We start from the raw sequence: 72,089 nt of genomic DNA, 5'->3' as shown, positions 1-72,089 counted from the left end.
GACAGGAGACAGAGAAGCAGCAAAGAGGTCAAGGAGAATGAGCAGAGAGTAGTGGCCCTTGAATTTGGCAGCAAGGAGGTCATTGCATACTTTCGTGAGGGCAGTGTCAGTGGAGTGGAGAGAATGGAAGCCAGATTGAAATGAGTCAAGGAGGGAGTGGGAGGGGAGGAAAGAAAGGTGGTAAGGCATTTGTAAACAATACGCTCAAGGAGTTTGGAAGCAAAAGGAGAGAAATGGGTCAGTAATTGGAGAGTATGTTGCACCTGCTGTAACTTCCTCCTCTCTGGTTTCACTCTGTTGCCTCTCAATCTATTCTTACAGCTGCTTGTCTAATTTTCCTCATATGCTGTACAGTGATTGCCCTACCTTCTCTGCAGCCTGCTTCATTGGCTCCCTCTCATGCTCAGAATATATTTCAAACTCCTCACCCGCACATATAAAGCCTTAAATCACTCCTCCCTCCCTGCATCTCTAACACCATCTCTCTTCACACTCTCTCTACTCCACCTCTAACCAATTATTCTAACCAACCCTGGTCACTTCATCTCATACCAGCCTCCATGATTTCACTCAAGGGGCCACCATATTTTAGAACTCACTCTCTCACCCAATCATACACTCAATCACTTTCCAGAAAAACAGAAAGTGGAGTATCCCCTAGATATCCCCCAGCACAATAAATTGTACCTGCAACAATACATGAAAACTATATGGTAATAGCAATTCAGAGATATTTGTTGCATGCATTTATAAGTACATGGTAAGCTGCCATATATAGTCCAGTGCTGAGATCTGATCAAGCTCTATATAGAGCCTCCAAAGTCCTTACTTGTATAAAAAGCTCAGAATAAATATCCAGTTCCTAACATGTAAGGATAGTAGATGCTTAAATATTACTCTGTCTGTTCTTCAATGAACGCTTAGCCAGCATATAGACCCCAATTGATAATTTCAACTTTCAGTATGCAATGGAATTTAATGAATATAATCCACTTGTAGTATCAAAGGTTCAAGCATATAAAACACTTTTATTGAAGGATACCAGCCCTGGTATGCTTTTATAACTCGAAACTGCTCACTTCCACCATATAGCCTACCTAGTTCACTCTTTAACTAACAGACAGTTCACCCTTTCCCTAGCACACTCCAGGTCACCATTACTTCACTCCTTTGTCTCCTCCCCTTTAGTGACTGTCACTGATTGCTCACCCATACTTTGGGTACAGTATCAATGAGTACTGAATATATTCCCAACTGTGACTTACCTCTCTATACTCCTGCCAGTTGCCCTACCCTGCTATCTGTCCTACCCAGTTTTTGGTGTGATAGTAATATTTGGTACTTATGTTATGTATTTGTGCTATGGTCTGCTAATGTGTATTATATTTATTCTATGATCCCCTGTAATTGTTTTCTATATTTACCCTGTATGGCACAGGAATTTAGGAATTTCAGGAATTCACAATTGCACATGTAGGGTGGGTATACATTTTTATCCATATGCTAAATTTTAAGTATTTATAGCTTGGACTGCTACAAATGTTTTTGCATTTGTGGAATAGTTATTATATACTTGTCGCTTTTGATTTTGGTGAACTAATCCTGCATGGTGAACCTGTTAAGTGACTGAAATAATAGAGACATGTAGGGCGATCTCTGATATGTAGAGGTGTCAGGGACCACTGGACAAATATTGTGTTTTACTCATCTCGTAATCAGCTGCTTCAAACCTGCTTTCCCCTTGCAAGGGCTGTTAAAGAGGATTCATGCCTTTTGTGTTCCAATAAACCATTCAGTGTTTCCATGGAATGCAGTATTTTCATGGACTGTTCTGAAGCAGTAACACTTAAAGCAAGAACATAAAGTCCATGTTCCAACATTACCAGCAACTGGAGAATGCAGAAAAGGAAACACGGGCTGGGCATACCATGTCTATTTTTTCCTGGGACCAAGAGTAAAAATTGTTTCTGGCTTTGAACCTCCCACAGATGAGCTCTGTAAATTGGATTAAATTTTCTTCTACCCGCTGAGGAGGGGAGGATTTTTTTTTTTTAAAGAGTAAAGAGGATGGGTCTCTTTCTCTTATTTATCCTATGTATGCCAGATAAAAATAACATTTTGTACTACCAGTGATAGGTAATGAGTTGAAGTCAAAATTAGAAAGTAAATCTTGTTGTACAGTATATATTACAGGTTTAATTCAGTTTGCATAAGCTGTGTCTGTTACATGCTGACTGTTTATCAAATTGTTTTGGTTTACGAGGTATAACTTTGAAGTGCACCCTATCACATGGTGTACAATATACTTTTCTATTTATTGTAATACTGATGCATATGCTGCAATACAAAAACATTGTTATGAAAAAAATATTGGCTGAGATTAGGGGGTAGATTTACTATCCGTTGGGTGTACAAAGCCGCCGATGATCAGAGGCTTTGATCGATGGATTTTGGAGAAGAATAGGAATTAATGCTATACCAAGCTTAGCATTAATTCATTTTGCCCTGTGGAATACATTGGTCAAAGCCGCCGATTTGCAAACCCAAAAATCGAAATCTACCCCTATGAGACTTAACTAAGAGAATCAGTTTTTGTGTAGTGCTGGAGAATCCTGCTAATGGACTCAGCCAGTGTAATCGATATTCATAAAGGTTAGTTTTTGATGGATATAATTTGTACTAGCGACTGATAGTAAGAAACGAGATGGAGTCAAACACTATGATCCTGTAAAATTGAATACTACCTGTGAGCATACAAATCTTCTTCTGAAGAAATTGCCCTTGAGACAATGAATCAGATGGTGACACTCTATATTATACATCAGCTCAACATACCAGGTGAAAATAACATTGTTCTTTTATGGACTTGAATCAGCTTCATTGTATATCTGTGGCCATCTACTCAACAAAACCAGACAAGCGCAGAGATTCTACACCACCATCAATTGTGATCTGACACTTTATGTGAATCCTTGCGGAACTGGTAAATATGACTTTGCAAAGAATCTCTGCTTAGTCAAGTTACACCCTCACCCGACATCTGGATCGTTTTACGCACTTTCTGCTAAATTTGGGTTACCATTTATTTGCTATTGGACGCTCTGTGGTCCTTTTGATTTTTTAAATTGCCTGAAGCCGGGTGTTATGTGACAACTCTTTATCAGTTCACACAATGCACTTGTTTTTAAAGAGGCATTATATTTCGATTCTTCGAGTACCTTATATTATTGTCACCAGTGTCATCTATATTGCATGTTTTAAGGAATTGTAATTACATTTATATCTATTTTGAATACTTTGTGCAGTATTAGTACATTAACATATGACGCTCAAATAAAATGAGCATTATCTGAAAAAAAAAAATTAGGAAGTAAAAATGTCAGACAACCATGCCGCGATTTCTAAAACAAAAGCGTCCAAAAAATAAAGTCATAAAAGGACACTGAACTATCATGGATAGCCTCTTGCTTTGTATTGTGTTAGCCATATGTAGAAAACCTTGAATCTTACCTCTTCAGTTAAATAGAATGAGCGTCAATGGCTATCACAGGGCCGTAGCTAGGGTAGTGCGGCCGGTGCCATCGCACAGGGCACCACAGGTCAGGGGGCCTTGTTTGGGCCTGTCAAATTTCTGCTTATTATCATTCTTGCTTGTAGCTTCCTCTTATTTCATCCCCAGCATCTCCTGGCCTCTCCTATCTCTTCCCTGGCCCTTCCCCATGAAGCCATGGCCCTTTTGGGGTGCATTATTTCCCTTTGAAAAATGAGGGGGGCGCCAATGCTCTGTCTGGCACAGGGCACCAAAAAGTCTAGTTACGGTTCTGGGCTATCACGATAGGCAACTTGGACAGGATCTGGTCACTGTGCCCAATTCACTTTTAGAGGCATATTTGTTATGATTTACAGTGTGCCCCTGAAAATTAAGAATCCTTATCGCTGCGTATCGCAGCAATAATACTTATTTTTTAATTGGGATTTACCAACCTAAGTCGTCGGGAGACTGGCTCCGATGAGAGCCCAACAATCAGTAGGAAGTAAAGTGATCACATATACCAGGCTACTGCTCATGCCAATTTTCCAGCTGCTCAGGTGAAATGCGAAGACGATGTGATGTGCATCATAATTACAAGATCTCTCACCGGCAGGGCTATTCCATTGAAGGTAATGGGCTAATGCCATCTATACATGGCGTTAGCCCATGCATGCAAGCAAGATCCAAAAACCTACACCCCCAGCAGGATATAGTTATGATGCCGGCTGTTGGAATGCCGGGTCTCAGAATGCCGGTGCTGGAATCCCGACACAGTCAGAATCCTGGTGCCAGCATCCCAATCGCTGACATCCCGATGGTAAAAATTTGGGTTAGGGATCCCCCTCATCTCCTGTGTTTAATCACGTAACTGGCAAATTCTTGTCGTGAAAACTGTCGGGTTTTTTTTTTATTTTATTTAATTAAGTTTAAAAAGTAATTTTAAAGCCAGAGATTCAGCTGGAGCTTGATACCTACCTACTCCTATTTGTGAGTATCCCTTATCTTCATCAAGTGGGCATTAGCTCAGAGACTTTGATACAGTGTGTCTTTACACCATAAAATTTGGCAAAGGCATTTCTTAAGAACTATGTTTCCTGATTGGTGCTAGAGACTTTTTATTATTGTGCTTTTTTCATTTATTTAATATTTTTTATTTATTTTTTCTACCTACGAATACATTTATCCCCTACATTGTTATTTGTGTATTTATAGATTTTGATTTTTAATATATATATATATATATATATATATTTTCATTTATTTTTTTTTTATTTATGCATTATTGCTAATATTTATTTTATACTCCCGGGAGTTATATATATTTGTGATTTTACTGTATCCATTAATAAACTGCTAGTATTTGGAGTATTCATATCTTGTATTTTTGAGCGCCATTTAACACCTCACATGTTTTCTGGTTTTTAGTTTTTATGTGTGGAGTTTGGCATTCTCCACGTGGTTGGTGCTTTAGCAGCTATAGATACTCGATATTACCATCAACAGGTTTTTCTTTTTAGCGCAAGATTAACTCTTTTTGTATTTCTATAGTGCTGTGTACACTGTCCTTTAGCATGGGAGAGGTACAAAGGGGGACCAGACCACGCGCTGCCTGAGCGATCTGCGTTGCTGTCAGAGAAGATTTGCGCACGGAGACCTCAGAGGAGGAGTGGCCGCATGACGAGAGCAGCTCAGTGTTACCAGTACTCATGAGAAAAGGCACGCTAAGCTGAGGGAGGAGCCGTTAAACAGGGAAGGCTTTCTCCCCTGGCTAATAATTAACCCCAGGGATGCTGGATCCTGCTTCCAGCCATTACTCCCTGGTGGTCTAGCGGACACGCGGGGTATGCCTCATGGAGGGGGAGCCCGCCGCCGCTAACTAGCACCTCTGGTCTGTCCCCAGAGACTGGAGGCTAAAGACTTCATATTCCCCGCGGGCAACGCAAGTTTGCGCTGCCGGCTGCTTACCTGTCCCTGTTGGTCCGGCAGCAGTCCTGGGAGTCCCCAGGGCCCGGCTAGTACAGACTCCGAGGTCCCGCTGCAATCCCCAGATCAGTACTGGGTCACAGCGCCAGCGGGGTGTAGGAGCGGCAGCATGGACGTCCTAAAGGACAGTCTGATGCTGCCACTCTGAAGCGTGTAAAAAAATAAAAATAAATTCAACTTCTTTTTTAAAAATAAGCTTAGGGGCTGCTCCTGCAGCCTCACTGCGCAAGGGTGACCTGATTCTGGCCAGGCACCAACTAAAACTGAGGTGCCTGTAGCTCGGGGGCAGGGTATAGAGGAGGATGGACCCAAGTGCATCCTGGGAGAAGCAAAAGCTTTAACTGCACAGTGCCCGTGGATCCAGATCCAGCTATACCCCAAGATCAACCCTGTGGACCCCCTATGGACCCTGAAGTAGAAAGACATCTTGTACATTTATCTTTGCCACATTTAAAAAAAAAACTTTTGGTTTTGGTGTAAATTTGCTATCGATTTCTTTAGATGGAACCGGTATTCTTTTTTAAACCAAAAACTTGGGACAGTTTTTGGTTTAAAGTATTGGCTTTACTAAATACTACCAGACTATGTTTAGGAAGAGTTGATTCCAAGAATCTATATGACTGTCTGACTGTAGAATTGCAGCATTTTTAGTGATGATTTTCTTAATATCATTAGCAGCAGTATTATATTGGGTAACAAAAGCAAGGGACATTGGGGTCCTCCACTTTTGTTTTTTTTTATTCTTTGTCTTAAGGGGCCTATCCATTAGCAGATAAATTTGAATGATGAATGATGTATCGTTCAGTGGTTCAATTTATCTGTCATGGATAGGCCCTGAACGATGACAGATGCGCACTCCCTCGGCTGACAAATTGTGTCTTTCGTCTCTCCAACATGTTGCTCAATTATCGCTTATCGCTGACAGATATTAGAAATATCTGTCAGTTTATAAGTGGTGAACGACGAACGAAATTTTTTATGAAAATTAATTGAAACATAAAAAAATCCACTCCCTGAATGATGTCATGCAATATCGTTCGTCATTCATCGTTTGCAAAAATCTGTCATGTACTTGACAGATATCTGTCACCGCAGCCCCAGGAATTTTCAAGGGATAAATCTTTTGTCTTTTATCATAGAGAAAGATCTGCTATTGGAGAGGCCCCTTTATCCTTTCCAGGATACATAAGTGATGTTCTAGAACAAAGTAAAGTTTCCTTCAAAGCTTTGCCAAGGATATGGATCGGATTACCCTGTCTCAGAAAGGCAGCATACATAGGCCCTGATTCAGACCCACTCGCAAGCGGCTGTCCGCTCGCAAGTGGGTCGATGGTGCGCATGCGCCAGACGCGACGAGCGAAGGACTTTCCTTTGCTCGTTGTGTCTGATCAAAGGGGGCGTGCTGTCGATGTTGATTGACAGCACGCCCCCTTTGGTGGGCGTGCCTCCCAGACGGGGGCGTTCCCAAGGGAACGCCTACCGTCAGAAGCCGGCCCACTGACATCACTAGTGATGTCAGTGGGAGTGATTTTGGCTCTGATAGAACCAAAATCACTCCAGGCCTTGCGGTTGAGAAACTCAACCGCAGGCTCCGGCTCGCAGTGGCGATGGTCGCGATGGTCAAGACCATCGTGGCCACCAACCTGCACGCTCGTATAGGCTGTGGGTGGTGACCCACAGCTATACGAGCATCCAGGAGGACGCTCCATAATTATGGAGGACGGCCCTCATTCAGAGCGTGCGCTCTGCTCAGAGCGTCCGGCTCTGAATGAGGGCCATAGTTTCAACTCAGTTTCTGAATGATTTCTTGTTTTTCCATGGATTATTATGACTGCTCTAGTAATGTAAAAAGTTATTGCAATCTACAGCCTTGACATATGTGGAAGATTCAATCAGATTATTATGAACAGTGATGTCCGGAAAATGTATAGTTTTATTACTGGAATTCTTAGTGATTTTAAACCTAAAGAATTGGAATTAAGGTGCTTAGTGAAATTTGTAATAGATAAATCATCACCATCCCATATAAAGAAAAGACCATCTATATATCTGCCGTAGAGGACTAGGTTCACACAAAAGTCGCCATTCCAGATGTAACATTTTTCAAACCACCGTAAATAGAGAAACAAAACTGGCAAAACTGGGGGCAAACCTAGTTCCCATTGCAGTCCCCCATGTTTGTAAATAATACTGTGTCAAAAGAAAAATAAGTGTGCTCTAAAATAAATCTGATTGAAGATAGAATAAAGTCTCGTAATGTCCCTTCAACTTCAGGATCATTAGTAGAATAGTGATTGATTGCCAATAAACCAAATTTGTGCAGTATACTTGTGTAAAGAGATTCTGCATCACAAGATAGTAATGTATATGACTCTTTCCATATAACCTTATCTATTGTTTGCAGAAAATGGGTGGTATCTTTAATATGTGAAGGAAGGGATATTACATACTTTTGTAGTTGTGCATAAATGAAGGCAGATAAATTTGTGGTTGGTGAACCCACCCCTGAGATTATTGGACGTCCCGGTGGAGATATAAGTGATTTATGCACTTTTGGCAAATTGTAATATATTGGCATAATGGAGTATACAACAAATAAAAAACTCAAAGTGTCCTTCTTTTTGAAAGAGTATGGTGGGATCTGAGGACAGTTTTTGATAGGATATATCATTTAGCTGTCTGAAGGCTTCTGAAACAGTCATCCAAATTTTGGATTACTAGGCCTCCGCCCTTGCCAGCTTGTTTCACTATAATGTTATTATCCTTAATGAGCTTTTCAAGAGCAATTCACTCACATTTAAAAGATTATCTTCTCTATTTGACCTGTCTTATTTATCACACAAATTTTTTAAATCTTTCATTGTGGTGGTATAAAACCCTTCCACAAAAGGGTTTTATACCCTACTATATTCTTTTCATATAGTTACAGGGTTAGCTAGTCCCTTGTCTTGAGAGAGCAGTGATTTGATTGATCAAAGTTTCAGTGAATGTAGGCGCCTTTCTTTTTTGTTTTTTTTTTGTCTTAGTTATCTTTCGAATTTATCCTGGGAATGAGATATGGGAGTGTGTCTGGAGGAAGAAGATTGGGTGGATGTCAGATGATGAGTGTCTAAATCCTCCATTAATACCAACATAAAGAAAAACTCCTACAACATGTACTCCCGCTGGTATTTGGTGCCTGAAAATTTGCATCATATTTTCCCAGGTTCATCCGACCTTTGCTGGAGCCATTGTGGTAATGTGGGTTCTTATTGGCATATTTGGTGGGCCTGCCCCCTGATCTCTAAATTTTGGGATGAGGTCATATCTTTGGTGTCCAGAGTGATATGCATTTCTCCTCCTAAGGCCACTCTACATATGCTTTTGTGCAAACTCTTCAGATCTCATTCTAAGTACCAGAATAAATTGTGTGGCCACATTTGTAATGCAGCAAAACTCCTAATTGCTTTGAATTGGAAGCAAATCGCAGCTCCATCAATGAATGCTTTGATTGATAAAATTTGGTATTTAGCTTCAATGGAGTATATAACTGCCCTGCTCCATGACAATATGTCAAAATTCCATGCTATCTGGGACATCTGGTACTCCACATTTAAAAGATGATTACCTGGTATAGAGTGACACTGGTCCTCACTTAGTAGAGCAGGGCCCTAAAGGATGGTTCTACCTTTACCCCTTTTGTTTTATTTTCTTTGTTTTTTTTCTTTTTTTGTTTTATTTTCTTATTTTTATACATATTTTTTTATTTTCTTTTTGAGCTAGATTTTCTGTTTTATTCTGATTTGGCTTTGACTTGTTATTTTGGAATATAAACTATTCCCGTGGTATAGTGTTTTCTTGATACCATGCTGTACTTGTTTTTCACTATTCTGTATTTTATGTCAACTATTAAAAATAAAGAGATGAAAAAAAAAAAAAATTGGGGCTAGGTGCAGGCTGCGGGGGGGGGGGGGGGAGTGAGGGTTAGGTTTAGGCTGCAAGGTGGGGGGAGGTTAGGAATAGGTTTGAGGATAGGATTAGCCATAACCCAAAATAACGGGGCTAGGAGAAAACTTATTAGGACACGAATTTCACAATTCAAATAGACAAAAACTACGGCGCTAGATAGATAATATATGACAGTAATACATCCCTTTATTGTCGGCAATGTTGTCTTGTAATGGATGAAGTCAACTGGAATCTCTTTTCTTCTGGATAGAGTCCTGGATTTGACAGTCACCCACTCACATTATATGTGGTGGGTATCTGTGATAAAATGTATCTTTTTTACAGAATATCTTCTTTATAAGGTTAGCATACCCAACTCACTTTTCGCTCTTATAGATGAAAATACATAAAGGTATCTTTTCTTATCCTTCTGGCCAACACACCGTAGTTAAATGTGTATAGATCTTCCTGATCGGTTTTGATAATTAATAATAGTGAGACACTACATGGCATACCCCAACTCACACTGTGTTGTTGATATTAAATCATATATGGGTATCTTTATATGGAAAGTGTTGTTTCTTACCCTAACTCACGTGGAGTAAGATGATGGAACTCCTATAAAGGTATCTTTTTCCAACAGTATTCAGTCCTTCAATTGGGATCCTCAAAGATACAGCTCCATAATATATATGAATAAGCAGCAATATTTTCAATCCAAGAAAATTTTAATAATGTAAAATAATTGTCCCAAAAAAGACAAACAGCAGCACCAAAAATGACAAATGGTGCATAAACAACAGAATTAAACACATAAGACATAAAAAATTCAAAAATGTAAAAACATAGAATAATTCCAGTAATTCAGAAATTCCAATAATGAAATAAAATCCAAGTATTAAGCTACTCACACCTTTAGTAGTTGTCAACTCGTTTCGGTCACTGGGACCTTTTTCAAGACATTTTGTTGGTGTGAGGAGCTCGACATTCATGTGGCAATACACCTATCAGTTAGTCACAGGAAGTGGTCATCGTTAGCACAATCATTTATCTGTAATAGGTGTGTAGAATTTTCCAAAAGAACCTTTCTACATATCAAACTCTGTCAAGCTTTTAAAATAATTGCTCTCTAACTATATACTCATCCTATGAGTGTAACATAATCCACGTTTTAGGTAAATCATAATGTTTACTGTTGAAAGAAAACCAGACTTCTGGTAAGTGCATTACGGGAAATGTAGTCCAAGTGTTCAAAAAGATTAATACAGCTAGCACAAAGTCCGCAATAATGATATTCCGTTCAAAGATCTGGGCGGTAACATCAGAACTTCACATGGCAATCATCAAACCACCGCTCATTCAGGGAACATTAGATCTTTAATGTATTCACTGGGACCGGAAGTGACGTATCGTTACTAGAAGCTGGAAGTTGGGTTGCAGGAGATGGTGGGATACGGAGTCCATATTCTGAAACATAACTTCTGCCGTTCAGTTAGCATGGAGAGATTTCGAACAGCATTCACCGCGTTGCCATGGTGACCATATAAACATTAGTGCGGGACCTTCAAGTCTAACCAAATTTGCGGACATATATAAAAAAAGAATTCCACAATTAGTATTATTAAAGAAGTGTTATATATAAAATCACAAAAATGTTCTAGCTATTAGATATAAAACACCCTTGATGATTGAGATTATTAAGTATCCTAAAAAATGAAACATTATCTCTATAGTGTTCACTGCATTGTTATAGTAACCGTAAAAACATTGGTGCAAGACTTTCAAGTCAAACCCATTAATGGTGTTGATTCCTAATAGTCGCTATTAGCACTGCAAGTCGCTTAAGAAATAATTGCTTTCCAGTCCAATCGTGTGGTTCCAAAGCACAAAAAGTTATTTATGTAAACAGTTACAGATTTAACAACTAGAGTAAAAAGCAATGAAAAATAGTACGGCCGATACATACACTTTGCGCTACTGGTCCCAGTATGCAGTATTTCAATCCTGAACCCTGCGGTAACCGTCACCCAAAGAAATGGAGAAATAACTGAACACTGAGACCAGCTCACAGCATACTGTGTATTCGGTACAGGTTACAGAGAGAACAAAGGGACAAGTTGGCAAGTTTCCATTGGTTCTTGCATCTGGTCATTGGTTAGTTCATACGGTGTCATCAGGGGGATGGCTCAGTCCTCAAACGGTCACATTGTGTAGTTTCCCGTTGAACAACTAGCTACAACACAGCATACTAATAATAACAATCTATGCAATAAATCCCTATCATCCATAACTAGCGGACACAAGATGCGACTTCTTTGCCGATAGGAATGGAGGTCTGCAAATGAACAGGGATTTAGTATGATACCAAACATGACATGTCCCTTATAGTCTAAACCTTAGATCTCGTTTAAGTACATATTACATTGTAATTATTAGCTCAAAATACCTTTAATAAATCTGATTATTAACCGTAGTGAATGGGAACCATTTTATACATATGCCTTCGCATATGTGCGTCCGTGTAATGTCCGTATGTGAGTACGCATGTGAGCATCTGTGTACATATGTGGATACACATATGAGCGTCTATGTGTATGCATATATGTTTATGTGTGTGCGTTATGTGCATCAGTGTATGTGTAATGGATTAATATATATATACCCCTAACTTTATCCATTAACTGACATAATTAATATTATGTTTGCCTGAACCAAATTCCAAGGTGTCATAGACAATAAGGTTGTTCTGCTCAGAGGTGACCAGCAGATGTTTGCTGGAATCATAAAGTCTGATAGCTCATCAAAGGTTTTCCTCTGCTTATTTGGAGTGTAAATGTCAGTTTCTCTTAACTACAGTAGCATTAAACAAAAGGCATACAATTGCTAAAGATATTCAGACTTCTGACAATGGTCTTTAACTCTGCATTTAAAACGCTCCTCTGCGCATACCAGTATCTGTGTGCATTTTAATTATTTGTTACAGACATACACACAAAACCTGGTTACCATACATACCATAAAAAGCATTGTAACTCTTGAGTATAAAACGCATTACATAGTTATTATCTAAAAAATATTATAGCATAGATATAAAGTTGGAAATAATCTCTATAGTTGAACTCTATACATGATGCTTTATTACCATGGATAGGATTTGAATCACATCAATGATTACCCTAATATATAAAACTATGATAACACACTGATAAACCATTGTAAATATCAAATAAATGTCATATAAGCACAATGTAATTATGAAAGTCATTGTATTTATGTTCATAAAGGCACACAAGACTGAATTTCCTTTAGTTCATAGGAACCATTTTAACTCAAAGTCTCCATTTAAACCTTGAGGAACAAGAGTCTTATACTCATAAATGGCACTCATTTCAACCTTAGCTAATTTAGTGTCTTTACATCTTAAATTGCCCCAGTGGCGTAACTAGAGTATTTGGAGCCCAGGGCAAATTTGAAAAGGGAGCCCCCAACCCCCCTATGTGCGCGCGCGTAAAAAAATGGGCGTGGTCACTTAAAAATGGGGCGTGTCAACATGACACACCCCTTTATTTTCAAACTGAACATTCCTATCCATATGCACCTTAACCCCAGTAGTACCCCTTATACAGTACCCCCAGTATGCAGTTGTGGTCCCTCTCATTCAGGCCCATAGTAGTGCCCCTTATACAGTATCCCCAGTAGTGGTCCCTCTTATACAGCCCCCAATTAGTTCCCCTTACTCAGTACCCCCAGTAGTGGCCCCCCCAAATGCAGTGCCCCACGTAGTGTTCCTTCTTATGCAGTGCCCCCAGTAGCAGTCCCCACAATGCAGTGCGCCCAGTAGCGGTATCCCCTTATGCAGTGCCCTTTTATATAGTGCCCCCAGCAGTAGTCCCCCCCCATGCAGTTTTCCCAGTAGTGGTCCCCTTATGCAGGCACCCTGTAGCGATCCCCCCTATCTAGTGCCCCCTGTAGTGGTCCCCGCAGTGCCCCTAGCAGTAAGCCCCTTATATAGTGCCCCCAACAGTAGTGTCCCCCCCTCCCATGCAGTGCCCCCAGTAGTGGTCCCCCTGATGCAGGCTCCCAGTAGTGACCCCCCCTATCCAGTGGTCCCTGTAGTGGCCCTTCCTATTATTGCCCCCAGTAGTGGTCCCCCGAGTGCAGTGCCTCTAGTAATAGGCCCCTTTTAGAGTGGTAGTCCCCCCCAAGTAGTAGTCCCCAGTAGAATAGCCCCCCCAGTAGAGGTCCTCCCAATGGCACCCCCAGTAGTAGCCACACCTCCCCCAGTAGAGGTCCCCCCAGTAGTAGCCAACCCCTCCCCCGTTGTGCAGATAGGTTTAAAAATAAATAAATATATAAAAATATACTTACCTGATTCCACGCTGCTCCTGCTCCTGTCCGCGATGCCGCTCCCGCCCTCCAGTCCGCCCGGGCTGGCGCGCTCAGCATTATGGGACTGACGTCATGACGTTAGTCCTATTACCCACTGCAGGAGCCGGTCTTGCAGTGGGTGCTGCAGCAGTCAATGAGAGTCTATGTGACTCTCATTGGCTACTGTTTAACACACGCATCGCCGATAGCGCTGGCGGCGATGCGTGTGTTATGCACAGCCTGAGCCCGCCTCCTGGCGCTATTCGGCAAGCGCTCAGGGGGAGGGAACGGGCTCAGGCGTGCAGCACAGTGCCGGCGCTGGAAGCCTAGCGCCGGTCCTGTGCAAATGTGTAGCGCTGACCGCACTCATTGCGGTCGGCGCTACACTGGCTATCTGGGGCGGGCGGGCCGGTACCGTGGCCGGCGGCGCCCCCCGCGCCGCCGGTCCAACGGCGCCCAGGGCACGAACCCCGCTCGCCCTGCCCTAGTTACGCCACTGAATTGCCCTTAATGTGTCTGATACCATAAAACCCTGAGATCTTCGAAACTGCATATTTGTGAACACTCCCGAAATGTGACGACAGGGAGTGTGATTCTAACCCCCTCTTCACATTTCTAATGTGCTCACCCATTCTAGTCTTGAGCATTCTCGAGGTGCGTCCTATGTAAAATAAATTGCATGTGCATTTGATGGCATACACCACATTTTTGGTATTACAGGTTAAAAATCTCTTATTACTACCTGTTTGTTATTAATCAAGATCTTTTCAATCTTACTATTACCCTCAATTTTTATATATCTGCACCCAATACAACTTCCACATGTAAAAAACCTTTAGACGTGACCATCGTTTTTGTCAGTTTGGATGGAAGAGAGCTAGACACGACTTTACTCCTTAAATTTGGGGCTTTTCTATAAATATGCTCTCGGGAATGAGAGTGCCTATCACCGGTCTCTTTAAAAGTTCCCAATGTTTCTTTAACACTTTTTCAATTGATCTATGTTGATTATTATCAGTGATGAATGCCCATTCAAATTTTGTGTCCTTTTTATCTTTATGGGTAGTCTGTAAAAGGTCTTTACGTTGAAGAATGTCTACCTTTTCAATGGATTTATTTATTTTATCTTTTTTATAACCACTACATAGAAATGTGTTAGTCATTTCTTTAGGTTGTATTTGATACATTCCTTCCTCTGTGCAGTTTCGCTTTAATCTTGTTAATTGGCCTATAGGAATAGAATTGAGCCAAGTTTCATGATGACAGCTGGCGGCTGATATATAAGTGCCTGAATCGGTCGGTTTAGTATAGTTTTTAGTTTGAATTTTACCATCCAGTTATGTCTAAGAAATGAATCGTTTTATCATTGATATTGAATGTTAAGGTTATATTCTTATTGTTGTTATTGAGGGATGTACAGAATTTTTGTAAAGTTTCTTTATTACCCTTCCAAACAAAAAAAATATAATCTATGTACCGCGCGTCCTTGTTGTAACCCAGTCGGGATGCCGGCGTTGGGATTCTGAGCACCTGAATCCTGAGTGCTGGCATCCCGTACCCAACCCTTCCTTTCAAACTGCCAGCCCTTGTATCAGCTATCCCCATAGTTTTCTATGGGGATGGTATTTAACAAGAGCTGAGAGGGGTTGGGTACGGGATGTCGGTAGCTTGAAAAGCGATATCTGCTATCTCCTGTTTTTTCTCTTTGTTACATTATGGGGATGCTTAATTCTGCCCTGAAACATGTGGAAACAGAAGATGCTGCATATTTTAAAGGCGGAATTGCTTAATAAATAGGCCCCTTAGTGTAAATAAGGGAGTTATTCATGTGGTTGGAGAATGACCCTACACAAAAGCCAATAAAAGGTCATCTTCTAATCTCATTCATTAGCAAAATGCATAATAATGGTCCGTTTGAGGCCCCTTCTCCGAGGTATCTTTTCATTATTAGCTGCAATGTCGCAACATGTGTGTTGCCAGCGACATATACTGTATCTTTTTAATTTTGCTGTTTCACATGCAGCTCATATGGATGGATGGGTAGATAGTTTTTTGTTTAAACAAATGTTTTAGGATGACTCCTCTTCTAGCTTACAAGCCTTGCATGCATACTCTTAATGACTGTCTGTGTAGATACAGATGTGCCCAGTTACACTGTGGCTGATCGCTTCACAAACGTACGCACACATAGCGCCATGCGATTACCCACCCCTGCATATGCTACAGTACGCTATGGCGCACCATGCATTCCTATGGTGGTGCGGGTGCGGTCTCAGTGCGTGTATCCGCTCGCGATTTGCCATGGCAGAGGCACTTTAAGAGAGGAGGGGGTCCATGTGCAGGATCCGATCGGGACCCCTCTTCTCTGGTGCCGCAGTACTCTGGCATTGTGCCAGTTTCCATGTTCCCAAGCTATCTCTATTACGCATGCGCGAATCACAGGGGAAATGGCCGCGGTGGCCATTTTCCCAGTGATTTCTGTAGCACTACAGCCAGCGCCGGTGGAAAGGTAAATATATGAAATTGGGTGCAGTGTGTGCTGTGCGTGGGTCCCCCTGGACACTGCACACCTTGCACCCATTATAAAATATGCCCCTGGCCAGCGGCAAGGGTTATGAAATGATAGATCTACAGTAAAGAGGTAATGTCTAGATAGACACCAGATGTTAGACAGGCAATAGGTTGACCAATAGGTCGACACACTAAAGGTAGAAATGTAAGGTCGACAGGTATAGTCAACGGGGTCAAAAGGTCGACATGCATATGGTCGCCATGAAAGTGGTCGATACATGTTTTGTTTTTCTAAACCTAATCTTCACCCTAACCCTCAGCTTGGTGCCTAACCCTAACCGTCTACCTTTTTACTGTAGATTTATAGACCGGATACCGCGGCAAGGATGTAGCTTGGCATGTCTGTACAATAAGCACAGCACCACAGAAGTGCCAGAGAACTCTCTATACTAGAGGTATTCCCTAGCAGCTGTTAGTTACTGTGTGCAATGGCAGCTGCTGTATTAGGTGCCTGTTGTCTGGTTTCTGGGTCATGTAAACAAGCGTAGGTGGAGTCCATATATTACACCCGAAGACAGGATGCTGCACAGGGAGTAGTAGGGAGCGAGCGACTCTTTCCCAGGGTTCAGTCCTCTCTCAGAGGAGAACCTGGTTGGGCACCGCCTATGTGACGTCACGGGGACTGACAACCCGGAGAGCTGTCTGTGACGTCACTGAGCTGCATTGGCTGCGTCACACGGCAGCAGCCCAACCCGCAGCTGCGTTTGGGGCGGCCAGGCAGGGAGGCGAACAATACCCGAGCATCCGCTGCACTGCCGCGGCCTTCCCTACCCCCATTCCCTCCACAGTCTCCATCAGCAGCATGTAACAATGCATAGTACATAGGCTGACAGCGGGCATCTCCGGAGAGTGCAGGGCGGGCGAGGCCAGGATGGACTTCCAGCAGCTGGCGGACGCCGCGGATAAGTGGTGCTCTAACACCCCCTTCGACCTGATCGCCACCGAGGAGACGGAGCGGAGAATGGATTTCTACGCCGACCCCGGGGTCTCCTTCTACGTGCTGTGCCCCGACAACGGCTGCGGGGACAATTTTGTGAGTGTGGGTCTGCGGGCTGCTCATTGTAACCCTCTCCAGGGCTAATGGCCTTGCGCCCGGCCTGGTGTCGGCATTATATACAGTGTATGATGCCAGGTCATGTGTCATTATTTACAGTGTAAGGGATGTGGCAATTGTGTAGTGTATGGTGCCAGTGATGTTGGCATTATATACAGTGTATGGTGCATTGGTGCCAGTGATATGGGCTTTATATACGGTGTATGGTGCAAAATGATGTAGTAGTTTATACAGTGTATGGTGCCAGATAATGTGGAAGTATATATAGGGTATGGTACCAGATGATGTGGGATTATATACAGTGTACTGTGCCAGGGGATGTGGGCATTTTATATAGTGTATAGTTACCTAGAGATATGGGCTTTTTATAGTGTAGGGTTCCTAGGGATGTGAGAATTGTACATATTGTGCCTGGTGATGTAGACATTATATGCAGTGTATGGTGCCAAGGTATGTGGGCATTATATACAATATATGGTGCCAGGGGATGTGGGCATTGTGTACAGTTTATGGTGCTAAGGGATGTGGGCATTGTGTACAGTTTATGGTGCTAAGGGATGTGGCCATTTTATACAGTGTACAGTGCCATGGGAAGTGGGCATTGCATACAGTGTATAGTGACAGGGGTTGTGGGAAATATTAATAGGCCTTGTATTAACGTGAGATTGGAGGCTTATCATTGACCATTGCATGTTGTTGTTGTTTTATTATTACTCATTGCCTTTGTGATCTGTTTTGGATGAACACTTTAATATTACAACTGAGTTATTGTATATGTAGTTGTCACAGGGAAGGCATCCTACATGGAAGCAATTGCATTATTTCTCTTTCATCCACTAGGGGACACTGGAGTTGCTTACGCTGGGTATAGAGGCGTGGATAACTGGAGCTGGCACTTGAAATAATTTAGAAGTGTGAAGCTCCTCCCCCTCTCCCCCACCAGCCCTCAGTTTAGAAAATGTGCCTACGGAGCTGGTCACAATCTGCTGTGCTCCAGCAATACATTTATTTTATTATTTTAATAGCATCTTTTACACTTTATTGGTACCCTTCGCCACCTCTTGAAAGGTGGGGTCTGGGTACCTGGCGCCCTGTTATACAGGAAGGAGTGCACAGTGCTTATCAAAAAAGCAACTGACAGCTCCTTATCGCCACACAGCACTTCTACAAGCACTGAGGACAAGACAGTGTGAGAAGCAGGAGTGCTGTTATCAGAGAAGCCATCCAAAGGACGCAGTGAGTACGTCAGCTGCGCATCCCCCGGCTCCTGTCCCCGCTGCCGACGCTGGCTTCAGAGCATAGCGCTATAGCGCTGCTCTATATTACATACTCCCTCCTTCCCTCTCCCCGCTGGCATCCGCGCATAGCGCTCCTACTCAGCGGGGCTTCACAGGAGGAGGTGAAAGCTCCAGAGCGACTGCCATTTTCAGAGCCCTTAGGGCATGAAGAAGGGAGGCGGAGCCTAACAGCGCGGGCTCTCTGTCTCCATTCAGAGCGGCAGTGGCTGTTAGAACAGCGTGGCTGCCGTTTCACATGTGTCTGACTGCAGCTCTCCAATTTAGGAAGAGTGTAGCAGCACTACTACAGAAGGGATGGTTCTCCTGATTGCATCCCTGGGAGCCTGTGAGCACAGGGGAAAGTACAGCAGGGAATCAATTCTGTGGGAAGGGAGTTGTGTGATCTCCTCCTCTGTTTCCCAAACTAGCCTTCTGTCTTCTATATCTGTCCCTCTGTATGGGTGACTATGGTTGAATGCCAAACTCTTTGCAAAAGATGTTTGTTCAAACTGTACAAGCATGTTATGTGATGCTTGTTTAGTAATCTATCACCTATGGCATGGTACGAGTGATGGCTGACTTAACGTCACAGTTGGCTGAGGCTCGCACCTCCCAGGGTGTCAGGGTTAACCAAGTCTCTAGACACCCTGGTACAGGTTATAGGTACCGCTGTTTCAACTCCCTCCACTTCCTACCAAAGACGGCCCCTAACGACTGTTCTCCAGTCATTGAGGGTCTGACAAGGAAATCCTCACAACAGAGGATACTAAGGAACGTGAATGGAGGAAGTTTGTATAATGACGGTACGCCTCAAGGTTTTCTCTGCCTTTTGGCTAAGATCAAGTTAAAAAGGGCTGCAATAAACAGGCAAACCGATCAAGAGAGTCCCATTTAGTATCTGTTCTTATCAGTTTAATATCTGATACGCCCCCTATCTGTGGGCCATATATAGAGTCTCCCTCTACTGGGGTGGAATTCTTATTTCTGGCGGTCAAGCAGGTATTTAATCTACCTGTGGATATAGTTCCTGCATCCCAGGAGTGTGTATTATTTGAGTATGTTACTCCCTGTGTCAGGGTCAGAACAGCAGTACTCAGTTAACCTGGAACAATTACAATGTAATTGGACGCTACCTATCTTCTCAGTGACCAACAAAAAGGGTCGTCTGTTTTTCAGTTTTCGGGGCCCTAGGGACACTCCACCCTGAACACGCCTGATCTCGGAGGGTCAGGCCTGGTTAATGGGAGACAGCCTGGGAATACCAGGTGCTGTAGGCTAAAATTTTCTGGAATCAACCATATAAGAGGTTCCAAATTCCTCGTCGGTTCCTGTTCAGCTACCCATTTCCGTCATCCATGATAGAAGAGGGGGAAACATCTCCCTCTGTTGACGCGTCTGCTCACTGTCCCTTTAAGAAAACTACACTCCCAGTACCGGCTGCCTCATTGTCGAGGGACCCTTCTGATTGCAAGTTGGAGTCAACGCTGCGCTCTATTTATACTGCAGCGGGAGTTTAACTTAGACCTACGCTAGTTACCGCCTGGGTTAACAAGGCTATGGTTTGCTGGGCTGACCAGTTGATTGCATTAATCAGGTACTTCCAGGGCACAGTTACGTTCTTCTGGCAGAACACATCGTGAGTCTGCAGTTTACCTGGGAGAAGCTTCTAAGGAGCTCTCATATCTGCTTATGCTATTTCGAACTGCTGAGCCCTCTGGATGTACGCTTGGTAAACGGATGCAGAATCCAAACGTGCGGTGAGGGGTTTACCATTCACTAGTGACATGCTTTTTGGCCCGGAATTGGGCAGATGGATATCCCAGGCCACGATGTAAGTCTTCCTTCCTCCCTTCGACTGCTTCGGCTCCCAGAGGATCTTACATGGGACCTTCATTTCTTTCCTTTTGTGTGCCACATTCCTTTCGTGGTAGAGCCAGAGGTGCTCCCACGCAAGCAAGAGGCGACAGAGGTAGAGGTCGTCCACACAATGTTGCAGGTCGACAGGAACCTAAACCAGCTGAGAAACAGGTGGCATGACGGTCTTCCGCCCCACCTGGGTCTCCTGCGGTGGGAGCCCGTTCTGCAGAAATTTCAACAAGTTTGGAACTAGACCTTTTCAGATCAGTGGATTCACAGACTGATTTCCCTACGGTAACAAATAGACTTCGAAGTCCCCCCTCATCTCGGTACTGCCCTACACATCTGCCAATACCTGCAGACAGGGCCAGGGTTCTACGGGAGACTATCCAGTCTCTACTCCGATCCTCGGTGCTAGTTCCGGTTCCAGAACATCAACGAGGTATGGGGTTTGTACTCAAACCTGTTTGTAGTACCAAATCCGGATGGATTGGTTTAGGACCTCTAGTCCTTTAAAACCTGTATCTTAAGTTATATATAGTTTCAACATGGTGTCCCTGCAGTCCATCATTGTGTGGTTGAAACCAGGGGAGTTTCTATTATCCATGGATATCAAGGACTATCTCCATGTTCCCTTTTGGGAACCACATCAAACCTTCCCACATTTTGCCGTATTGCAGGATCACTACCAGTTTCGGGCATTGCCGTTCGGGTTATCCTCGGCTTCCCGCATTTTAACCAATCTCATGTCAGTCATGATTGCTCTCCTTCGGTCATCGGGAGTAAACATAATCCCCTATTTGGATGACTTGTTCCTCAAGGCTCCATCAATATCCCTTCTAACAAACCATGCCTTACTGACATCACACTGTAATCCAACACGGTTGGATAATCAACTTCAAGAAGGGAGCAGTAGAAAGAAGGTGTCCCTAATTCTTTGTCTGCGTCTCTTAGGGAAGACGGTAGCTGCCTTCGAGGCACTACAGTTCGGACGGATCCACTCCAGAGTGTTTTAGCTGGACCTGTTGTCACAAGGGTCAGGGTCTCCTCTGCTTCTACAGCGACAAATCCGTCTGAGCCAGGTTACCAGAGTGGCCCTCCTCTGGTGGACACTATACAACAGTCTTTTAATGGGCCGAACATTCGGTATGGTTCTGGATCATCGTAACAACGCATGCCAGCCTTCAAGGATGGGGAGCAGTTGTCCTCGATTTTCACTTTCAGGGTCGATGGTCCCCTCTGGATCAGAAGTGGCCCATAAATGTGTTGGAACTCAGAGCGATCTACTATGCTCTGATAGAAGCATCAGAGTTGCAAAAGACTCGTCGGTAAGAGTTCAGTCCGACAATGCTACGGCTCTCGCTTACATCAACCGCCAGGGCGGGACTGGTAGTCGCATGGCCATGCGAGTAGTATCTCAGATTCTCCGGTGGGCCGAGAAGAAGTCAGTGAGCCTGTCGGTGGTATTCATCCAGGGTGTGGACCACTGGGAAGCAGATTACCTAAGTCGCCAGGATGTACATCCCGGGGAATGGAAGATTCATCCAAACGTGTTCAACGCGCTGATACGTCGATGGTGTTTTCAGGTGGACCTCATGGAGTCATGATTGAATCTTCAACTCCCACTATAAGTGTCAAGAACTCGCGATCCACAGGTGGAGGCTGTAGACACTCGGACAGTTTCATGGATCTACAACTTCGTTTACCTTTTTTCCTCCGATTCCACTTCTTCCTTCTAAAAAGGATAAGACATGAGTCAGCCTCTGTCTTTCTCGTGGCACCGAACTGGCCTCGGAGTAGTTGGTTTTCAGACTTTCGGTCCCTATTGGTAGACGACCCGTCGCCCCTTCATCTGCGTACGGATCTTCTACAGCAGGGTCCTTTTCGTCCACTCCAATTTAGCGCAACTGCGTTTAACGGGGTGGCTCCTGAAACCGATATCTTTTAATGCAGAAGCATCCCAGACTCTGATTCCCACCATGCTACGCGCCAGGAAGCCAGTTTCGGCTGCGCTTTATCGCATCTGGCGTTCTTATATCGAATGGTGTTCCAGTCGGGTCTTCCGTCCGGTTGTCCCGGTTTCTGTTTTTTTTTCTTCAGATGGGACTGGATTCTGGTCTTCACCTTTGAACTTTCAAGGTGCAGGTTCTGCCCTTTCTATTTTCTTTCAACGAAAATTGGCCCTCATTCCTGAGGGCAGACGTTACTTTTGTACTACCGATAGCTCCCTGGTACTTAGCTTTAATTAAGTATTTGTCTTGGAAGAGTGTCCTCCTCCTGGTTCTAGCTTTGGCTCGTAGAGTTTAGTTTTGGGTGCTCTGTCCTATAAGCCAACTTAGCTTGTGTTCCCAGGGTTGGGGCGGCTTTCCGTGTCATTCAGCCTATTGGGTGCCGTCTTTGGTGGAGGACTCCGGTAATTCTTCTACTTTGGATGTAGTTAAAGCTCTCCGCGTCCCTCCGCAAGTCGGAGTCGTTTTTTTTTTTTTTTGTCCTCTATGATGCTGTTCGGAGAGGTTGACCAGCGGACGTTGGCACGTTGGATTAGGCTGATTAGTCTTCAGGCTTATATTAGTGCTGACTGTCTGCCTCCTACGTCCATTCGGCTCATTCCACACGTTCTGTGGGTGCGTCATGGGGGGCCGTTAGGGGCGCCTCCAGGTCACAATTGTGCCGTGCGGCCACTTGGTCTTCAGTTCACACGTGGGTCAAATGTTACAGTTTTGATACGTTTGCTGCTTCGGCATCAAGTTTTGGCTGTCTGGTTCTGCAGGTCCCACAGAGCGCTCCCGCCCGAGGGGAAAACTTTGGGACGTCCCCAGCGTAAGCAACTCCAGTGTCCCCTAGTGGATGAAAGAGAAAATGTGATTTTGGTACCTACCGGTAAATCCTTTTCTCTGATTCCACAGGGGACACTGGATGCCCACCTCTGCGCTTTTAGCCTGCCTGTTCGGTTTGTTCCGTATGTTGTATGCTTTGATTATTGTGTGTTCTCTCCTTTTTTACTCCGCTTGTTCTCCATCTCCTTTCGGTCTTCATTTTCTAAACTGAGGGCTGGTGGGGAATAGAGGGGGAGGAGCTTCACACTTCTAAATTATTTAAAGTGCCAGCTCCAGTTATCCATGCCTCTATACCCAGCGTAAGCAACTCCAGTGTCCCCTGTGGAATTAGAGAAAAGGATTTACTGGTAGGTACCAAAATCCCATTTTTGTCTTGACTCTCCTCCTTGATTTGACAGCTGCTGCCCCCTTTGGCAGGAAAGCCACTCTGGTCACTACCCTGTGCAGCTTAAATCATTCACTCCCTTGTTTTATGCTTTATTAAAGATAACCCCTGCTTTGATTTGATATAACCTAATCATGCTTTGAACAGTATCAATAAAACTATGTAAATTAATGCTTTGTGAAAAAAAATAATAAATATACGCACGCACGTATGTACGTGATGAGTAGAACATACACCTGTTTGTGGATCATATCTTGCATGTTTTGTGCTATGCATGCTCCAGGCATGATGCATTGAAGCACATCTCCATTTCCGCTTATATGGGTGTAGTTTAGTTATAACGGGGAGTTCTCGAATAGGAGAGGCGTATCGAGGCGCATGTGTGTTGGATGGAAGTGTAAATGTCGTATTTCCCAGGTGTATCATTTGCACCAAGTATAGGCTGGTGTAAGTGCGCTCTGTATACGGGCACATATACCCAGTAATGTGCATGTATGCAACGCAGGAGCATACACAGTTGATTTGCATTCAACTCTTTCAGGCCCTAAGATTCCCAATTATCAATAACCGCATTTGCAATGTGATCTGGGGGAGATATTAGTGCCAAAATCGCATTGCAGAATGTGATTATACTACACACGTATATTAAATAGCGCATGCAGGCACAAGGACAACGAAAGGACCCTATCCCTGCGATGTGCTGAGTGTGAAGGGACTGCATCAGCGCTCTCTTCACTCCTGTGCCGGGATTCCATCGCATGCGCGGCCTACTGACACAGAATGCGTGGCCTAGCGTTCCCTGCCCTATTCTAAAGGGCAAAAAGCATCCTGCCCTCCGGCGTGGTGCCCCGCTGAAACAGCATACACTTGCCGTCCCCACCCGCAAGTCGCCGTGTCCCGCGGGTGCGGGAAAACTGCGGTGTAGTGGTCATCCGCTGGTGAATGCATGTGCCCAGCATCCATTTACACTGATAGCAGCGTTTGGGGGCAGCCTGGCATGTCCGTAAGTGCCGAGCACGCCCCCAAGAGTGACGAAAAGGGGACAAGTCTAAAGACATGCCCCTTTTACTTGACCACGCCCCCTTTTGAGCACACTTTCTCTAGGTCCGGCTGCTGCTACGTGGTGGCCATTACTGGGAAGGGTTCCAGAGCAACCGTCGCCCGGTAAGTTTTACAAAGTGTAGCCCATAGGCTACAGCAGCATAACGCCATCTTCAGATAGTGTTAGCTGTGGGGTCTAAACTCTGGAATGCGGTAAATTCAACAGCATTGCATCCCCCATTGAAACCTATGGGGGCTACTGCTGCTGTCAGAAATGTAGGGACCTCAGCAGATATTGGAGACATCTGCTGAAATCTCTCCATAGTACATTGGGGTGATATCAAATATTTGCTGGTATCCCTCGAAAACTGATGTTTTCGGGAAATATGCTGCAAATATTTAATGATAAATAGGCCCCTAAAGGTGCTCACACACTAGGCGATATTTTGCACGATCAGCCCGATCTGACGCATCGCAATGACAGATCATGTAAAATATGTCTTAATCGTGAGTGTCCACTCACGATCAAGATGCCGATGCGCGTACCCGCTGGTCGTACATCGCATCTTCAGATCTTGCCTGCTGCAGGCAAGTTCTGAAAATCTCAGTCGCGATGCACTGGAATAGTTAAGGATATACGATAGATCGTGGGCCAACTTGAATAGCTTTTAACACCAAATCATGCCCACAACTGCCGGGGAGAAATCGGACACGATATTGGATCGTGACCAGATCGCCTAGTGTGTGGGCACCATTAGTGTGCACTAGTCAACTGTTGATCAAGGAATGCTCATTGAAACACAAATATTAAACATTATGTTGTTGGACTATAAAAAGTTTCACTAAGTCAGTAGCAGCAGAATGAGTACTTTCCTTTTACAGTAAGTGAAGCTCACTTATGTCTGTACTGCAGTTGTTGCCTTGATGTCATTTTATTTATTTCACAATTGAACTTTGGTTTCAACTTTTGTTTTGATTAAAGGTGCATACACACGGTCAGATTTTTCCTTCAGATCTGAACGATAACGATTTAAAAAATCGTTCAGTCGTTCATATATGATGGAAAATCTGACATATCTGTCAGATGAACGATTTGAACGATGTGCGTTCCCGATGGTCAGATAACGATATCTGACACCTGATGTGTTTGCAGTCAGACTTGGATGATTTCCATTCATTTTAATGCAGTCAAAAATCGTTCAAATCGTTGGTAAAATCGTTCATCTGACAGATCTGACAAATCTGACCGTGTGTATGCTCCATTAATGACACTTTCAACAGTACACTGTGGACATATGAACATTGCTTGCACGTTATGTGTAACTTTGATCACTAAAACTGCTTTAATAAAATATTTTGCCAGTCCAGACGGCCAATGACTTGATTCACAATAGCCCCGCCCCCACTTTACAATGCCGGTAAAAGCCAGAAAGTCGATATTAAAGTTTCAGATCTAGCAGTAACTAATTTAGAAATAGGCTTTTAAATTTGCCAGATCAGTGTTGTTAAGTGAAAAGAGGCTTCAGTAGACTCTCAAAGGTTGTCTGACTGGGGCTGGCGGACTGAAGCCAAGAGTCCAGCTCTAGTAATTATTTATTCAGGAGATATTACTGAAACTTTAACTGTTATTGCTAGAAATAAACAGGGGCATCTAAACAAATGTCAGTGTGACCAAAAGGATAGAAGAGCCATCCACACTAGTAAGTGTTATAAAGGCCACCAACCATCATATGTAGCATTTCTGCTACGCTGTTTTAGCGGGGCGTGGCGCCTTGCCCTCCTTCCGGAGGTCAAAAAACACCCTGCCCTACAGAAGGAGGGCAAAAAGTGCCCTGCCCTCACAGCCTGCGGGTGCCGTCTTCACCCGCGGGTCACAGTGTGCCGCGGGTGGGGAAATGTGCGTTGACTCGGTCACTGCCAGAGAATAGACGCCGGGCGCATGCGCCCAGCATCTATTCTCTCTGTCGGCAGTGCTTGGGGGCTGCCTGGCGTGTCCGTAAGTGCCGGGCACGCCCCCAAGAGTGACGAAAAGGGGACGCATCTTATAAACTTGCCCCCTTTTCAATGGCCACACCCCCTTTTCAGGCGCGCACACGGAACTGTCCTCTCTAGCTCTGCCTGCTGCCGGAGCTAGAGTGAACACTAATATGAACAACTCCAAATGTTATGCTGAGTATATACAGCGCTGAAGAATCGGCTGAACGACCGACCAATTTTGGTAAGCATACACACTTACCAATTGGCTGCATGATATGTCTGGCCTCAGAAACCAGCTATGATGTAATTGTCGCTGGTTCCAGTGGCCAGCATTTAGGGCCTGATACACTATGGATTGCTGTTGTGATGACGCACGCAGGTCTGCTGCCAAAATATGCTAATTAATGCAATGGCAACACCGTCGCACAGCCAGCATAGAGACGCCCACTGCCGCTGTCTCACATCCATAATACCATGCAGTGCTACATATACATTGGGAACATCGAGTAACATCGGCCCCTCACGCACAATTACAACAGGTCTGACCTTACTCAGAAATTGCTAACCTCGTTGCACGCAGTGAACACACAAGCTGCGTATGCCGTTGCAGTGGCTAATTTATGTACGCCCATGCAATGGGGTTCAAACGGACAGGCATGCCTGCGTTTCTCCAACCCCTCCCCCATCACCACCCCCAAACGTCGATGTCCCATCCCTCAGTTTGCGATGGCTTTGTATCTGCGTAGGTGATTGTAATGCTAACTCACGCATGTGCACTGCGATGCATGCGCAGCACGCACCATTGGCCGATCTGCGTACGCTGTTGCAGTTGCGATCCGTGATGAATCGGGCCCATTGGTCAGTTGGTCGTGTGTACACATGAGCAGAACGACATATTGTCCAGATATAATGCATCTGCTGTGCTGCGCAGCTGATGCAATATGTTATATATTATATCTGAAAGACATTCAGACTTATCGTGTGTATACATCCACTAATTGATATATCGATCGTCAGCTGCACAAACAATATACTGTGCACTGTGTACCAGTTTTTACAATGTTATGGTAGGTGCTCCATTGGAACATGAGATCGGAAAAATAAAACACCAACCAGACGAAGTCAGTTTCCTGCTTAAGGTGCAATTAATTAAAATGTTGTCATCTGTATTGATCTACATTAAAATAGGTTACAGCAACACCTGGAGTAGTTAAATATTTTAAGAGTTTGAATCAAATGCAAATCAATGATAAAGGAATAGTGGGATAATCTTGTGATTTAAACGTGTCAAGGCCTGGACTCATTTAAATTGCAACAACTTTATGCTGAAGACTTCAATGATAGAATAGTTGTTACACTTTAAAATATTTTACAGATGTACAAATTCTGCCATCATATGGAGTGATTGATGTCAAGTACAGGTTTTAAATTCCTCGGTTTTGCATTATACGATCTTTGGTGTGTTGTCTAAACTTTCATATTTATGGCGTTTTTGTTTTCAGTGATTTTATCTTTAGTAAACTTTGCGGTTTCAAAACTGCTGAAAAATAAACTGTTTTGAGAAACCACCCACGAGTGGTAAATTTACTAAAGGTGGATTAAAATTCGATCTAACTAGATCAACAGGGCTGAATCACACATTTACGAACAAACAATTTTTTTATTTTGATTTTTAAGTATTAGTAAATGTGCGATTTAGCCCCTGAAAGGATGTTAAATGATTTTGATTTGTAATCTATTAAAATCGACTTTAGTAAATTTACTCCTTAGTATCAACTGCTCAAAAAAGAACAGACTGCATGGTTTAATAAAATAAATTGGTTAAACCCCGACCGACCAGGTTGATGGTCGCGACGTTGAACACCATCGCGGCTTGCGACGAGACCCTAAGGTTGGGTCTCGGCAACCGCAAGCCCCAGGGAGCTTCCTGCTCTGATCGAGCAGGAAGCTCCCCACTGACATCACTGATGATGTCAGTGCGGCCGCCCACAAAACGGTAGGCATTCCTTAAGGTTTGAAACCACCCCTTCCGGCCCGCCTACAAAACGGGGCGAGCTGTCGATCAACATCGACAGCCGCCCCTTTTGTAGAGAGCTCTGGAGCGAGAGAGTTGCTCTCTCGCTCCGGGGCTTGCGCACTCGCAGTGCGGCCGCTGCGCGTGCGCAGGGCTAACCATCGTCCTGTTTGTGAGCGCATCGGCGCTTGCGACCGTGTCTGAATGAGACCCTAAGATTTTGCCCAACGATGATAACAACTAGACTAACCAAACCGATCCGAAAACCAATAATATACACAGTACACACTACCCAAATTCTCATTTCCTTTGGAGAAAGCTAATTAATTAGTATACATCAGGCAGTGGTCAGTACAGACTGAACTTTCTGAACAATACCGAAACAATGTGAACTACTAACGTGCAGTACTCGCTATATCTGGAGCCAATCCAATGTTTTTTTTTCCATCGGGCCATTGTGCTGCATACACGCTACACCAGTGGTTTGCAAACTGAGGGCCTGATTCAGAGATGGACGCTCTGAAAGAGCGCTCGCTCTGAATCGGGGCGTTTTTTTTTTTGTGCGGTCTCCTGGCTGCTTGCAATAGCTGTGGGTGGTCACTCATAGCTAAGCGAGTGGCCAGGATAATGGTTGCGATGAGACCCTTGTGGTAAGGTCTCGTGGCCGCAAGCCCCAGAGAGCTTTCGGCTCTAATAGAGCCGGAAGCTCTCCCACTGACATCACTGGTGATGTCAGTGGGGCCGCCCACAAACGGCAGGCGTTCGCTTGGGAACGCCTCAGTTTGTGAACCCACCCCCCGCCACGCCTACAAAATGGGCGAGCTGTCGATCAACATCGACAGCCGCCCCTTTTTTAGTGTGCCACGGAGCTAGAGAATTTCTCTCTCGCCCCGAGGCTTGCGCACACGCAGTGCAACTGCTACGCGTGCGCAGAGCCCACCGTCTGAATCAGGCCCTGAGTGCCATGAGGCACTTGCAGGGGTGCCAAGAGTTGGTGGTCCAGTACAAGATTATTTATGGTTAAAATGAGTGCTGGTGGCTGCCAATCACAAAATATGCGGACAAACAGAAGCACAACCCTGTACACTACCATTTAATATTCTGACCCTAAGAATGACAGGCAAGCATCATTTACTTAATTTTTGCTGAATTTCTCAATAAGAAATCCTTGGCCTATTGGTGCTATGATTAAAATTCTGCTATTCTAGGGCGCCGTGATTCAACAAAGTTTGGGTACCACTGTACTACACAATTATTGGCCCTCTCTGTCCGAGCCATGTAGGGATAAAAATCGCAGCTTTAGTTGTGTTTGATTATAACTCATTTTGACGGCTGAATGGTAACATTCATTTTGATGACTTTCTGTACACCTTGAGGGTGGTGCTGAATTGAACATACATTTTGGGTTTAGCATATTTTACATGATTTTGCTCTACATATGCTCAGAAAATATGTGGCTGTTCAGAGGGACTGATTCAGATCCGGTCGCAAGCACTGAGCGCTCGCAACCGGGTCGATGTTTGCCCACTGGGAATGCGCACAACGGAGCCGGCTCAGTCGTGCGCATGCGCGAGACCCGGCTAGCAACGGGTGCTCCGGGTCTCGCACCAAAGGGGGTGATTGACAGCTCGCCCCGTTTGGTAGGTGGGCAGGGGGGGTGGCTGGCTCTGAATCAGGCCCAGAGTCCTGTACAGTCTTAGGGAGAATTCAATTCAGTGTGAATTGAATAGCGCCGGGATGGAGCTCCCGGAGCTATTCAATTCAGCACACTGTTTAACGCGACTAATTATTTCTCCTCGCACCCTCCTGTGAAATCCGACTAAAGTGCCGGCTGTGAGGCTGTTTGCCGGCATAGTGCGGCCGGCACTATAGTAGGAGAATATATGTTCTTGCAACTAAACACCCAGGTTAAGTCGCGAGACCCGGCATTCTCCGATTTAGCTACTTCCCATCCCAGTGAATTTAATAGCTCCAGGAGCTCTCTCTTGGCGCCCGTTGAGTTGAATCGCCCCCTTTATGACTAAAAAGGCAGAGCTGGGGTGGTAATAGGCAATGTTCAGCAAGGGAGTTCTGACGCAAATATAGGCCGTACAGATCAGTATTCGCAGATACGTCTGTTAGGAGGCGTGTCTTATGTACCTGCTATAGTTAGGTCCAAGTAAACACTGATGACTTGATAGAAAATAGCTATTGAAGCAAAGGCATATGTATCTCTGGTGTATCTTCTGTGTGGAAATTCGCTTTTTTTGCAGGAACGTTTCTTTTGAGTAACTTCCTTTTTACAGTACTTCCAGATCTGCATTGGCTACCGTGCCTTTTCTCTTTTATGAATCTTTTTGATCCAATGTTTCGGTCTAATTTATATAATCTTACAGGAGTTTAAAAGGCCATTTACACTTTCTCATGCACATATCATGGATTTCTCTATAAAGCAAATTTAGTAGACCGTTTTTTTAGTGGCTGTGACCCCTCTATACAGATAATAGGTTCTTTATACTTGGAGTGGGCGGGACAGTACGCGTCTGTCACATGAGGATGGAGGAACGCGTGCCACAATATTCAATCAGTGTGGCTCCGCCTCTTCTGTCATGTCTGAGAAAAATGCTGCCAAGTATTTAGGTGCCCGGACTGGAGTCCGGTCCTTCTCTCCTGCCTGCCACTGCAGCACTGCCGGGCCAGCACAATGAAGGAGGAGTGTGATCCCTGGGCGAACTGTACACTGCCGGTCCCAGGGCAAGAGCAGCTTGTTGATCGGATCCCGCAAAGGAAGGACATCTTAACAGAACATGGACGGATGCACGGTAATGTTTACCTGCTGAAACAGATATTGCAAGCTTTACACAGTGTGTGCTGGATCCTCAGCTGGGTCCTTTAATAAGCTGAAAGTCTGACTGTCTTCACTGTTTTGGCTGCTTCATTTTCTACACTGACAACCTCCTCTAGTGGTATTGCCATGTTTGGGGTACTGCTCTCTGCTCAAGTTTCTTTTTGAGGTGGGAAACTGTACTATGTGGCATAATGTTTGGTTCCTACTGTGTGTCATAATATGAATTTGGTTCCTACTGTGTGTCATAATATGAATTTGGTTCCTACTGTGTGTCATAATATGAATTTGGTTCCTACTGTGTGGTATAATATGAATTTGGTTCCTACTGTGTGGTATAATATGAATTTATGATTTTGGTTCCTATTGTGTGGTATAATATGAATTTGGTGCATACGGAGTGGTATAATATGAATTTATGATTTTGGTTCCTACTGTGTGGTATAATATGAATTTATGATTTTGGTGCATACGGAGTGGTAAAATCTGAATTTGGTACATACGGAGTGGTATAATCTGAATTTATGAATTTGGTGCATACGGAGTGGTATAATCTGAATTTGGTGCATAGGGAGTGGTATAATCTGAATTTGGTGCATACGGAGTGGTATAATCTGAATTTGGTGCATACGGAGTGTTATAATATGAATATGGTGCATACGGAGTGGTTTAATATGACTTTGTTCCATACTGTGTGGCGTAATATGAATTTGGTGCATACTGTGTGGCGTACTATGAATTTGTAGCATAATATAAACTTGGGCCCCACAGTGTGCATAATATGAATTTGGGACCTGCAGTGTGGCATAATATGAATTGGGGGCTGTACGGTTTGACATTTTGAATTGGGGACAGGTTTGGGCATGTGGCAAACTCTGATGACCATTGCCGAGGCATGCGTGGTGGTCTGATGACATGTGGGAAGGTTGAGGGGCATTGTAATGGTCTATATAAGTGTTAATGTATTTTGGTCACGGGCAATGGTGTGGCTCCTAAACTTTTAAGCTGGCTCATAGATTTTACAAAAATTTGTCGAGCCCTGGACTAAGTCCACCTGTAGAGCTCTATGAGGGGGGGATTCAATTGTTTTTTCACGCCCGATCTACCATCTAAAGCGATGGGAGTTCGGGGGGCAATATTTAGTTGTTTTGGGTGGCATTGCATTTTTGCTGATGTCATGCCCAAAAGCACCGGGTTTAGATGCTTAAAGCCAATAAATAGTCTTCGCTAGCATGCCCAAACACCAGACTGTTTCTGATTTCTGCTCGCCATCTTAATAGGGTGCGAACAGAAAACTGCGCCAACAGTTGAATAGCTTCGTTGGGTCTCCATTACTAACAGTTGTGTAAGGCAGAAATGAGATGCATTCACTGCAATCCAGATAGAGCTAACTTAAGCACAGCAAATAGTATGATGCAGTGAACGACCGCCATGCATGCACAATCGGGTGTGCACACTATAGAGTCCACACGATATATCGTTCTGATCATGTATCATCCTTTAGTTAGACATCATCCTATTAGATGCTAAAATGTAGTCTGTTTTTATGAATCTTACTTTGGATGGAACTTTTAAGCTCATTTGCAGGAAGGCAGCAACGTCCGAGATAGACAGTTGGTTACCATTCTAGATAAGCATTACCATTGTAGAAAAGTATATAATAATCAATCTTTTTTTTATTTATTTTTTTATGTAAAATATTTGAACACAAGGCGATTCAATTGTTTTATAACGCCCTATATGTCATCTACAGTCATCGGAGATCGGGGGTGATATTCAATTGTTTTATAACGCCCTATATGTCATCTAAAGTGATGGGAGATCGGGGGCGATATTCAATTGTTTTTGGACACCGATGCATTGTTGCACATGTCACGCCCAATTAGACCAGGTTTAGCTGCGTAAAACGGCTAAACCCATTTAAAGTCCTGATTAGCACACCCAAACAGCAGGACTTTACACACATTTCTGCTGGCCACCTCAGGAGGGTGTGAGCAGAAAAGCCAGCGCCGGCGGCTCCATCAGACACACATTGCAACTAAACAATTGAATTCCCTTCAAGGAATTGTCTTTGTGTGTAGTTCCCTTAATTGATTTGAGTAACTAGGCATCAAGCAACTACATGTTGGGTTTCCAATCATTTCAAGGAAATAGTTATTGTAGAAAATAAAGACATTATGGGGCGTTTTCAATTAGACGCATAAGCCCCCATACATCTGCGATGGATCGTCGCGATGTAGCGATCCTACAACCCGGCATTGCAGGATTGCTGAAATCCAACATCAAAAAATTATCGTGATTGGCAGATCGGTGAAATTTAACAAGTAGAATTTCACCGAACCTGCGATGCAGATGTATGGGGGCCTTCAGTTGTCACATAAGTGCAGTTACGGTGTCTGATTTCTTCTCGCACCTGCATAGGTTGCAAGCAGAATTTGGCATAAGACATAGGCCTTCATTCAGAGGCGCTCGCAAAATGGGAGCGGTCGCTCTGAATGAGGGCGGCCGCTTGGGTTTAGAAGTGCGGCCTCCTGGTCGCTAGCTAAGCTGTGGGTTACCACCCACAGCTTTAGCGTCCGACCAGGTTGATGGTCAAGACCTTGGGGCTTACGAGGAGACCCTAAGGTTGGGTCTCAGCAACCGCAAGCCCCAGGGAGCTTCCTGCTCTGATCGAGCAGGAAGCTCCCCACTGACATCACTGCTGATGTCAGTGCGGCTGCCCACAAAACGGCAGTGAAACTACCACCCGTCTTGCCTACAAAACGGGTCGAGCTGTCGATCAACAACGACAACCGCCCCTTTTGTAGTGAGCTCCGGAGCGAGAGAATTTTACTCTCGTTCCGGGGCTTGCGCACTCGCAGTGCAGCTGCTGCGCGTGCGCAGGGCCTAAACATCGACCCGCTTGCGAACACTCAGTGCTTGCGAGTGGGTCTGAATAAGGTCCATAATGCTCTATTGTGCTGGAAGCAGATCTGGCAGTAGCTCACCGATTATTGGGTCAACCCTCATATTTAACACCATTTAAGGTCTGGCAGCAAGATATGCAGGTGGACAGTATCCTAGAGGTCTGATGGTTGGTTGATAATGCATTTTGCTGGTTGTTTTCTACAAACGAAGATATTTGAAACAAGTTTATTTCAGAAATGCCATGGTACAGTGGAAACATCATATTTTATAAAATAGTATACATTTAAAATTGGTCTATGATACTGAAGCAGTAAAAACAATTAAGTCAATGACTCTCATGGACTTGGTTAACTTTAACTCTGAACCTTCCATAGATATACAGTATGTCATACATGATTATATGTTTCCATATGAGATTGATATTTTCTCTTTTTTGAGTATACAGTACCATCATAATATGTCAGCAAAATAAGATGTTTTATAACCGACACAAATGTAATAAAGTTTCTGGATGAAGCTTTTGGTGGTACTTCATACATGTCATATACTCTGCTTATTTTAAATAATCATATCTGTTCTGGATGACCACTTCTCCCCCTTTATTAATCATTTGGGGATTGAATTTAAGAATTTTTAATGAGAGCAGCTCCGGTTTGGTTGTATTTTCACTGCATATGGCTATTATTGCCTCTAAATTACACATTAATATTAAATTCATTCATTATCCTGCACAAATCCCTGAGAACTGTCAGTTTCCTGGTAAGAGCAGAGCACTGTTGTGCATCTGCCGAAGTGACAGCTTACCTCTTAATGAGAATGTACTGCTGATGTTCTCAGTTAACATGACATCAGCAGCATTACAAGCTAATTACTTATATTCAAACCTAAGTGTTCTGCACTAGCCGTAGTGCTCTGTTCTTTTTCTCCTTGCATGTTTAATGCAGGCCATACATCAATCCACAGAGGGTCTGATTCAGAGATGGACGGTAATGCGATCGCAGTGGCATTTACATTCACAATGCAGCTGCAAAAATAAGCAAATGTTTGCAAAGATCCACTGAGCATAATGACAACCACTGCTGCCTTCTTACCTGCGTGCAACGACTCATACCTACGTAAATATCTGTTCCATTGACGCACATCAGCGGCCATCTTGCCTTTTCGGCAGGTTTGCCCAGCCACAGACTCGGAAGCTCTCCTCTCATGCAGAGGGCTCTCATGCCGCATATGCACTCGCAGTGGGAAATTTATGCACGCCCATGTAACAGCGTTTAAACGGACAGACACGCCTGCGTTTTAATGACCATACCCCTGTCACCACCCCCAAACAGTGACTACCTGCCAATAATTGTGCGATGTATTCCAATGTGCTTCCGTAAGGGCAAACACAGCGCACGCTCAGTGCAGCTTATACGCATGTTCAGTGGTAAACAATTGCTCCATCTGCGTACGCAATTGCCATTGTGCTCATTTCTGAATCAGGCCCAGAATCGATACCCCGGTCAGCAGGCTCTGATGACAGGCAATTTCTCAGGGGACCAGAAAAATACAGCATGTAAAAAATCCCAGACTCGCAGATTCTGATCATCTACCCATAAGTAATAGGAATAAATACATGAATTTGTTACAGTTCATATATAAAACCACACAACCAGGAGTGAAGTTCGACACTCTTAGGGGCATATTCAATTGGGCACCAGGTTTAGCGAGGTAAAAAACCTTGCGCCCCTCACGCCCAGTTTTGGAATACTGTGGGTATGCGCTCTCCCGATACCCACGGTATCCAATTAATAAAAAGTTTTCATCTCTGAAAACCCCCCTGGATATCAAGTGCCTGAAGCCAGAACAGAACTGCTTGCTGAACTTCGCCATCGATTGCGAATCGCCTTTCACCCATGTGCATCTTCAATAATCCAAAGAGACGGACCCGGTCAGGGCTGTAGGGAGGATAGTCCAGAACCTCTCAATGGTAGCGCCATAACAACTGACACGTGTGTTTGGCTTAGTGAGGTCTGTTATCTTGCAGCAATACGACGCCTGCTCGCAGCAGCTCAGGTCATTTTCAACTAATTGCCCTCTGCAACTAGCTCATTGTTTCACAATAGCGGACAGGGACCTGATTCAGAGATGTACGCTAATGCAAACGCAACTGCATACTCTCACAGATCGCAGTTACTAAAATATGCTAATGCCTTCAAAGCACAGCTGAGCATAGGGACGCCCACTGTTGCCTTCTCATATCCATCCGACGACGTGCAACAGCACAACATCTGTAACATCGATGTACATCAGGCAGCCATGCTGCATATGCGTCATATCTGACCAGCCGCAAGCACTGCAGCTCTCCGAACACATAGAGCTCTCATGCTGCACAGGAGATTGCAATATCTAATTTATGCACGCTCATGGAAGTGCAGCTTATACCATTTAAAAGGTCAGACACGCCTGCATCTGCCTAGCACCCCCACCCCGTTACCTCCCCTAAAGGTGACTTCCTTTAACTCACTTTGAGGATGGATCCTGTGTGCGGACTTAATTGCAAAACAGCAGCTGCATGTGCGCATTGTGTCGTCCTGTGAATCAGGCGCAGCGTTCACAGTATCTCCTTTGGTGAGAAGCACGCCTTAGTGGTCCAAAAACATGGGCGCCATGACCTTTTTTGCTTTCAGTTGTTTTGAAGATGGGGACGATGCGTGCTTCCATGTCATGGATGCTTGCAACAATACACTGCAGGAACTGCACACCCTACTCACGGTACCGCATCAAGTGCAGTGACCCTGCCAGCCAGGGTGCGGGTCAGGGTGGTGAGGTATGGGCATAGGGTGTGGCATTCTGTGGAGGGGTGTGTCCTCGTGGCATGTCTCCATTTCTATAGTCTTGTGCCCGGCACTTACGGACATGCTGGGCTCTCCCCAAGCTCTCCCCTCACCGTGAATAGATACTGTGTGCATGCGCATGGCATCTATTCACTCGGCAGCTATCAGTAACCGCAATTTTTCCCACCCGCGGAACTTCAGCCCACTGGTGGGGACGGCATAGGACAGGCTGCTTTAGCGCCACTAAAAGGGCAGTGCTTATTTTGCCACTTTAAAATCTAGAAGGGCGCGGTGCCCAGCTAAATCAGCTTAGCGAGAATGTTAAAGTGCACGTGAGACATTCCGATCCTATTGATTTTGTGAATTTCTGTGAGTTACTTCGGTACCTAGCGTGAACACTTTTTTTCCTGCACCCCAGTTATTCATGAATGATGTTGTGCACAGTGCCCACTGATGATATTAAAATGAACCTCTATATACCCTACCTGTACCTTCTAAAATCCTTCCTATAAACCTCTAAGGATGACGCTAATTTGCGTACGCAGTCATACAATAAATAGAGACTCCAGACTCAGAACATGTGGTTCCGAAGCACAAAGTATTATTCAAGTAAAAGTACAGTCAGTTACATGCTATGATCTGTGTACAATTTAGCGCAAAGGAATTATACAGACCCAAGTACAGTATACATACGCATGTGCTCTGGACCAGATCCCGGCATTCAGAAAGAAAACCTCCGTCTATCAGCTTTCAGCAAGAAGACTAAAGACCCAGTGTTTAAGCACACATGTTTATACCCCCCCAGAATAGACAGGACAATAGAGAAGTTTCTTGCTTATGCCATTGGTTCCCATGGGGGAACCATCTGTTACAGAGCGTTTAACAGGCTGCTTCAAATAGACTCAACCCAGCCTCCAACAACTAGGGGTCTCTGCCCACCCGCCCCCTAACAGTCATCCTAACAGTTGTTCATAAAATACACATTTTGTTGTTTGAAGTCTCTGCGATCCATAACTCGAGAATGCATGATGCGATTTCCCCACCGATTACACCGGAATACTGTAAAAAGAGTACGCATAAGTACAAAACCAAACACGACTTGTTTAGCATGTATAATACCTTAGTTATCAAATATCTTTATTATACGCACACCGCAGATCTTGGAAGATCATGTGAAAGGTGTGGGGATGCACCAGTCTTATAAAAACAGTCTTGAAGGGGAATTGAGACTTTACATTATCTGAGGTGTTTTAAAAATAACATTTCAATAATACATTAAATGATGGTATTTCCTAGCTCAGGGTTGTAATGCAGTTCTGTATTTACCTCGGTATTCATACTGGCCACTATCATAATTTAATTATTTCGCTTTACTCTATTTTTTTACATTTTCCACACTTCAACACAATAGGAACACACAAGACGCATATGCCAATTATTATGATGACAATCAGTATAAGGATCAAGAATTTGCCTATGCTGGCGATCACTTCCTGAACCCATTCCCCTAGACCTGAGAACCATTTCACTGGGTTCAGCCATGAAACCCATTCTTCTATCTTCTCCCCTACTTCAGCCACTGAAGCGTTCTGGTTCTTGCGAAATTCCCACTTTAGCTGCAGAATTTCATCCATCTTCCAGTCTATAACCTCCTTAGGGTTGCTGGTATCATTGGTGACATAGGTGCAACATTTTACTCCAAATTGGGTGGCTAACGTTACGCAATACCCTCCAGTAACAGCAGTTAAATAATTAAACACTAGCCTGTGTTGCACCAGTTCTTTCTTGTACGCTTGCAATTCTCTCGGTACATCTCGGTGATATTATCTATCAATTTAGCAAGTTCCTGAATATATCTAAAATTTTATGTACCCCGAACAATCCTGGTGGGATCCAATGCGACTAAAACTTGAAAGCCAGTTGTCTCACTGATTAACTGAGCGGCTTTATGCACATCACCAGGTATCATGTTTCTTTTGCCTCTGTGTTCATATTGCGTGTGAAGATATGGTGATGGTATGTTTTTTTTACGTATACCAAGCATTTCAACATGTGTGAGGGTCATAAGTTCTGGAAGTATTCTTCCCAAATAACATAACAATTACAATACTAAGACTGGTCAGACACTCCCCTGGTTTGGTATAGCACTCCTCCTCCTGACTCCAATCCACTCCAGCTCTGCTATCAGCTCACATTTCCTTTATCGGTCCTCCATCACAGACACTGAGTATCCCCAAACAGATCATCACGACAAAAACTCTGGAAAAAAGGATGACCACAGCAGACCACTCCATTGCTGGAAGCTCTGATCTACACATTTCTTTAGCTCAGATATCTCACCGTCACCTTTTTAATCCTTCTGGCACAAGCTCGCAATTGGCAGGTCCACGTTATCGGCCTTGTCTCCACCTTGTATCTCCACCAGTTGCTTAACCTCCCTATAGTGATTGGAATGGACCCACGTATCTTCCTCGGCCACCCTTTGTGGATGTAGTATCGTCAGATATGGACCTTTCCACCGATCAGTCAACCTGAGCTAAAAAAATTTGGATCATAACAAATTCTCCAGATTTGACATCATGACAGTTTGCATTAAATATGTTCGTTAATAACACTTTCAATTTCTGTTATTCGCATTCATCTTCGTGAGACCCTTTACAGTAACTTCATTATCATATTTTCACATGAGGCTGCCTGTTTGAACAGTATCTCAAAGGGGGGGGCAAATAAAGGAAAAGACAGTCTGGGATAATCTTAGTGTTGTTACCCATCACCTTACACATGTTCTTGGAAACGTCACTTGTAAAATAAGTCCCCCTATCATTTTTAATAATTCTAGGGATATAGTATCTGCATACAGGTTCCTGCAATTAAATCTTGTTATTATTAGCTACTGCTCTAAATAATGCCAGGGCCACTGGGTTGAATAGTATTCCGAGTAGTCGACCTCAGCCTGGCATGGCTGCCGTTTATCCTTAGCAACCTTGTGTCCTATGAGTGGGAGATAAAACAGTTTAATATCATTTAAACATGACCTAAAATACAACAATAAATCGTCCACATTTTACATTAGAACCGATCCATTGATAGGTTGAAAAGATTGTAAACAGTCGGGCAATGCCTGGGAGAAGATACTGGGGCTGTCTATGAAACCTTGGGGTAATCGTGTCCATGTGTATTATAAACCTCTGTATGTAAATGCGAATAGATACTGACAGTCAGGATGGAGAGGCATAGAGAAGAAAGCAGAACAGAGGTCAATGACAGTGAAATGGGTTGCATTTGGTGGGATCTGCATCAGAATGACAGCTGGATTTGGCACTACCGGGAATTGGCTCTCTACTACCTTATTAGCACCTCTAAGGTCTTGTACCAGCCAATAACCCCTCCCACCACTCTTCTTCACCGGGAAGATGGGACTGTTGGCTACACTAGCTGTACGAACTAAAATTCCCTGTTGCAATAATTGCTCAATTATTGGAAAAACCCCTAATTCTGCCTCCTGTTTTAGTGGGTACTGGGGAATTTTTGGAGCTTGCCTACCGCTTTTTAAATTTACCATTACGGAGCTTACGTTTGCCATTAATCCAGTGTCCTGTCCATCTTTAGTCCAAAGGGAATCTGGAATTAGGGACAACATTTCATTTACCTGTGATGGAGTTTCATTTAAAACTGTAGAGTGATACATTATCCTTTGAGGAGTGTCTAACATATCCCGCACCTCATATACCATTCTCTCTGGGATATCTAAAAATACACCATCAGGGGTGCAATATATAACACATCCCATCTTACATAACAAGTCTCTGCCCAGTAGGTTAGTAGGAGCCGCAGCAGCCAGGAGAAAAGAATGCCTGGTATGCAACGGCCCAATAGTAACCTCTGTGGACTTTGTTACAGGATAATGTTCCACTTTACCTGTTACACCCATTGTTGGTACTGTCTCGTTGGTCACCTGCAAATTAACGGGAGATTTTATCACTGACCTGGTCGCCCCTGTGTCTACAAGAAAAGGATATTCAGTACCAGCTACATCAACCATCATGACCGGTTCTTCCCTAGTACTTCCCGTTAACCTGACTATCTGTAGACTACAGGTATGACCTGACCCCTAGCGTTTGCTACCATTCTCCAATAAAGCATTTACGGCTACAATTGGAGCTGGTGCCTGCTGAACATTTGCTGGCCTCTGTGCATATCCCTTAGGAGGATATCCAGGTCTTCCCTGATGTGGGATCCCTACTCTTTTTACTGCAGTTTCTACTTAAGTGTCCTGTTTGTTTACAGTTAAAAGATGTTCGTGTATCGGGTGAAGACATGTGGTGTTGTGAGGTTTGCACAGAGGGTAAAGGTGGTGGATATGGGTAAGGATAGGGAGGGTAAGGGTATTGTGGGGGATAAGAAGTTGATGGATAGCCTGGGACCTGTGGTTGCATCGGGTTAGTGGGATAGAGTTGTGTTTGTTGTTGCGAGGGGTTAGTGAGAGCACATACTTGTTCAGGAGTGAGTGTGTGTGCAAGTGTGTCTGTTGGCTGTGATGTTACAGTCATTCCCTCCAAAGCTTGTATACTGACAGCCATTAGTTTTTCGCTCTGGGCTTCTCTCTTCTTGGAGATGTTTTTATCATGTTCAATGGCGGTTTCTATGAGGGTATCTATTGTGAGTCCCCGCCAGCCAGGCTGTGAGGTCTGAACCCGGGTTTTTAAACTCTCTTTCAGACCGTCCACAAGTACTGTGACTATCATTCCCCGGTGGTGAGTGCTATCTTTAATATAGCGTTCCCGCTAGGCTGTTTTAGCGGGGCTGGGCGCCCTGCCCTCCTTCTGGAGGGCAAAAAGCGCCCTGCCCTCACAGCCTGCGGGTGCTGTTCTCACCTGCGGGACGCAGTGTCCCGCGGGTGGAGAAACATGCGGTGACCCGGTCACCGCTGGAGAATAGATGCCGGGCGCATGCGTCCGGCATCTATTCTCCCTTTCTGCAGCGCTTGGGGGCTGCCCGGCATGTCCGTAAGCGCCGGGCACGCCCCCAAGTATGACGGGGACGCGTCTTATAGACACGCCCCCTTTTCATGACCATGCCCCCTTTTCGGGCACGTGCACAAGGTTGCCCTCTCTAACTCCAGCGCCCTGCCTGCCGCCGGAGTTAGAGTGAACACTATAATATCCTCTATCCCAGTGTACTGGGTGATAGCCTGCAGAGCCCGATTGCAATAATCTTCTGCAGATTCACTCTTCTTTTGCTTAATGGTGAAAATTTTGTTTCAGTTAACTACTACTGGAAAATATATACCCAATTGAGTTACAATGCTGGAAATGTTACCTTGGTTTACTTGGTCTGTTAAGGGAACGTCACCATCCAATACACAATCCGTGATAAATTTTGTCACGTCGGTATTGCGTGGCAGACAGGCCCTTAACACCACACGCCAATCTTTATTAGTGGGTTCATGTGAACTACCCAAATTTCTCAAAAATCTTTGACATTTGGCTAATTCCTTTTTGGGATTGGGGATATCATTTATGATGGAATTTAGTTCTGCTCTTGTCCAGGGACAATGCATTACTACTTCCCTCGTGGGCACTATACCGTTTGCATCTGCATTTCCATTTGGAACAGTTATTGTCCGAATGGGATGCAGACCGGTAGCACTGCTACCTTTGACCTGATTACCTGGCTGGGGGTTTAGTCTGCTGCTGCATATGGTATGAACAACTTCCTCTACGGGTGCAGAGGGCATTAACACTTCCCTTGCTGTTACCGATGGAGATGGAGGCACCACTCGTGATTGTGGTGATGCTGCATCTATCATCTGCACAGCATGGGAAATGACAGACATTACAATAGGCTCATCATCAGCATCATGAACATTTTCTTTATAGTTGCTTAAGAGAGGGTACAAGTTGCTTGTTACATTTTTATGGGTATTTTTGGTAACTGTACTTGCACCTCCATCCACATAAGGTGGGGGAGGTGAGCGTGAACTGCTGGCAATACTCTCCACAACGCTACCTTGCCGCACGGGTGCGCCATTTTGCGGCTCGCCCGTATTGCAATTTAGCATCGCGGTTGTATTTTCTGGCGATGTGCTCAAGACGCTAGTTTACGTCGTTTGAACATTTTTAAGCCACGCATCCCCTTCATGCTGCCACAGTTTTAAACATTCAAAATATTTAACTTTTTTCTCTCGGGAGCGCATCAAACTGATGTGATCCCGGACATTGTCTAACACGTTTTTATCAAAACTACCAATTCTGGGAAACGGTCTAACACTCTTCCTCATCATATTAAACCATAAATCACAATACCTTATTGCTTAACTACCGTACTTAGTATGCATGATTCGACGGGCCGATCCGATCGGCGCCTCCATTAGCAGCACAACATTGTCTAACATCTCTACTGTTTGCGTGGCTCCCATTCTGAGACAACTCCTACGCTTTTCAATAAAGATTTAAACTGGTGAAAGACAATCAAGATACTTTCACTTATCTGTGGACGATTTAAGTCGGCGGCGCCCACACACCTGGATAAGATTTAGTAAGGCAACTTCCACACCTGAATAAGATTTGAAAAAGTCAACTTCCACACCCGGATAAGATTTAGTAAGGCAACTTCCACACCTATGAGAGTTTATATGTCGGCTACTCTCACGCACCTCTCTACAACAAAGACAACAGGTACACCTGCTACTGTGTTAAGAACGGTAAAGCTGCTTACCGAGCGGCTAGACTAACCCTTGCACCTAGCCCTTAAAGGTCATACGGTACTTTTAACTGTAGGGAACAAATTACCCCTACCAACAATACACTCACTGTTACACACTTTTTCCTGCACAGAAAAATACACGTTAACCCAGATATTGGTAATAAAAAAAATGTAAACCTCAATGGCTTTGTTCAAACACGTGGCAGCAGAACCGGAAGTGCGTATACGCTATTGTTCGACCAGCCGCATACACAATAATGCGACTACCACACAACCGTATAATGACTTTTTAACTGCGTACACAAAAGTGCGTCTTTGCTATGCGAAAACCTGCGACTTAGCCGCGTACTCAGTACTGCGGCACCCCTTTAAACGTAAGGTTCTATCAACAAAGGAAAACAAACTTTTTTCCTTTCTTGTCCCTGGAGTCTAGTCAGCTTCCTTTGCTCTCACGAAAACTGATAGCGATTTTTCAGCACAAAGCGGTTGCAGGAAAACCCTGCATGTGGCCACTCCACCCTTTGCTGAGACATCGATAGCCGTATGTGCCGTGTGAGTAGGTAAGTGACTTCACTCGATGAGCCCTCATCTAACGATATTAAAATGAACCTCTATATACCCCTACCTGTACCTTCTAAAATCCTTACTATAAACCTCTAAGGATGACGCTAATTTGCGTACGCAGTCATACAATAAATAGAGACTCCAGACTCAGAACATGTGGTTCCGAAGCACAAAGTATTATTCAAGTAAAAGTACAGTCAGTTACACGCTATGATCTGTGTACAATTTAGCGCAAAGGAATTATACAGACCCCAAGTACAGTATACATACGCATGCGCTCTGGACCAGATCCCGGCATTCAGAAAGAAAACCTCCGTCTATCAGCGTTCAGCAAGAAGACTAAAGACCCAGTGTTTAAGCACACATGCAAAAAAAATGGTAGTTGCTCAGATCAGCTTAATTGCATAACACAAGTGCTTGTAAAGGGCGGGGTTTTACTGAACACAGAAAAAAAGAGAGATTTGCCCCCCAGCACACTGCAGCAAAAACAATACTTAAATCCTACATGATAATAGAGATTTAGAGGTATTAGTTACACACATTTGCAAATATATGAATAAGCGCCAGGCCAATCGTCAAGGCTCCTCTATACTGGCGTCCCTAGCATTAAGGGGTTCACATCCGAGAAGGAAGGCACCCCAAAAAAATTCCAACCCAGGGCATCACACGAAAAAGGTGATAGTGAAGTATAAAGAAAAGATGTGTAAAGATAAATCAATAAGTGTTAATGAAATGATAAAGAATTAAAATGACATAAATAATGTACAAACAAAATAGAGAAGTGATGAAAGTATTCTATGTGAATTAAGTGGTGATGCCATGAGAAAGGCCCAGTCAGAACCCCCCCGGGGGCCCCACTCCCAAACGCTCACCCCAAAATAATTATTGTTACATAATGGTAGCACCCACTCTGGGTCATATAATTACAATTGATGTACTGCATGATAACAGTACATATATAAGCTGAGAGCTAACTTACCTTGGAGGTACCCCAAAAAACCTCCACATGGCACTATAAGCATCAATACCTCCTCCTAATGCTGACTTCCTTCATGCCTCTCCAAACTTGCAAAAAAAATGGTAGTTGCTCAGATCAGCTTAATTGCATAACACAGGTGCTTGTAAAGGGCGGGGTTTTACTGAACACAGCAAAAAAAATTTTTGGGGTGCCTTGCTTCTCGGACGTGAACCCCTTAATGCTAGGGACGCCAGTATAGAGGAGCCTTGACAATTGGCCTGGCGCTTATTCATATATTTGCAAATGTGTGTAACTAATACCTCTAAATCTCTATTATCATGTAGGATTTAAGTATTGTTTTTGCTGCACTGTGCTGGGGGCAAATCTCTTTTTTTCTGTGTTTTTTTTCTGTGTTTAAGCACACATGTTTATACCCCCCAGAATAGACAGGACAATAGAGAAGTTTCTTGCTTATGCCATTGGTTCCCATGGGGGAACCATCTGTTACAGAGCGTTTAACAGGCTGCTTCAAATAGACTCAACCCAGCCTCCAACAACTAGGGGTCTCTGCCCACCCGCCCCCTAACAGTCATCCTAACAGTTGTTCATAAAATACACATTTTGTTGTTTGAAGTCTCTGCGATCCATAACTCGAGAATGCATGATGCGATTTCCCCACCGATTACACCGGAATACTGTAAAAAGAGTATGCATAAGTACAAAACCAAACACGACTTGTTTAGCATGTATAATACCTTAGTTATCAAATATCTTTATTTCTCACCATTTAAACTAACTGAACCAACTTAAATCATACACTTTAAAGCTTATTAAACCTTATGTGTGAATATGTAATGTGTGAGTATTCGGGGTTTGATATAAAGACGTATTAATGTGTGTATGAGGAAGGGTGCACTTAACTCTCACTTAAGTGAACATCTTAGCAGTGTGACATGCTGAGCCAGATAGTTCCACATGCCCACTCTGCCAGCAGTCCCCCCCCCACCTGACCCAGGCTTCAAAAGAAAAACTCTTTATTCTCCCAGTCTCTTGTGTGAAATGCAAATAGCCCAGCTACAAGAGACAGACCTAAGATGACACTCTAGTCTTTGAAGTCATGTCATTGCAGGAAGCTTGCTAATGTAGGTGTGTATTCTAGCCAGACCACCTGTAGTGAGGGCAGACACTGTCCAGGAAGCTTATCTACACAAGCAAGTTGTCACGTAGTCATATGGTTTATTCAGCTAATGCAATCAATTTTGGCATACTGTAAAGTCATTTCTGAAATATATCCTTTATAATACGTAAAGTCATGAAATAGGCTTCTGGTGAATCGTCGTAACTTGCTAATAGTATTGTCGCCACATGTACTAAAGTGTGAGTTTATCTAAAATGGCGCTTAGGCGGCCATCTCGCAAAATGGCGTCTTGCGGCCAGTCGCAAGATGGTGTCGCTGCGATTCAATTTTAAACTGATCTTGTCTCAGCCAATAATCTAGTTTCGACACCACTGATATGTTTGGTTTGTCAGCAATATCACTAACTCAAATGCGTAGTCTTCCTGGATCAGACCTTCAATGCAGCACAAATTGTCATATGCGGTGAACGTGCTTGGCCGGCAAGATCGCTGCTTATCTTGAACGTCTGACCTGCCATTATCAATGGTAGTTCACCAAATCCAAACATGTTTCAGTGACCTGATGTTATCACCGTACACCTTGACAAATTGGTGATTAATTTTAGCTGCTGATGTGCACTTTATATGGAGAAATCTGGTCACACTGTGCACCTCAATGTTTGACCATGTTTGCGCCAGCCCCGCCATGTTACAACTGGTGTAGGGACAGTATGACTGATGTGAGGTGCAGTGTAATGGCCGTGAGGGGAAGCAGTGGTCTACCTGCTCTCGCCTGGCGGAAAATTAGAATAGAATAGTGAACATTACACAAGTGAGAGGTCTTGTTACCTTACTTATTGAACCACCCTCGTGTATTTGTGCAGCCATAAGCAAGTCCTGCTTGTCCCTGGACTACCGCAATATGACGGCCGCAGAGGTGCACATTCCCTGGTGCCTGGATTAGTTGTGCATATATACTATAACACCAGTGGACATTCCTTAGCACTACAGTGTACCCCTAACTTGCATTTTATATAATAAAATATAATTGAATTACTGATTAATTACTTAGAAGTCTTAAGAGTATACTGTATATAAAAGCCTGCAGCTTGCAGGCAGCCGAGAAATATCGGCTACTAAGCCTGTAGACTTAGGGTCTGACTCATTACGGATCGCTATTGCGTATGCAGTTCTGCTGCAAAAATATGTTAATGTTTGCAACTGCTCAGCCAGCATGGAGACACCCACTACCGCTTTCTCACACCCATAAGACCTCGCAGTCCTGCATTTACATTGGTAACATCGGACTCTCACGCACAATTACAGCAGGTCTGACCTGTCTCAGAAATTGCAAGTCTCGTTGCACGCAGTGAGTACTCAAGCTGTGTATGCTGTCGCAATGGCTAATTTAAACATGCCCATGTAGCCGCATTCAATTGGACCGGCACGCCTGCGTTTCTCCAACCACTCCCTCGACACCACGCCCAAACACTGACGTCCCATTACTCACTCTGCGATGGCTTTCTGTCTGCGTGCGTGATCGCAGTGCTATCGCAATCCTGACCTGCACACTGCTGTGCATACGTATGCGCAGTACACACCATCGGCCGATCTGCATATGCTGTTGCAGTTGCGACCTGTGATGAATCGGGGCGTTAAAGTGGCATTAATTTAAAAGGTAAAACCAGGTATGATTTTGCCTTTTAAATGATTGCCTCTTTAAAATCTGCAGACTAGAACACTATTATCTCCCTGCTGCCTGCACTCTCAGGCTGTTAAATATACCTCGTCTTTAGATGAAATGTATATGGATTATTTTCTTTACTGATAAAATCCCTTATCTGTGCTGCTCAGCCCTGTGATTATATCTGGAATTTGAATCTGGAACTTTTACTTTGGATATATGGATCCCTTATCCATAGAGGATTGTTTGGTTATTTTAGCCCCTTCAGGATTACAAGGGTCCATTTCCTGGGTGCAAGCTTTGTACAATCCTTGGATAAAATATACAAATTCAGATAAACATTTTATCTCCTATCCTTCAAACAGTTTGTATTTTTGTTTTAGTCAAATATATTCTGTTAAAAAGTAATACACTATGCAATATGTATGCATAGGACCCACCGTTACCAGCGGCAAGGTGGGTCCTTTTTTTCTCCGGCACTAGGTCTGTCCCGTCTCCCTAGCAGTGGGAGCCATTAGAGCAAAAAGCCCTGGCTCCCACTGTGTTTGCATGTTGGAGACGGGACAAACCATAGCAAATTATTATATAGACTAGTATGCCCATGGTGTACATTTTGCCAATTTGAACCCAGTACATACATACGAAAATGCTTTGCTAGATAATGGCTAGATCATATGTTAATACGATGGAATCGGGTAATAAAAGATGTGTGTGAAACCTAATCGGCTAAGCCACGTCCTTTTATGGTTTTTGGGGATTTATTTATTTTTTATTTTTTGTAACATTTCACCAATTTGTAAGTGGGATTATGTAAGCTCTTACGAGCAGGGCCTTGTATCCACTTGTGCTTCTCTCTACTTTACTTTCATCTACTTTTTACTCTCCACTAGGGCACCTAACACTTGGTTGCTTATGCTCGGCTGCTTATGTGGGTGTTATGGTTGCTAATGTAGCTATGTATATTATCCATGTCTTTGTCCTGTATTGTATTGTATTGTTCTGTAAGTCACTCGTCACCTGTTTATTTATTTTGTAAGGCACTGCGGAACACTTGTGGCGCCATATAAATAAATGATAATATATTTGTCCATGGACTCTGAAGCAACATGGACCGTTTCCAGGGGGTATTGCAAGCTGAGCCCCTATAGATTCAAATGAGAATCCACTGTGGGATGTAGTTACCAGACCGGCGGATGGCATGCCGCCGGTCTGAATCCCGATGGTGGAAGCACAACACTGGACTTAAGATAGACATCGAAATACCAACGCCTATCTTAATCTCGACGTCGGAATACAGACAAGGCGCCAGCCCAAATGAGGTAAGCCGGGGGAATCTTAGCTGTTCGCTGCGCGGGGGAGTGTTAGTTTTAGGTAGCATAGGGGGGGTTAGGGTTAGGCATCAGTAATCCTGACTGCTGGCATTACATACCGATTCCTGCACTCACTCTGCCTCACTGTCTCCCAGCCTCCTGCCGATCAGCGGCTGCCGGCAGCTTTCGTGGAAAGCAGAGAAAATAGGGCTGCTTTCAAGGCACAAACCGGAGCTGATTGGTTAGGAGTTGCGAGCCTAGAATCAACGTCAACATGAGACACTGGAGCCTAGGACTGCGGGGTATAGACTGGGTGTAGAGAGGAGCAGAGACTTTAAGAAATTTACAAGTGTTTCAGGCTCCTACCCCTCTATGCCCCACTCAACCCCAGTTAAGATTTGTGCCTCGAGTGAGTAAGTTCCCTCGGCATCAGCTTAGGGTTTTTCTTGTTTATTTCTTTTATTTTTAGTACAGGCAGACAGATGGCCCCTGTCTGCCTGCACCGTTGGAGTCTGCCGGAGGGACCTGCCGCCGCTGCATGCAGCGCGCGTCCGGGTCCCAGGTCTCAGCACTTTTGGTGCTGCGGGGACCCGCTGCAGCTTCTCACGGCTGGGTCCGAGTCCCCCCTGACATCCATAAACCCGGCGGCACGGCTGGTGAGTATGGCCAGCCTTCCCGAACATGCAGGGGAAGGCTGGCAGTGCAGTGATTTCACAGCTTAGGCTGTGTATAGCGGGCGGCCAATACTGGCCGGAGGTCAGGGGGCAGAGCTTCCCCTTTGTTACAGGAGACTGGCTAGACTGAGAAGCGCGCTTCTCCATTTCTCCCACGCAGCTTACCTACAGACACCGCTGATATATATAAAACTCAGCACTCCGTCATACTTGTTGGAACCTGGTAGCTGCTATCAGAGTTTGAATTGATAGCAACTACCATTCTCGTTCAATATATAAGGAATCTTGTATTTCTAGAGGACGGCACAGGAGCATTTATACCCCGGAGGGTACCCGAGTGCCGGGCCACAGGTGCATTTTATTTATTTATTAACAGTTTCTTATATAGCGAAGCATATTCTGTTGCGCTTTACAATTGTAAGCATTACTAGAACAAAACTGGGTAATAGACAGACAGATATGTAGGTAGGAAGGCCCTGCTCGCAAGCTTACAATCTATAGGGAAATAGGCATTGATACACAAGGATAGTTGCTATATATTGCATTTTGGTCCAGCCAGAATGCACAGTTTCTTGTTGGGCTGCATGATCCATTTACACCGGAATGTCGGCCAAATGTCATGAGGATGTGAGAGAAAGACAATGTGTGAGGTTGTATGTAGACTGGGATGTAATTACATATGGAGGCTATGAAGGTTATGTGGGTGGTTCTGGGATCTGATAAGCTTGCCTGAAGAGGTGAGTTTTCAGGGATCGCTTGAAGGATTGGAGACTACAGGAAAGTCGTATTGTGCATGGTAAGGCATCCCATAGAGTGGGTGCAGCCCGAAGAAAGTCCTGTAACCGTGAATGGGAGCAAGTAATGCGTGGGGATGAGAGACGCAGATGTTGTGCTGAGCGGAGAGGTCGGGTAGGGAGATGTTTTGAAATGAGATGTATGTTGGTGTGGTTTGGTTAATAGCCTTATGTGTAAGTAAGAGTATTTTGTATTGAATATGGTAGAAAACCGGCAACCAATGGAGGGACTGACAGAGCGGGGCAGCAGACGATGAACGTTTGGCAAGGAAGATAAGCCTTGCAGCTGCATTCATAATTGATTTGAATGGAGATAGCCTGTTTTTGGGAAGACCAGTAAGGAGGCTATTGCAATAGTCAATACGGGAAATAATAAGTGCATGGATTACAGTTTTTGCAGTGTCTTGTGTGAGATATGGTCGAATTTTGGATATGTTTTTTAGATGTATGTAACATGATTTTGAGACAGATTGAATTTGGGGAACAAAGGACAGTTCAGAGTTAAGGATGACACCAAGGCAGCGAGCTTGTGGGGCAGGGTGGATTGTCGAATTATCAACAGTGATAGAGAGATCAGGTTGGTAACTGTTATTGGCCGGTGGAAATATAATGAATTCTGTTTTAGAAATATTAAGTTTCAGGTGGCGAGATGACATCCAAGATGAAATTGCAGAAAGACATTCAGTGACACGGACCAGTACAGATGGTGATAAACCTGGGGAAGATAGGTAGATTTGAGTATCATCCGCATACAGATGGTACTGAAATCCAAAAGAGCTGATTAGTTTGCCAAGAGAGGAGGTATAGATTGAGAATAACAGAGGCCCTAAGACAGAGCCTTGTGGTAGTCCAACTGATAGAGGTAGTGAAGAGGAGGCAGAATCATTAAAACGAACACTAAAAGAGCGATCAGATAGGAAGGAAGAGAACCAAGAAAGAGCGGTGTCCTTAAGACCTAGGGATTGCAGTGTTTGTATGAGAAGAGAGTGGTCAACAGTGTCAAAAGCAGCAGAGAGATCTAGAAGAATTAGGAGTGAGTAATGGCCTTTAGCCTTGGCAGTGACCAGATCATTTACTACCTTAGTCAGTGCTGTCTCTGTGGAGTGTTGGGAGCGGAAGCCGGACTGAAGTGGGTCCAATAAGTTATGTGAGTTAAGAAAGTGTGTGAGGCGGGTGTAGACAAGTCTCTCAAGTAGCTTGGAGGGGCATGGGAGCTGGGAGATAGGACGGTAATTTGAGAGAGTGTTGGGGTCAGAGTTTTGTTTTTTCAGAATAGGAGTAATCACTGCATGCTTGAACAGTGACGGAAAGTTGCCAGTAGTGAGAGAAAGATTACAGATTTTAGTTAGGGTTGGAATAAGCACAGGAGACAGGGCTTTACTGACTTGTGAGGGTAAAGGATCTAGAGTAGAGGTAATAGAGTAGGAGGATGAGAAGAGGGAAGATACTTCATCTTCATTTGCGAGATCAAATGAAGAGAATGTGCCAGAGGATTCAGGTAGGGAATTGAGCAAGTCACTAGCTGAAGAAGAGCATACCATTTCATTTCGGATCTCATCAATCTTGTCCCTAAAATAGGAAACAAAATCTTGTGCACAGATAGTAGCAGGTGGTTTGCGTGAAGGTGGGGTAAGAAGCAGTTTAAATGTATTAAAAAGTCGCTTGGGGTTTGAGGCTTGAGCAGAGATAAGAGATTGGAGATATGTTTGTTTGGCAGTGTCCAGAGCAGCACGATAAGAGTTGTAGATAGTCTTATATGTGAGGAAGTCAGTTGGAGTATGAGACTTTCGCCACTGACGTTGAACTTTACGTGAGAGTTTTTGTAGATGCCTTGTTAGGTTAGAATGCCACGGTTGACGTCTAACTACGTGGTGTGTGATGGGTAGCTGGAGCTACTTCATCAAGAACTTTTTCTAGAATCTGGTTTAGGTGTGATGCCACAGTCTCAGGAGAAGTGAATGTAGAAATTAGTGAGAGTTGTTGTTGTAGAGAGGTAGATAGTTGTTGAAAGTTAATAGCATCAATATTTCTGCGGGGTTTAGGTTTGGTTAATTTCAAAGACGTTGATGTAATGGAGGAGAGTGTGCAGGTGATAAGGTTGTGATCTGAGAGAGGGAAAGGAGCATTAGTGAAATCAGAAACTGAGCATAGTCGAGTGAATACAAGATCAAGGCAGTGGCCCTCCTGATGAGTAGCGGAGTCAGTCTGTTGGGAGAGGCCAAGAGATGAGGTTAGCGAAAGTAGTCTGGAGGCATGAGGAGATTGTGGACTGTCAATGGGGATATTGAAATCACCCATAACGATGGTGAAGATGTCTGATGATAGGAAGTGAGGGAGCCAGGCAGAAAAATGTTCCAGAAACTGTTGAGGTGGCCCAGGTGGGCGATAGATAACAGCAACTCGCACAGAGAAAGGGGTGAAAGTCCTGATACAGTGTACTTCAAATGATGTAAATGTGAGTGAAGGTACCTGTGGGAGAACTGTGTATGTAACAGATGGGGAGAGTAATATTCCTACCCCAGCTCCTTTACAATTACCAGGCCTGGAGGTGTGTGAGAAGTGTAGGTTACCATATGAAAGTGCAGCAGGAGAGACAGTGTCTGATTGTGTGAGCCTTGTTTCTGTTATTGCCAGAAGGTTGAGGTTAGTTGAAATAAAGAGGTCATGGATGGATGTTAGTTTGTTGCAGACAGAGCGTGCATTCCATAAGGCACATTTTAGTGACTTGGAGGGTGAAGGGAGGCACGCAATGTTTATGAGGTTAGTTGGATTTATAGCTCGTTGTGGGTGTGGGCCTGTATTTGGTGATATGTCACCAGCTAATAGAAGCAGAAGGAGAGAGATATAAATATATTGGTGGAATTTGTATGATAGATGTTTATGGCGCCAGGTTGTGGATGTTATTGTCAATGTGTATAGATAATTTAAAAGCTCGTGTGTTTGTAAGAGGAGAGAAGAATAATGAGGTAGCAATATGTACAGAAGGATGAGCTGCAGGGAGAGTAAAGGATGTAGTAGCCTTAGAGATGATTCCATGTAGTGAGATAGAAATAGAAGTTTGTGAAGCATTTTTTTCTTAATATAAAAAACACAATGTTATGTAATGGTTTTGTAATTACCTGGTAATAGATGTTGTTCAATGTTTTTCAACTGTTTTTTTTAACTGTTCAGAAGGCACACTTGATTTTAACCACACTTAATGCATAACCACACCAAGCTGCCCTCATCAAGCTGCCCTAAGGTGCATGTATTGATGTTTTATAAATATGTGGATATTTGGTTTTAGGCTTAGCTAGTTTAATGGTTAGTTGGGTGAATGGAACTAAAAGATCTCGCTTAGCAAGAGTGGTGGACTGTGTGCCAAGAGGTAAACATTAACTTGATATATTTTAGCCACTATGGGGGGAATTAAATTCAGCACTATGATGAATAGCCGCTGGAGGGAGCTCCCGCAGCTTTTCAATTCAACGCGCTGTGTGCCTTGTCGGGAAGCGGGTAAGTCAGAGAATGCCGGTTCTCGTGACTTAACCTGGGTGTTAAGGCGCGGCAACCGGCATTCTCCAACTAAAGGGCCGGGCGCACGGCTGTTAGCGCCGTGCTAAGTTGGCAAACAGCTGGGCACCTGTCACTTTTGTCGGATTTCTCCTCGCATTCCCGGGGGGGGGGGCGGACGAGGAGAAATCCTTTAGCCGCCTAAACAGCGCGGTGTATTGAATAGCTTCCGGAGCTCCCTCTAGCGGCTATTCTACATCGCACTCAATTGATTGTAGAATACTGTTCTATATTTCAAGAATACTATACAAGAAAACACAACAACATAATCGCTTTTATTTATGTCATTTTTTTAACATTTCCATACATAGTTCAGTGAGTGGCACAGGTTATCTATAAAAGTATGGAATGAGCAGATATGTACATGGGAATATGGTACACATTATGTCTGCGAGAGGTAAACATCTGTGCCAGTACTTGATCTCATTCTGTACAACCTCAGATGATGAACTCCTTATTGTTAGTCTGACTAATAAAAGCCTGTAGAGACACAAGATGATTATCTCTGTTAGCAGCACTGTGCTGGTGAAAGACTATAATCAGAGACAAAACAGAAATGTCATTGTTGGAGCATTTCTACATTGGTGTGATTATCCACTCATAATTATGGACCACAATGGGTCATTCTTTGTATTTAGTGCGTATGTAGGCAGAATTCCTGACAGTCCTATGGGTAAAAATAAACCTCCTCTGCTGTGTTTGTTGAATCCATGATTAGTTGTAATAACTAGAGAGAGGCAGCTGATGACCTCTGACTTCTTAATACACTTATGTTTTCTATCTTGGCTGTGCTGTATAATATGTTTTGTCGGTCACTGGTATTATGTCCTTCTCTCGCCTTGCAGCATGTTTGGAGTGAAAGTGAAGACTGCTTGCCTTTCCTGCAGCTAGCTCAGGATTACATCTCCTCCTGTGGGAAGAAGACTCTTCACGAAATCCTGGAGAAAGTCTTCAAGTCTTTTAGGCCAGTAAGTGCAATGCTTTTCTTCACATGTACAAGACGAAATACATCAGCAAGCTACACACCAGTGATCGCGCTGAATGAAAAAAAAAATGTGGGTCCCAGGGACCTCTACTGCACAGTTTTTGGGTCACATCACAATTTATGCACCACTGCCTGTAGCGTGTAAAAACACGCTATAGCGCATATTTTGCACTGAGAATTACATAGGGAGAAGGGCACAGGGGGTGGGAGGGGAGATGGTAAGAGGGGGCACAGGAGAGCAGAAGCGGTACAAACATGGGGAGAGGGGAACAGGGGGTAGAGTACACAGGAAAGCAGAAGGGGTACAGACATGGGGAATGGGGAACAGAGGGTACAGAGGTGGGAGGGCAGAGTACACAGCAGAGCAGAAGGGGTACAGACATTGGGAACAGGATCGGGCTGGCAGAATAGGATTTAGTAAGGGTCACAATCTATGTATAAAACAGTACAGACCCTCCGTGCTTCTAGGCATGACCCTTTAGCTCAACTCTCCTTGTGCTTTGGGGAACCTCTGGCCACGGTGGTGAACAGCAGGTGGCGCCCTGTCACAGATTCTGGAGTCCCACAGATAGGAAGTGAGGGCAATACTGTTCCAGCTCAGCCTCGCACAGGCACTCTAGGAGGCAGGAATCGGGATCCGTCTGTACACCTGGGGGTATATTTACTAAAGTGCAGGTGTACAGGCGAATCCCGATTTCTGCCTCCTAGAGTGCCTTAAGTAAAACACAAAGTAAAGTGTTTGTTTCTAAGTGATTTCCAGCTGTTATCACCATGATGTGATGTTCGGCCATCCCTTCCCCGGCAATAACACCCTGTGATAAATCAGAGTTCTGATGGGTCGCTGTAACAGGCCAGTGCTATGTACGTGAGCCCCCAGCCACAATTTACTGGCAAGTGCCCTCCGCACCTGTCTCTATCCTGCTGAGGATTCACAGAGTACAGTGGGAGATGAGCCCCAGGAACACCCTTACTCAGGACACCTGGAGATACGTGTGATGTACTGACTGGTTTGTACAGTGCTGCACCACTAGCACCAGGTTCAGATGTGTTCGGATTGCTTCGGTGGCCGATTTCCCCGTGTTCAGATGGGACACACCATGACAGAGAGGCAAGCCTGAATTCCCCTTTTGCAGACACAATGACCAGTCAGGAGGGAAGGTGCAACGCAATTTTATTATTTGTTAATATTTAACAACAAACGACAGGAGATATTTACCATATAAAGATGGAGGGAAATTAATTACACTATTCAATGACAAGGTATTTATTTATTACCTCCCCGTCATCTACCGGTGATCCCAGCTGGCAAGCAATGTGAAACCAACAAGAACCACAATTCCTGCAGAACGTTACTTTACCAAAAAAAACAAATGAGAGACCTAAATGTGAAACCTGCGGGTCTAGCTTGAATCAATGGTGCTCCGGCAGTCTATAGCTGTGGAATACAGTCTGTATTAACGCTCCCTTTTTGCTGAGAAAAACGTGGGAAAAACAAAACATGCAGGCCAAGCTTGTACTTGTAGTTCTCCAGCTGTAACGGCTAACAGTTCACGCAGAGTAAATGGCCAAGCACAATAAAGCACATGCAAGTTAGGCTGGTACTTGTAGTTCTCCAGCTGTAACGGCTAACAGTTCACGCAGAGTAAATGGCCCAAGCACAATAAAGCACATGCAAGTTATGCTGGTACTTGTAGTTCTCCAGCTGTAACGGCTAACAGTTCACGCAGAGTAAATGGCCCAAGCACAATAAAGCACATGCAAGTTAGGCTGGTACTTGTAGTTCTCCAGCTGTAACGGCTAACAGTTCACGCAGAGTAAATGGCCCAAGCACAATAAAGCACATGCAAGTTAGGCTGGTATTTCTAGTTCTTCAGCTGTAACAGCTAACAGTTTATGCAGAGTAAATGGCCCAAGCACAATAAAGCACATACAAGTTAGGCTGGTATTTGTAGTTCTTCAGCTGTAACGGCTAACAGTTCACGCAGAGTAAATGGCCCAAGCACAATAAAGCACATGCAAGTTAGCTGTTACAGCTGAAGAACTACAAATACCAGCCTAACAGTTCAAGCAGAGTAAATGGCCCAAGCACAATAAAGCACATGCAAGTTAGGCTGGTATTTGTAGTTCTTCAGCTGTAACGGCTAACAGTTCATGCAGCGTAAATGGCCCAAGCACAATAAAGCACATGCAAGTTAGGCTGGTATTTGTAGTTCTTCAGCTGTAACGGCTAACAGTTTATGCAGAGTAAATGGCCCAAGCACAATAAAGCACATGCAAGTTAGGCTGGTATTTGTAGTGCTTCAGCTGTAACTGCTAACAGTTCATGCAGAGTAAATGGCCCAAGCACAATAAAGCACATGCAAATTAGGCTGGTACTTGTAGTTCTCCAGCTGTAACGGCTAACAGTTCATGCAGAGTAAATGGCCAAGCACAATAATGCAACTTTTACTACCAGAATTGCCAGCCGGGGTTACACAGGGCTAAATAAACAAGTCATGTACATTACATCACGCGAATTGACAAAGCAACAGATTCACAGTAAGCATGCACCTTTAGCTAATGAGATGACAGCACAAGTAATATAACTTACATTAGCATGAATGGACTTTGAAATGGATACCGGGCCAAGCAGTGTATAATAGACAATTTACATTAACCCCAATACCAGTAAAGATTCAAACATTTCATACAAGCAAAATATTAGTCAGCATTTACAATAATAACACAGCGAGCAGTGAACGGCTTTACAGAGTGCTATAACAGATAAAGGGCCACGGAGGACCACTATCAACTACTTTAGCTAACACACGAGTCAAACAGTAAACAGAGCCAAATACATATCACATGGCATTACATTTACTTTAAAGCTAGACATAAAATACTTTCTACATCGCCCACAATGAGCCAGAGGTTCACAGGAAAGAAAATGACCACCAATACAATTCTTGGGGAAAAGAGGGGGTGACCTATCTTTTACTTCCCCCCTATTTCATCACTACACACACACTTTACCTAATTTAAGACACTATGACCCCTTTCTATACCAAGTTGTGTGGGAGACTAACTCCCCGGTCCCAGGTTTTACACAAAACCTAGTCTCCCAGCCTAATCGTGGTTAGCCACAAGGTAAAGGATAATGCAATAGACCCAGGGGACCCAGATAGGATAGGTGTACAGAGGGGCAGGGCCTTAATGGAGGGAAGATAGGAGCTGTGGAGGGACAGAGTATAGGGAGGTTTTGGTATGATCTCACCCCTGGCAGTGGCTATTCAGCCTCCTCCGATGTCCAGGGCAACTCTGGGATGCACAGCACCACACCAGAGCTCCCAGCTGCAGACCTCCGGCAGGTATTTTACAAGGGGCAACAGGTGCAAAATCCCTTTCCACAGGGTCTCTGTCCAGCAAACACACACAGCAGCAGGAGGGGTCCTGAAGCACTCTTCCTCTGGGGCTGTCTTTTCTTCTGCCTGTGCGGGTGCCAGCAGGGTTTTCGTCACTGGCGGGACCTTTTCCTCAGCTGGGGCTTCATCTGCGACGATGGAGCGATGAGACCTCCTTCCCAGACAGATCCTCTTCTCTCCCAGCATGCGCAGACTACCATATGCAGTGACTCCTGATAACAGGCACTTAGGGAGGCAGTCCTTTATTCAGAGGGAGCTTCTTCCAAAGCAGAGTGCTTTATGCAAATCCCCAGGCAAGCTTCCTCCAGGGACTCATATCCAGCATCAGAGCACCTCTCCTGGCAGGTTGGATAGGTAGCCTTCTGGGCTAATATGAAGTCTGGTAATTGTAATCCAGGGCAACATTAAAGTTATAGCATCCTTATTTTTACAGCTCCAAGGGCACTCCACAGCAACTCAATACAGACAGCATACCAGGTGCAGTATTTGTAATCCAGGGTAAATGAGAGGGGTTACTGCTCCCCTATTTGTACAGATCCAGGGACACTCCACAGACAAATCCTCCCTGGCTCCTTTTCCAGAAATTCCTCCCAGACTCTTTCTACAGAAATTCTTCCCCAGACTTACTACAGAAATTCCTCCCAGAGCACTGACAGCCCTGAGAAAGGTATTATATAAGCTTTCCCTCACACTCCTCCCTGTCGGTCCGGCATCTATGAGTGGACAGAGGGGACCCAGCAACAGGCCGCCTACAGGGATCTCTGCCTGGACACCTAGGCTACCAATCAATGGGGCAGGATTTTCCCTCCTAAAATGGATCGCTGACCAAGGGGCACTTTCTACCTCCATGTCTGCACATGCTTAGTGGGGTTCAGGGAGAGCAAGGTCAGTCAAAGTTCACTATACCTGCCTATTATGTGGAATGGGACTGCAGTATATCTATGTGTACATACATAAAAAAAAATATTGGGGGACCCCTATTTGGGAACAAACTTGGGGGTACCACATACGCTAACTCCCTGGTGTAGATCTAATCGCACGGAGGTCAGGTGGAACGCACAGCTGCCGGTGATTGAATGAGACCGACGCCACCAGCGGTAATTGGTTGGTGAATGCTGCTGGTGGTGATTGGACGAGACTCCGCTGGCAGTGATTGGCTGCTGCGGCCTCTGTGTGTGCGCGCTACAGCAGCCAGTCACCGCCGGCAGCATCTTCCCTGCTGCTCTGCGGTGTGCACACAGCGCGTCCTGTGGGACCCGGTCGTTTTTTTAAAAACCAAGTCCCTCACCTCCTGCATTGTGTAAAAACGTGCTATACCACATATTTTGCAATCATTGCACACCATGTGGAAAGGGCCTCGATATTCCCAATAGAGCACAATCATCTGCCCTAGTTTTGGGCCCCAATAGATCTCCTGGTGGCCCTAAAATAAATATAATTGATAACACTGCACAACAATGAAAATGTTTCCGACGTGAAAATAGTTACTTCTAATTGATTTCAGCATGCAAAGAATGACATTTAAAACTGTTAGCTTTGAGTTCCGAGATATAGCCCATTTATGACGATGTAGGGGTATTCCTAGTGAAGTGGGCAGAATGGAGAGAATTTTACCAGCAATCTGCGTTCCGCACAGAGAGGGTGGGGCCTAATGATCCAATTACATGAATCAGTTATTTGTCCCCTCCCCTATTCAAATATATGCGTTTCACAGGATTACCCACACAAGATAACTGTGGTGCACTGAGTGACAAGCATAGTGAGCGATTCCACCAAGACATTTCAGCAATGGAACAAAGATATCAGGGTAGGTGAATCGCTACTGTTGGACAGTGACAAGAGATGCCCAGAAGAGGAGTACAAGCGACAAGCAAAGAGAAAGCACCCCCATGAATAGGCCACTATATTACATAGTACTTTCGTATGCTGTATGTTTGTTTCGTTTTGTGTTCTTATTTGTGATTGAGTTAAAACAATTGTTATTTATTTTCTATCAAGAAAATATCAGATTATTTTAAAATAGCTTTTCACTGACTATATTACTAATGTACATACAGTATAGTGCAAGTAGTGTAGCTCAAAAAATAGAGCTAGTAAAAACATTCTGAAATCATTTTATTTTTCTTGACCTCAAATTAGTAATGTATGACTATTTTTAGAAAGGAAACAAATTAATTAAAAGTATTAATTTGTTGTTCAGTGTAATATGCAAGAAGGAATAGGTAGAATATTATATATGAGAGGAGAATGCATATATGCATTTATAAACACCCATTACAGCTGTGTTAGTCACAGTAGTTTACAAATGCTGTAGCTTAGACAGTGTCATGGATATTCCAGCCACAAAGGTGACCATAGCAGACTTCTTTTGTAGGTCAGTAGTATGAGCAGTAATCCATTGGGTGTGGTTTATTTAGGGACAATGCTAACATGCTACTTTCAGCTATGTTTGAGTGCTTACAAATGATAGGCCTCTAAGGATGCCAGCAGCAGCGTTTCTTCCCTGAAACTTCACGTTCCTTCTTTCGCAACCATTGATCACTCCCTCATACACTAGTCTTAACTTTGTAACATTGAGAGCTTTGTCTACAGAAGATAATATATTATCTGTAATGTATCGCCATCTGACATGTTCAGTTAAGGCAGAAAATTATACCTCGCAAAGGCTTTTTAGGCGGAAGAAAAGATACAGAGTGGAGTAATAGAAATCTTTAGAATTTTAGATATTAAAATAAATACCTTTTTCCATAATGTAGTGATATAGGGACATGACCAAAATATGTGAAATAGGGAGCCCACATGTCAACAGTTCCGCCAGCATAGATTGGAGTGGGAAGGTGAAATAATATGCATTAATTTAGGAGTGAAATATTGACGATGAAGCAACTGATAATATTTTTCCATATGAGAAGTACATTTTGATCATTTATAGCTGGTTTTAAATATTAAACGGCAGTCTTCAGAAAAGACACAAGGTCTGCTTCCCATTTCAGTATTGTTGTAGATTTTTTAAATTCTGTAGGGGTAATTAAGTAGGAGTACCACCATGTGATGCCTCCTTTGCTATTTGTTTTATTTAGTTGATTAAATAAAAATTTAGAGAGATCATGAACGATATGTGGGGTTGGGGTTAGGATTATAATAAAATACTTTTTAAACTTCATTGAATAAAATTTACAATTTCTCAGCCATTTTGGGGAAAAAAATGTCAGTTAAGTGATTAAGTTCACGTAATAAATGTTATCCTGCTAAGTATAGATTATGTTGTGACAGCAAGTACATAATCTACATTCTTTGTTGCTCATGCAAGCTACTATATGTTGGTAAAACATCATGGATGCTAAGAGAACTCCAGCACTCTAAATTCAACTCTTGTATTCTCAAAGTTAATGATTTAATAACAATATTCCACTAAATTCATATAAATATTAATACATAGGGGTCTATTCATGAAAGCTTGGAGAGAGATAAAGTAGAGCAAGATACAGTACCAACCAATCAGCCCCCTAACCATTTTTCAAACACAGTCAGTGAAGTGACAGATAGGAGCTGATTGGTTGCTATTTTCTCTCTCCAAGCTTCATAAATAGCCCCCAAACTCATTAAATATATAGGGACAATAGAAACAGAGTCATAGGAATTATGTATAACACTGGTTTTCTCAAAATTATATGCCAATTGCAGTCCAGGATTACTAAATTGTAATTACTGTGACAGACAGGGCAGTTTGTCCCAGTCTCTTCTGAAAGAGACCAATGCTTTCTGTGGGAGTCTGCAGACCATACATGCCTACCCTCCCGGTTTTCGCGGGAGGCTCCCGATTTTTCGGGTAACCCCCCGCACCCGGAAGGGTAGGCATTTCTCCCGCATTCTGCCCACTTCCTAGTGAAGTGGGCAGAATTAGGAGAATACCCGCGGCAATCGCGGGTCTCCGTGAAGGGGCGGGGCTTAAGCTGTGATTCTGCATGAATCACAGCATTTGGCCCCGCCCCCTATGTAAATTGTGCCCAATCGCGGCAATTTTACCGCGAGGGGGCGGGGCTTAATGATGCGATTCATGTCCCGCCCCCGTCGGCCCCCTGCTGCATCTCTTACCCGGGCTTCTCCCGGGAAGAGAATGTTAAAGGTAGGCAACCCTGCTGCAGACTCATGATAAAGTCAGGGTTAATCCCTCACATCTCACTGCACACAGAACACAGCTTCACAGGTGGATCACATGGGTGTGATCGTACTGCTAGGCAGTGCTTGGGAGGAAGTATAAGTAGCTGGTCTTGTGACGGGGCGACCAACACCGTGTTTGTTGGCCGGCGACTAGAGTGGAACCACACTGTTTAGTCAGTTACAGAGTCGTGGGGATACTTTTGCTGATGCTGGAACCAATGCTGATGCTGTATGTACCATCTTCACATTTCCTGAATAAACTACAGCAAGCTGGTTCAGCAAGACGTGTGTAGACATTCAATTCATATCTTATTTGCCACACTAGATAGTAACTAAAATATACACAGTGTATCTCTTAAAAAGGCAATCCATAAATCCGTCCCAAAGTATATAATGCCTAGATTTTATTCAGTAGACCTCCGGTGTAGGACTATATATGTCTTGTTGTTTATTAAACTGTAGTTACCGTAAAGTTAGGGCTCTACATTGCTCGGTATAGTCCCCATTAAATCCGGAAAAAAAGCCACACTTTGTAGGAGAGCTTTGATTAAGGAGCATGCGACAGTAAACAAACCACTCGCTCCACTGCTCTACAGCAGCCACCGGCTGTAATGGTAAGTCCGGCATAGCAACTTCAGACAGTCCAGCTGTATAGCGCACGTAATCTGGGCGCTGGACTGTACTCTGCTCACCTGTGAAATAGTTGTACGCTCACTGTTGGCTTTGTATAAAGGAGTCCCAGTAGTTATTTCCAAAGGGCTGTTTGGCCATGCACCACAAAAGGATAATCTACAGGATATAACCCGCTCCATTGATGTGTTTCTCTTTCCAAAAAAGTTTCTTCAGAAGAAGATTCTTTATCACTGTGAGCCTGGGTCGGGCTGGAGGAAGACCATCTTCCTGCAGCCCGACTTAGTCTCACAGGACTGTGTGATTGCCCTGTCACTGGCTGGGGAGAGAGAAGGGAACTGTGGAGGAAGCAGAGGGTACAGCACCGTCTCCTGAGCCTGGTGGCTGCCGAAAGATTAGTTAGAGACTGTTGCTAACGCGGTCGCATCAGATGTGTCAGGGAAAGCCCAGCTATATGCTTACTAAGAAAATATATAAAAAATTGCAGGACACGGACACCGAAGGTTTTATTACACATTCACTCACCAGCACTCGCACTACAAACTTACCTACTCCATGGTGCTGATTGCTCCTCTTGTCTAGTAGGCATCCAGGGGGCTCGGCAAAAAAAATAAATTGAATACCTGATCCACTTTTCTCCCTAAATTTCAAGCTTAATTTTCAAACCTACTTCCTCCCGCCCACTTCTGATGACTTCTTCCCACTCCCACTTTCAGCATTTTTCCCATCCTGCCCACAACCTCGGGAATAGACTCCCACACCCAAATAGACTTGTACCCAGTCCAATACTCCATCTTTTCATTCAAGCCTTCCACCCCTCTTCCTAACTCTCCATCCTTTGCATTCCCCGAATATGCTCCCACCGACCTCTGTGTTTGCCAATATCGCCTCTAGAAAGTAAGCTCTTATGAGCAAGGCCCTCTCTCCTTTCTGTATGTATTTATGTAATTATATATAATGTAAATATATATATTATGTAAATTGGTGAACTTACCTATAACTATATAATTTGGTCACCTTGTTCTGTTCCTGATGTACGGCGCTATGGAACGCTTGTGGTGCCATATAGAAAAATATTGATGCTGAAATTATAATAAAAGTATGCAATGAATATTTCTACTGTAGGTTGGTTTCTGACTGTTTCATTCTCTTACTTCCTACAGCTTCTTGGTCTCCCAGATGTGGATGATGACACTTTTGAGGAATATAATGCGGATGTGGAAGAAGAGGAGCCAGAGGCTGATCATCAGCAAATGGGGGTCAGCCAGCAGTAGGATACCTTGGATATTTCCTATAGAAAGGAAAAGAAAAGCAACATAATGTAATAGTAAACACATTTGGCAAATATGCAGAAAACACCCACCGCAAGCTGAGCATCAGGCTTGCCGACAGCAGCCTTTCCATGGGAGTTCTGTTGCTTTCCATCCATTATTAATTCTAGAATTTCTTTCACTGTTTTGACGATGTTTGGCTTGGTTTGGAATGGATCTAACTATGAATTTAAAGTGGTTACTGAATGTGTGACAGTGGATGGAGACCTCTGTAAATGTGACCTAAATAAGGAATTCAGTTATTGGTTGTAATTACAAAGTAAAATCCAATCATAGTATTGCAGAAAAATGTTTTTTTTTAATTACTATTATTAAAAGCAGTGATCACTGAATATTAATTCTATTTCTATAAGGCAACATAAAATATTAATGTTTGTCAGAATCCCTAAATACAGTCATCCTTTTTTTTTTTTCCGTAGCTCCAACAAGTACAAAAAGTTATTGTGCTGCCATTTCCTTTTTTTAACTATCTCCTAATGAACAGCATTCTAGTAGTTCTATTTTACTATGCTCAATGAGATAATTACTTGCATCATGCTTGATAGTTATGAGGATTGCTCTTTTTCTCCTTACTCTAAAGTCCTGGGGAGCTTCAAGCTGAGGTATAAAGCCACAGATACAAAGAACCTAGAACAAGAACACGGCTTAAAAGGTTATGTTCAACTACATTAAATAGAATTCTGACAGGGCATAGAAAGTTCACTATACAGAGATTACTTCTTTTTTTTTTTTTGTTCTTGCACATTTCTGGGTTTTGCTTTGTGGATTTTTTTTTTTTTATTATAATTTTTTTTAAAGATAATAAATGCCAGTGGATTCTGCATTGTAAAATATGCCGCGTAGAAATGTCCCTAAAAAAAAAATAAAAATAATTATATATATATATATATATATATATATATATATATTTTTTTTTTTTTTACAGACTTGAGTAGGCAGCACCCTATTAAATTAATATAGGCCAATAACCAAACATTAAGTAAAGGGCATTTGTGAAGAAATAGTAGAGCTCATGCATATGGTGTGGACACAGATTATTATAATTAATCGTCTTGCAAATACTTAAGTGACATAATCACTCATTACCTAGGTGCCATCCATCACTGCAACCACTGATTATTGCATTCAGGACTACAGTATATTCTATATTTCAGGTATTATCTGTGGTTGATATTCTCTTTGATATTTAGCACTAAAAAGATTAAAAAATATTTGTGGATGAAACATCACCTCTGCCTGCAGCAGTATAATATCTACAAAAAGGTAATTGTCAAAAAAAAATAAATTATATATATATATCTATAAAATCCTTTCTTTGTGTTCGTATAAGTGTGTGTGTGTGTATATATATATATATATATATATATATATATATATAAAATTATTTTTTTTTCTTGTCTACAGTATTTACCCTTAAAGCACTTTGGATATGATTTTGTCATTCTGCAAGGCAAAACTGGTTAGTGATGGGCTAAGCTTTGTTTTCCTTTATTTATAATTCTCACTACTCTTGACATCCCGTTACGTGCATAAGGCAATTGCATTAGGTTACTGATGCACTTCTGGTTCATTCAGAGATTTTTTATATATATATATATATATATATATATATATATATATATGCCTCCTGTGAGAAATGTCTGCCCACTCCGTGCTGTACTTGACACTGGTGGGATATTATATAAGGATTAGCTTTAATTCATCTGCATTGTGCCCGAAGAGATTTCTAATAATGAGGCAGATTAAATACAAACTTCTCTTTATGTTGTTCCTGCCACTGTTTTTCGATCAGTGGCCCTAAGATGTTTAACAAATATATATGAGATGCTGGTGCCCTTTATGGGGCTGCATAATTTGCACTGTTATGGCTAAACTGGAATTCACTACACAGAGCAGGAAATATATATCTTTATATATTTAGCAGGTCACTTAACCTCTTATTGTATTGTATCAGGACACTCTTGACAAGGACCTTGTGATGGCAACGTCCGAGTTTGCCATATTAATATAGCATGCATAGATATATAGCATTACAAACTCCTGTTGCTTTATTGCTAGTGGGGCTGACACCACATACCATACTTCTACAATGATATAGAGGGAATCGTCACAATATTGCATGTAATCCATCTTTCCCAGAGTAATAAAAATTTTTATTAATCACTTTTACATTGGGTAAGATTAACCCTGCACCATTAATATATTGTTCCCTAATATAGGAATGTTGCAGGTATTCATGAAAATTTGCTAATTATTATTATTTGAAATAGCTGAACTTGGATTTTAATGGAATCTCAATATTTACAGGTAATAAGAGTGCAGAATGTAGTATAGTTTGTAGAATAATGGGATTAACACATATATGAAATATTGTTTCTAAAAAAAGTTTTTTAAAAAACAACCCTCAATCCATTCATATCATCAATAAACCCTAGACATTTGTACTAGTCTGTCTTCGTGTATTGAATGGGACCTGTCATGATTATTTAAGATAAAACCTAAAAAAAAAAAAAAAAAAAAAAAAAAGCTTCACTCTGCTCTGTGCACCTCCGTCCCTATCTTGTATGTACACAGTTACTGTTCACATGCCTCTGCGGGTATTGCTGATGGAGAGAAGGAAGGCTGCTTTGGAGAGAGAAGAGCACTGCTGAATTGAATACTGTGCACTGTGTACACACATCATCTCATCCTCCTGACAGGTCCCTTTTAACCAGACTATCTTAATTTGGCAATTTGAAAGGTATAAAGATGGCATATAAGTGATCTGTGGGTTATTTGGTGATAAAAGTTAAATGTATCTCCATTCAGGCCACTTAATCGGAAGTAATTAACTTCCTGATTAATAATTTCTTTGTCTGGCTCGGTCTCTCTCCTACAGAAGCCATAGTTTAACAGGATCAGACACTGATTGGTATAACACTTTTGCTGACTCCTATCAATGTACCGATTGACATGTAGTTCCTGACAAATGCTAATTACCACTCAGAAGATCTTCCATCTTTTTCAGTTCCATTATTCAGTGTGGCTGACCCCGTGAGTCTAGGATTGGTCAAAATTTGTAACACACTTTAAAATAAGATGTTTATTTTAAGTCTTTTAAATAAAATGTTGGGTGGGATTAGCACTGTTCTGTGTGTGTAAAAATCTGAGAGGGTGAAATTGAGGCCTATGTGGACCTTTTTTTATTTATTTTTAAATATTATTTTTATGATGCATAAATAAATTGTGTACATGCTCATTTAAATGGTTCAGATTTGTAATGCCTCTCCAAAGTTGAACAGGTTCATATCCATTTTGCAAATATAGGATAATTATGCCTTACTGTATTTTGGGATTCATTAAAATAAAATAACTTGAGGTTTTCCTGACTCAATCTTGCAGTCTTATATATTTAATGGCAAAAACACTGAAATAAATGTGCAATGTGCAGCCATTTTCTGCAGGTGAGGTGGTATATTAATTGCGGATGTCAGAACATGGCTATTGATTGAATACAATGAAATCGCAGAAGAAACTGCATATTATTTAAAGTTAATTGAGCCTAACTTACAGTTGTGGTGTATTTTTCCTTTAAAAGCCTGTTGTATTCATAGCTCAACTTCGTATTCAGATTTGCATTGTTTCAAAAGTTGCTTCCAACAACTTAATATTTTGTGTAAGTTACCGAGCTGTATGTAAAACAACAGAAATGCTTTGTATTTCATGTAGACAAAGGTTTGTGGTGGCATTGCATGTTAAAGATGTTTGCTTCTATCTGTGGACTGGGGTCTTGGTTAATAAATCATCTACACTCTGAGACGATGTAGCATGCTTATTTCTTTATAAGTGTTTTTTCTTAGTTTAGTCACTGATGTCCGCTCTACTGGTGCATTGAATGACTCAGAACCCATTGGTGAATGGGTTTACAAAGTTCTCTGTGTCTGGTTAGTGAGGGGTGAGTGATCCAGTATGCAGACAGCTGTACCATCCAAGCTGCAGGAAAATGGCGACAGGAGTTGGACAGAAGTGCAAGCAGCTAAGCACATTGTGGTGAGCAACACACCATGTACCAGCCATTAAGTCTTACCAATAACCACGCTGAATTTAGGCTCGTCATGAGATGTTAGTAGTACTGCCGATTGTAAAAGTCTACAAAGTAAGTTCATACTGTGACTTGTACTACCATCCACACACCACTAGCCTCTACTCTACTTACAGCTGCTTTAAAGTACATGGTTTCTCTGATGATATCACACATTCGCATGCTTTCAGGTTCACATTCTGAATGCTGTAAGATTATTCTTTATTATTCAGCACGTTGGGTCAGTGGATAGCACTGATGCCTCACAACACTGGTGTTATGGAATGGCAAGATCACATGGAGACCTGGTAGAACAGTCAGCAGATTATCAGATCTCATAAACACACTGACCAAATTTCCCAGCACGTCTAAAACTAATAATATTACATTCATTATCCTGTTGTGCCATGGTGTGCAGTGCTGTACTAAATCAGGAATTCATTGAGTAGAGTTGATGAAGTGTGATACAGTGGTGGACAAGGTCCATTTAAAGCTGTTCCTTGCTGTGCACTAGCATCTGAATTTTGAGCTGGCGGAAATCTGGATTTGTCCTGTACTTTATTACACGTTTGTTTCATCTTACACTTAGCAGAGAAGCACATATTTTGGCAGACCATGCCCAATGCGTAATGCAATAAAAACCACAAACACCCTAGCATGCTACATGTACTAAAGAAGATTCCAATGCCCCCTCTGTCTCCTGATTAATTTGGCCTTGACTAAGGTTAAACTGCGCAGTATTCAGGACAATACATGGAAAAATATTATTAAATGAGAAGGGTGTTACTAAAGTGGTAGGAGTCTGAACCTTGATGTGATATTTACCTTTTTGCCCAGGGTGCCTCTGCAGATTTTGACACCTACCTGAAACTTGGTTGCACTCAGAGGCATCTCCTGAGGGGATGATGCACCCTGCAATGCACTGGGGCAAAGTCAAGGAATTTGCAGTCTTTATCCAGTGCACACCATAAATAGATTCACTAACCTCACTTGCTTATTCCATCCTTGCGTGATAAAGATGAAATCTGCATTGTTTGAAACTAGATTTAATGTTCTTCTCACCATGTAAGCTGCGCGGATGTGGTATATCTTGCTTGGCATATTAACATTGACCACGTCAACATTCGTGTCGACACTAGGGGTGTGCACCGGCCACTTTTCGTGTTTTGGATCTGGATCTTTCTTCGTGTTTTGGATCTGGATTGGTTTTGCCAAAACCACCCTTCCGTGTTTTGGGTTCTGGGTTTTGTGTTTTGGATCTGTATTTTTTTTTTAAAAAAAGCATAAAAACAGCTAAAATCACAGAATTTGTAGGTTTTTCTGCTCCTATGCTATTATTAACCTCAATAACCTTAATTTCCAGTCTATTCTGAACACCTCACAATAGTGATTTTATGTCCAAAAGGTTGCACCGAGGTAGCTGGATGACTATGCTAAGCGACACGAGTGGGCGGCACAAACACGTGACCCATCTAGGCGTGAAACTGCAGTGGCAGACAGGATGGCAGTTTGAAAAACTAGGCCCCAAACTGTACATAATGCAAAGAAAAAAAAAAGAGGTGCAAGATGGAATTGTCCTTGGGCCCTCCCACCCACCCTTATGTTGTATAAACAGGACATGCACACTTTAACAAACCAATCATTTCAGCGCCAGGGTCTGCCACACAACTGTGGCTGAAATGATTGGTTCGTTTGGGCCCCCACAAAACAAGCTGGCAATTAATCTGTCCCTGCACAAACTGGCTCTACGGAGGCAAGATGTCATCCTCATCCACCGATTCCTCACCCTCTTCAGTGTGTACATCCTCATCCTCACAGAGTATTAATTCGTCCCCGCTGGAACCACAGGTCCCTCTGTACGTTCTGGATGCTGGTCTCCCTGGAAGAGTTGATAATTCATTTTATGAACATCATCTTCTCCACATTTTGTGGAAGCAACCTCCTACGCCTTTCGCTGACAAGGTTCCCGGCTGCACTAAACACTCTTTCGGAGTACACACTGGAGGGGGGGCAACTCAGGTAAAATAGAGCCAGTTTGTACAGGGACCTCCAAATTGCTTCTTTTTCCTGCCAGTACAGGTACGGACTGTCTGACATGCCTACTTGGATGCTGTCACCGATGTAATCCTTTAACAGACAGACGCACGCTTGTCGCTGCTGCTTTGAGGATGCAAGTGCGGCTACAGCCCACACAATTAACAAAGACAGAAAAAAGAAGAATATTTTAATTGTTTGTGTAGCACACTTTGAGGGTGTCACCACCCTTTAACAGACAGACGCACGCTTGTTGCTGCTGCTTTAAGGATGCAGGTGCGGCTACAGCCCACACATTTCACAAAGACCGAAAAAAAAAGAACAATAATTTTATTGTTTGTGTAGCACACTTTGAGGGTGTCACCACCCTTTAACAGACAGACGCACGCTTGTCGCTGCTGCTTTGAGGATGCAAGTGCGGCTACAGCCCACACAATTCACAAAGACAGAAAAAAAAAGAACAATATTTTTATTGTTTGTGTAGCACACTTTGAGGGTGTCACCACCCTTTAACAGACAGACGCACGCTTGTCGCTGCTGCTTTGAGGATGCAAGTGCGGCTACAGCCCACACAATTCACAAAGACAGAAAAAAAAAGAACAATATTTTTATTGTTTGTGTAGCACACTTTGAGGGTGTCACCACCCTTTAACAGACAGACGCACGCTTGTCGCTGCTGCTTTAAGGATGCAGGTGCGGCTACAGCCCACACATTTCACAAAGACCGAAAAAAAAAGAACAATATTTTTATTGTTTGTGT

The 72,089-nt window shown here is 43.4% G+C and overlaps 1 protein-coding gene and 1 pseudogene across 1 annotated transcript; both read left to right on the top strand.

Moving 5' to 3' along the window:
* The first annotated feature begins 16,901 nt into the window (after window positions 1–16,901).
* Window positions 16,902–69,031, top strand: MTURN (maturin, neural progenitor differentiation regulator homolog). Its single transcript, XM_088462785.1, has 3 exons — window positions 16,902–17,414; window positions 55,573–55,695; window positions 65,068–69,031. The coding sequence occupies exons 1-3, from the start codon at window positions 17,253–17,255 to the stop codon at window positions 65,176–65,178; spliced, it is 396 nt and encodes a 131-aa protein (XP_088318911.1). The 5' UTR covers window positions 16,902–17,252; the 3' UTR covers window positions 65,179–69,031.
* On the top strand, window positions 19,603–19,655 carry LOC148535354 (U2 spliceosomal RNA; annotated as a pseudogene).
* Window positions 69,032–72,089: the final 3,058 nt, after the last annotated feature.

Source organism: Taudactylus pleione, unplaced genomic scaffold (genome assembly GCF_031769625.1).
Source record: "Taudactylus pleione unplaced genomic scaffold, aTauple2 ptg000053l, whole genome shotgun sequence".
In the NCBI taxonomy this organism is placed as follows: Eukaryota; Metazoa; Chordata; class Amphibia; order Anura; family Myobatrachidae; genus Taudactylus; species Taudactylus pleione.
Note: the sequence above shows the minus strand (reverse complement) of the source record. Positions and strands in the feature narration are given on the sequence as shown.

Bases quoted from the DNA above. Each gene is read 5' to 3' on its own strand.
- MTURN (XM_088462785.1), top strand. From the start codon at position 17,253: ATGGACTTCCAGCAGCTGGCGGACGCCGCGGATAAGTGGTGCTCTAAC. The intron at 17,415-55,572 runs GTGAGTGTGGGT...CTCGCCTTGCAG, and splicing joins ACGGCTGCGGGGACAATTTT to CATGTTTGGAGTGAAAGTGA. The intron at 55,696-65,067 runs GTAAGTGCAATG...TACTTCCTACAG, and splicing joins TCTTCAAGTCTTTTAGGCCA to CTTCTTGGTCTCCCAGATGT.